This window comes from Glandiceps talaboti, chromosome 15, assembly GCF_964340395.1.
Source record: "Glandiceps talaboti chromosome 15, keGlaTala1.1, whole genome shotgun sequence".
NCBI classification, from domain to species: Eukaryota; Metazoa; Hemichordata; class Enteropneusta; family Spengelidae; genus Glandiceps; species Glandiceps talaboti.
Window position 1 is genome coordinate 9,456,641 of NC_135563.1, and position 72,089 is coordinate 9,528,729.

The window sequence follows — 72,089 nt, forward strand, 5'->3', positions numbered from 1 at the left end:
GAAGACACCATATGAAGTAGTTTATTATAATAAAAGTATATGACATACTAACTCAATGTGACCAGATAAGTGTCAAAAACTTTGCAGCTTAGTGTCAAATTAAAAGTCTGTAGCATTCTAACTTCCTACTGCAGCCAGATACATTGCTACATTGACACGCGTACGTATGGTTCAAATTCAGTAAAACGGATTATAATTTTATTACGATGTTGTGTGGACTACGTCTACGGTGACATGATTTCTATCAGTCAGCATTCATGACTTACTATCACTATTACCATGACAAACTAGAGCAATACCTTTGAGGACGTCTTCTTGAACTTTGTGATACAAAAAAACGACACCTCATCAATTATTATCTATAGTAAAAACTCTTCTTACTTGTCTGTGGAGTAACTAACTCAGTAAGGCACCCGTTAAGGTTTCTATGTTTCTCGTTACATTTTTAACATGGTGGGTCGGACAGTCGGTTCAAATTAAAATAAAATTATAAACAGTAAGTGTATGTGTACGTGTTTCTCATGCTTTCTTATCACAACCATACTTCAAAATTCTAAATGACGTGAAAAAGTCAATCAAAGTCAATTTGTTGTATCCCCATTGTACATGTGTAATCATTGACGTTTGCGAATTGTATAACCATGTCGTAGAGGGCGTCGTTTAAAAAAAAATTCGACAGATTTATGCAACATGAACTTGATGCAAACATGGAATGTAAACAAATGAATTGACAACATGTTGGAAGTACAGAGACAAGCATTACATTCCATCATTTGATAACATCAGTTTTATGGTCACTTTATTAGCTCACACTCACAGCCGAATTGTCAAGTTCCCCTAGCATTTCATGTACATGCAAAGAGACCATATTCTTATTAAAGCAAACATACCTCTGTACCTCCAACATGCTGTTCTCAGCTATGTGTCATTAATTCATTTATATACTTTCCCTATTTGTAAGAAGTCCCGCTTTTAAATGTTTGCCTGTCGCTTATTATATCTTTTTAATCATTTAGTCTTCATAGCAATAGTCATTTTACACCAAACAAAATTATGTCCTATGGGAAAGGGACTCATCGGGAGCTGTGAGACTCTTTAGACCGCGCCCACAACGGCTGATCTGTGACGCCAGTCTAGACCAAGGTCAGTTCTCAGAGACTACATTCACTCCATCTATCTGTTTTTTAAAGTCTGTAGCAGTCTAACAACCTAAAATCTATTCCACATAATTTGAACTCTTTTGAAACAGAAATGAGCTAAATAAAGAATCAATAACAATACATTATCCCAAATTAGAAGAAAGTATAGTGAGTCTATTTATTTCAGTTAGTCTTAATTTTAGTTCCATTCCTTTGTTTTCTTCTCAGTTTTTCAGCTTTTGTCTTTTCAATAATATGTTTTGTATTCAATTGTTCAGATTATCAATTTTGTACTTTTTTTTCATGTCTGAGGACCACAATGGAAATACTTTTTAAACTATTTTTTGTCTCATCCTCGGCAAAGGTACTCGTTTTTTTTTCGTTTTTTTTTGAAAGTGAATGTTTTTTTTTGTAATTAGCATCCGGATTTTTGTTTTAATATTTGATAATATTTTTTGCCGAATAAAATCAATCAATCAATCAATCACTCAATCAATCAATCAATCAATCAATCAATCAATCAATCAATCAATCAATCAATCAATCAATCAATCAATCAATCAATCAATCAATCAATCAATCTGTAGGTCAGTCAGGAAAATTAAATATGAGTTGCCCAGAAGTTCTAATAGCAACTAAAATCCCCAAAGTGTACAAAAAAGAAATAAATTCATAATTATTTGGAAAACATTTGACGAGTACGGGGTAAAACAAGACTGGCCACTCTATCGCTAGCGAAAGCCTAGTTTCATAGGAACGTTGAAGGAAGGGCGAAGCGAACTAGTACTTAGTACTATGAGGACAATGTGACGTCTCGTGATGCATAATGCAACAACATGACGTTTACTTTACATAGAGTAGAACTACATGTTTTCTAAACTTCAGTGGAAAGCAATTTTGTCGATCAGACACTGACTATTTTAAAATTCTTAAAACATCTGAGAACACTGAAGAGAGGAAGCAAAATGTGACACTGGCAGACAAGATAGACGTACGGTACATGTACAGGAGGCGAGGCACGCCATGTGGTGCAAACTGGACATCGATCGTGCGTGTCACGTATAAGGCATCAGATGTAATACATGTAGCTAACCAAATATTCTTGGGATGCAGTCTTTCTTGTAACAAGCTAGTATTGGACATTGTCAGAAACCTGAGGATTTTATGACTGAATATGTTTCGATCAAGAATTCCCATACTTTCAGTTAAATTTTCTGATGGCCGGGAAGCAAGACATTTTTGAAACATTTACTGCGACATTTGATACTGATAAGTGATGTTGATGACGGGTACAGTGATATAATCCATAAACAAATCTGACGCTGGCAACACTTTTATTTCTGTAATGATCCTCAAATCCCAAGGACAACTGTCTTTGTTGTACACATAGATCATACACATCACTGCCTAGTCTAGTTCCTATACCTGTCGACTGTTCTCTACGATCTCTAGCTCTGTGCATGTTGTGGAGATGAACGTAACGCGAACTATTAAACTAGACTGCAAGTACAACCATGGCGGCATCAGAAAACATTTGTTTCATTCGAATTTGAGAGTTGAGAAATCGTATTAAAATCTTTCAAGATTTCTCAAAAAAATCGTTTCCATATGTTTTGGCACTATCCGGCATTAACCCTTGTCATGTAAATGACATCGACTGACATCGTAGTCAAACATACGGAGATAGACAGAGCGGAGACCCGTCACGGCGTCAGTAAAAGTTAAGTTTACATATGTAACATGTTGCTAATTTTAAAAATGTAAATTCAAAATTTAAAAATTGTGCAAGCAGACACATTCCTCCTTCCATCAAAAGGTTGTGAGGTGGAATCTTTCCCTGTAGTCTCAACGGTATTATTTCAGGTTTGATTGAGTCCGTCGGTGACTTCGGAACTGAGGCTATCTGACGCTGAATATGAAGCTACCTGAATATGAATCTGAATCTGACGCCAACTTTATACTCGTGATAAAAAACCCTGCCATGCGAATATCATATATGGGGGGGGGGGGGGGGAAAGAGATCGTCATGTTTTAGAATTAAGTGATAGGGGGTCAGCCTGTTTTTGGACAGTGACTTTTTCTCGACCCGATTTAAAAATTCACCCCCCCCCCCCCGGCTGGAGAAATGGACCGGTCCCTTATCCAGGGATCAAAAGGTCTGTAATTTTTTTTTTTACAAATGATGAGACGGGAGGTTAGGTAGACAGAAACAGTGATAGGCACAGGCAGATATACAGAGAAATTTAACGGCGTTGCTCTGGTATTGATTATCGATACGACATTGTGGACCGTGTAATAAATAAATAAATACAGTTTCAAATTGATGTGCACTCATGAAATCCCTTCATTATGAGATATTCATTTACTTTTTAAAATGATATTGTCTATAAATGGGAAACTGTACATAGAGCAAAAAAAGGTACTAAAGGATTCAATGATCTTCAATATGGCAGCCATATTGATTGATTTCAACTGGATGTTAGTACTGTATACACGTTGTGTGGTAGATAAGATATTATATTTAATATTAAGGATAATGTTCTGGAGTAGAGATAATGTTGACTCGGTCCTGACAATGTAGGGAATGAGCCCATTTGGCAGTTTTAGCCTTCCCTCAGCTCAGTCATTTCGATCCAAACACGAGTATTGATTAATGCACTGTCATCACAAACATTTCCATAGTAGTGGGAAACAACCATTTGCCTTTAAAACTGTCAATGTGGTGGCAGTGGTGGGATCAAGTCCTAATCACCGAGTCTGGGCCAGTTCTTCTCTTCTCCATATCCAACAGCATTTTAACTTATGTTTTTAAAATATTTTAATAGAAGATTCACTATTAGATAATATGGGCATAGGCACTTGAAAAGTGTTCCTACATTACATCTCCAAGGTTATAATGTATATTAAGAACTTTTACAAATATAGTCACCATTCGGCCATAATTTATCAGTTGCAAAACAAAGTGATGTGCATGTGACTCATATAGTATAATACCTTTGTGTCAAGTTTGGTTAAAATCAATTGGTGCATACCAGAGTTATGTGGGTGAACGCATTGATGGGACACACACATGGCACCCAATATAATAGTCTCCTCTAGCTGGTGCTCTTTGGGGACTGAAAAGATGTTCGGCTGTGCAAATTAAAAGCCGTGTTTGACATCACCCTGAGATTGGAAAATCAAGGACAAAGGGCGGTTTACAAAAAAACTAAGTATATATTCCAAAATATGCAAATTCAGACAAAAATAAAAATTTGAGTGTACAGTGACTATATTACAAGTGTAGCAAGATTAAGGTGGACACAAACAAAAACACATTTTTGTTGTAGTTTATTACATATACATGTATGTACATTATACATGTCAACTCAGTGAACTATATCCATGGTCCACACCAGGAATATTTTGCTCTTCTTTTTTTCATTTTCTTTTAGTTTTAGTGTAATTATTAGCTGGAAGTAATTTTGTCAGAACTTGTAGCTTATTGACTTAGTTGCTTTTCCTGCCCCTCTTTTTTTACTGTTATGTACCCTTTGTACAAATTCTGGTGAAATAAATAGAAAAAAGTCTTTACCATGCACACTTGAAGTTGTATTTGATTGATACATACATTGTGTTGTGTGTGTAGTCATATCAATGTCCAGTCATAGATTGACTAGATCAAGTTAAGGGAGTGATAAGTTTTTACAGCCTGGAGTAACATCACAGTGTTTTTGCTAAGGTTTGGGAACCCCGGTAACAGAAAGGGGGAAAGAGGTAAAACTGGTAGTGCTTCCCATGCAATGTATCATAGTTTAGGTGGGGAACCCCGGTAAAATGATGTGGGAACCCCGGTAGATTTTACCTACTTACCGCCCTTAAATAAAACACTGCATCACTAGCCATGTTGTACTTAAGAGAGTGTCAACACTGAGTCTCTCCCACATACACATGGAGTCCACACTGAATCAAAAGTTGTATGTGATTTATCCATACACTGTATTGTGTGTGTAATCATATCAATGTCCATTCATAGACTGACTAGAGATCAACTTAAGCTATGAACATTGATATGTCATGTCACAATACAGTCATATACAATTAATATAATAGTTTTATTAGTTTGTATCTTGCTGAACTTGTCAAAAGTGATCTCACCAAAGTAATCTATTGCGTTTACTTACACCCATGGGCTCCACACACAAACAGACATCGTTGACAAGCTGCAACCATATTGTTTTAATATCAGACTGTTATAAAATACTCTACATGCAAGTACAATACAATAATTCATACAAAAGTGGTTACATTACCATTTCTATAACAACAGGGGTAACTAAGGCATTGCTAACCCAAACTTGGCCCCGCACTAAAAACCAGAGATAAAAAATATTTTTAAAAACTCTGGAAAAGCGTAGACATATATCATAATTGCATCCATAAAGTACATCCATCCCCTAAATAAAATATAATACTCTCCCCTTTATAAGTACATCCATCCCATAAATAAAATATTTCTCTCCCCTTAATATAAAGTACATCCATTGCCGTAATAAAATATTTCTATCCCCTAAATATAAAGTACATCCATCCCCTAAATAAAATATTTCTCTCCCCTTACTATAAAGTACATCCATTGCCGTAATAAAATATTTCTATCCCCTAAATATAAAGTACATCCATCCCCTAAATAAAATATTTCTCTCCCCTTAATATAAAGTACATCCATCCAATAAATAAAATATTTCTCTCCCCTTAATATAAAGTACATCCATCCCCTAAATAAAAATATTTCTCTCCCCTTAATATAAAGTACATCCATCCCCTAAATAAAATATTTCTCTCCCCTTAATATAAAGTACATCCATCCCCTAAATAAATTATTTCTCTCTCCTTAATATAAAGTACATCCATCCCCAAAATAAAATCTCTCCCCTAAATATAAAGTACATCAATCCCCTTGATAAAAGGTACATCTATCCCCTTAATATAAAGTGCATCCATCCCCTAAATAAAATATTTCTCTCCCCTTAATATAAAGTACACGCATCCCCTTGATAAAAAGTACATCCATCCCCTTAATATAAAGTGCATCCATCCCCTAAATAAAATATTTCTCTCCCCTTAATATAAAATACATCCATCCTCTAAATAAAATATTTCTATCCCCTTAATATAAAGTACATCCATCCCCTAAATAAAATATCTCTCCCCTTAATATAAAGTACATCCATCCCCTTAATATAAAGTGCATCCATCCCCTAAATAAAATATTTCTCTCCCCTTAATATAAAGTACATGCATCCCCTTAATAAAATATTTCTCTCCCCTTAATATAAAGTACATGCATCCCCTTAATAAAATATTTCTCTCCCCTTAATATAAAGTACATCCATCCCCTAAATAAAATATTTCTCTTCCCTTAATATAAAGTACATGCATCCCCTTAATAAAATATTTCTCTCCCCTTAATATAAAGTACATGCATCCCCTTAATAAAATATTTCTCTCCCCTTAATATAAAGTACATTCATCCCCTAAATAAAATATTTCTCTTCCCTTAATATAAAGTACATGCATCCCCTTAATAAAATATTTCTCTCCCCTTAACATAAGGTACACCCACCCCCTAAATAAAAAGTACACCCACCCCCTAAATAAAAAGTACATCCATCCCCAAAATACAATGTATGTCCATCCCCTAAACAAAAAGTACATCCATCCCCTAAATAAAATATTTCTCTCCCCTAAATAAAAAGTACACCCATCCCCTAAATAAAAAGTACATCCATCCCCAAAATACAATGTATGTCCATCCCCTAAATAAAATATTTCTCTCCCCTAAATAAAAAGTACACCCATCCCCTAAATAAAAAGTACATCCATCCCCTAAATAAAAAGTACATCCATCCCCTAAATATAAAGTACATCCATCCCCTAAATAAAATATTTCTCTCCCCTAAATAAAAAGTACATGCATCCCCTAAATAAAAAGTACATCCATCCCCTAAATAAAAAGTACATCCATCCCCTAAATATATAGTACATCCATCCCCTAAATAAAATATTTCACTCTCCTTAATATAAAGTACATCCATCTCCTAAATGAAGAGTACATCAATCCCTACATCTATATGAAAAGCATTTTCATATAGGGGAGAGAGATACTTTTCATTTGGGATGGACATACTTTTCAAATACTTTGTATGAAGAATGGCAGTGGTAATACAAATGGTATTGTAAGGTTTAAGCAACCAAATATGAACAACCAACCCATGTGAAAAAAACCTACAATTATATGAAGGATAAACAAACATATAACCTGTATGACTCCCCATAAAGTGTTGTTCAGTAAATCCCACAATTATCTACAAATACTAGACAAGTTGCCTGGTTTCTTTGTGCAAACTTAACGACCACCGAAAGATAGTTAGAGTTACTTTTATTATATATTAGTTGGGATTAATGTTAGTATTAGTGTTAGTGTTAGTGTTAGTGTTAGTGTTATGGTAAGGTTATAGGTTAAAGGTTATAGTTCAGGTTAAGGTTACATAAAGAAGGTTAAAGGAGTGATCAAAGCTTGCACAAATTAAGCAACAAAGTCTATCATTTGAAGTACAATGAAGATTTGTATCATGTTACTTAAATTTCACAATTTTCTGATGTAAATAGTTCCCCACCCAACTGTATACTAATCAGCTGGTTCTAGAGTTCTTATAACCATTTAATCAAAAATTTCAATTTTCAGATGACTTTAATCCTCTTTCTCCCAGTGGTTGTAGGATATTTGTTTGTACACAACTAACTACTAGTTGGGAGAAAGAGGATTAAATACCAAATATCTGATTATTTCGCAGTGAACATAAATTTATAATTACACCAAAGTATTACCATTACCTAACTTAACAAACCAACTGGCCTTGTGATAAAAACAAACAAACTAGTTGTGTTCTATTTTGTTCAAGGACAATAGCCCAAAATTGAATGCAGGAATGTAATGTTCATCAGTGTCCAAAATCTGCTGTACAAGTTGATGGTAATTAAGTTCATAATTTCCTGACAGTCAAGGGCAAAGGTCAGTTTTTATACAGAAAGCTCATCTAAAAGGTATGTTTACAATATACTTAAATTTGTCTGTACAAAATATTAACAGTATAGATCGGGAGTAAATTGCTAGCTGACCTTGAATATGAAGGTCAAAGTCATAGGTTACTGTCTTTGATAATATCTAGCATGGTACATGCATATGGCTCCCCTCCAGGCTGGCATGCATGTTGACAGTGATATGTTTTCATGGTGATGAATCAGATGTCTATGAATAAATACACCTATGTACAATCTTTGGTACAGTACTTTATGTGCAGCGCATTCAAAGTGCTCATGAGAGTTTGTTGATTCCTGCAAACGAAAAATCATTGACATAATTCAATATTAATTCAAAGTAAAGCTCATGCAAATATTATTCCAAATTACAAATAATAAATAATAAATACAAAGATGTAAATGAATGGACAGACCCTTCCATCAATAAAACTTTAAAGATTAACACACTTCTTTGCAAGCTCTTATCTGGTCCATAGCCAGTGTCTTAAACCAACAGCTGGCTACTCTATTCAGTACAGGCAGTGAGCTTTGGGTTATTTTCAAGTGGAATAATAGACAACAATTCAACTGATGGCAAGATGTCAAACTTACTTCATCCTGTTTTCTTCATATTTCTTCTACAATTCCAGTAATACAAATTCCTGATGTACAAGTAAGATCTGATATCCCAGGAGAAACCTTTTATGAACTGAACAGAACTGAAATACAACTCAAAAACATCTTTTTTATGATCCCATGTCAGGAACTTCTATCTGTAATTCTGAGTAAATTACCTACCAGACTTTTATATCAAGTACATAATCAACTGAAATGGTACTAAAAATCATCAGATGTAGAATGATGAACACAGGTATTTGTTTATTTACACGTATGCTGATCCAACAATGGTGAATTCAGATAAATATAGAAAGTATTGCAGGACTCTTAACCGAGATTTTCCCTCAACACAAACCTCAATAAAACATCTATCAAGAAAACAATTTCCTTGTGACTGACAAGTACATAAAATAGAAGATTATTACCAAACTGCTCAATAAAATACTTGCTTTTCTCTTCTTTCTCTGATAATAGCTTTTTTCGACAGCTTTGAAATCATAAATTGTGGTAATACATTTTCTTGGCAGCATTAGCATGGTCTAAAAACAAGGAAACACATTATTAACAAGTCTTGGTCAAAAACGTAACTTTCCCTCTATCAGGTCAATATACAATAAATATGACTGCCATCCAACTCATATTGTAAAAGTCATCAAACATAATTACATGCATATGTGGACTACTGTATACAACATTTGTGCTAGATTTGGTTGAAAGTCGTCCATGGATCTCAGAGGTGTAACCCCCCCCCCCCCCCCCCCCTTTATAATTTGGGCAATTTGACTTTAGACATTGTGATAAAGATCAAGGGTCTGGGATATGAAAACAAACTTTGATGAGATTGCAAAATTGGAAACTTACCTATGTCGGCTTCTTGTTTGATAGCTTTCTGTCATATTCTTCATGGATGTGACCTGGAAACAAATAAAACATCACTATAGCTGGATGGCCATTGGATGTCAGAGGTGTACATCCACACCTTAAATAATTTTGGCTTTTTCACTTTGCACATCGGCATCACGATGAAGGTGTTGGGGTTATTAAAACTAACTTTGAAGAGATTGCAATATTTGACACTTACTTATGTCTTCTTCTACTTGTTTGATAACTTTCTTCTATAGCATAATCCTCTTCAATTCTGGTCATATTAGATCTTCATGGGTAAGATCTGTAAACAAAGAAAACATTAATATGAACTGAATTGAACAGAATACCAAGCATATTTCAACTGAATGCCTTCCATAAGGGCAAAGTCTTTAGATTTGTGTTCCTACACACAATAATTGTTTGAATGCAACATTAACAGAACATATACAATTAGTTATGTTGAAGTATGTACCAAATTTAATTGAATTAGGAGAGTGCATTTACTAAAGTAGAACTAGTGGTCACCAGTTGCAAACTGTTCTGCTTGTCTGTTCAAACTAAAAAAAGCTAGCAAGACTTCATGGAAGGTACAGACCCCCCTCGAATACTTGACTTCTATGTGACTGAACACAACATGATTTAAAATAATTTACTGGCAAGAAATAGATACTTATGCAGGAAATGGCTGCATTTCAATAACCGACCTCTTTGGTCAACTTTGTGTATGTCCCAGTTGACATGTCACCTTTGTGACCAAACCCTCTAAGCACACAAATGCCCTAAAACAAATCGTTCATTCACACCTTTTCTGAAGTAAAGTGACACATGGGTATTATCTGAAAATGAAGAAAAAAACATTATCAAATAAATTGTACAGAAATACATAGGTATTTACTTTTGATATTCTTTTCCTTTAGACTTTCTTCAGTAGTGTTTTCTTCAATGTTGAGTCAATTGTGTGTTACCTGAGTAGAGAAGTGAAATACAGATTTACATGGACTATTTATATCTATGGTGATCCAACAATGGTGTTTTCAGATCTATAAAGAAAACATTTTGGCTCTCTCAACCACCACTTTCCCTCTACACAATCTTTGATAAAACCATCCAGTGAGAAAAAAATTCTTCATGACTTAGAAAATCATACATTTTGTGAAGACTTGAAACTTACTATCTTCTTTATCTTCTGATAACTTTTTTCTTGAGCTTCCTTCATTAATTCTGGTGATACAAGTTCCTGGGGTATGAGCATGATCTGGAATACAAGCACAAACTGCTTGTTTTATGAACTGAACAAGTCTTCATGGAAGACCCCCCCCCCCCGAAATACATTTGTACTTTACATGTACTTCTATGTGACATAATGGAGACATGATTTAAAAGAACTTGGCTACAAATATGGCTGCCATTCAATAGAAATTACATTAGCACCAAAAACAATGTCTAATTCTTTTCTTCACATTACTTGTCAACATGATTTAAAAGAAATTGGCAATGTGTAAACACTACAATGTGTGTGATAGGTAGGAATTGGCTGGATTTTGATAATTGGCCCTGAAGGTCAAGGTCTCCAAAAATAGCTTGAATCTGATAATATGGGGGTAGACACTTGAATGAAGTGTCATAGGTATTGCCGTTTTTGAGTTATGCAGTGTTTCTTTTTAACTACAAATATTGCCGCCTGAGAAGTGTTGTACTACACACAGAGAGACGCATACAGGCATGGACAAAAAAGGTGGGTGGAGCCCATTGGAATAGTCCCCTTTGAGAGACTAATGATTGATTGCATCAGAACATCAAGATTGCAAAATAAGAAACTTACTTGTCCTCTTCTTTTAATAACATTCTCCACTAGCTTTCTTCATCATTCCTAGGTGTGATTGAAAAATAGGGTAAACACATTATCAAATAAACTGAATAGAAATAATATATAGATACATACCTCTCATATTTTTTTCTTTAAAGTTTCTTCAGCAGCATCCTTTTTCATCAATGATGACTCAATTGTTTTACCTGAGAGGAGAAGAGAAATACTGCATTCCATGGTTTCTTTAAATGTATGGTGATCTAACAACGGGTTATTCAGATATATAAATATAAAAAAAGATTTTGGGTCTCTCAACCATCATTTTCCGACTACACAAGCCTCAATAAAACATGTACTGAGAAAACATTTTTTCATGACTGACAAAAACATAAAATTTGAAAGGACTCAAAGATTTGAAACTTACTTATATGCTTCTTCTTCTAATAACTTCATCAGCTTTTCCAGTGATCTGAAAAAACGAGGAAAAAACATTATTAAAAATAAACAAAATTATATAGGTACTTGCCTTTGATATTCTTTTTCTTGAAATCTTTCAGCGGTAGAGTCCTTCTTCATTGTTATCTGTGTAGAGAAAAAGAGAAAAAGATTTATATCGGTATTAACAAGTAAAGCCATGGCTTTACTCAAACAAGACTTACCTTCTTTATAAGACTGCAGATAACCAGATTCGCTGCGCTGCATCTGTTCATCGAAAATAGCTTGCATAGTGGCTTGCAGTTTATAACTGACCACTATAGCAAGACATATTTACATGTAGAACAGATAGAAAAATCATTCAAGATTTCTGTGAACCAATAAGGTTTTAGCAGTTTGCAACCAAGTAACACCACGTGTTTGATCAGTTTACAAACTATACACAATTGTGCACGCGTGGTAATCTGCAGGTTACATACGCTGATGACAGCCATTGGCCAAAGCGTGTACTCACTGCTTGGCCAATGACCATCTGATTATCACGATTTGGTGGATGTCCAATCTTCAGTCCAGTATTCCTTTTCTAGCCAGTGTATGATAACTGACTTGGTGAACTTCAATTCCGAGAGATGTCTTCTGCTGTTATGACAGTAGTCTGGTACATGTGATGTACTTTTAATAGTTATCACAGATTACAACCATTAACAGAGTGGTATCCTTTGTTGTCATCTAGGGGATATCCTCATAACATACATCTAGGGGTAACATGAGTTACACATCTATGTTACAACTCTTCATTTTAACTTTAGTTCAAACAGGTTGTAACCCAGTAGGCTGGTTCTTCTTGTCATTTCAATCACCTTGATATTTTTCTTTTCACACGTTTTATAATGTGTCCTATTTATCACTACTTCACTTCCTTTTTATACAGGTTGCTGTGAATCTTCTATATGTATTTGTTTTGCTCACACATCATTTATTGTGTCGTTTATGCCACTCCTCCTTTGTCCAGTGTTCTTGTCCTGTGTCGCCTATTAGCCTGTTTGTAAGGTTGACACTATGTCCATTGCATATCAATGTCCTGTTTATTTACATGTCGTTTTACATCGCCACGTTCTGTGTTTTGCACTGTGACCTGTGTCATTTTGTGTCCACGCTAGTGTACCAGTTTTGCACTGTAGTCTGTTTTTTAATGTCATTTTATATCGCCATTATCTGTTTTCAACGTGTCCTCTCACTTGCCACTTTTCTTGTATCGCACTGAGGCCCGTTTCATTTTGTGTCCACAGTAATTGTGCAAGTTTCGCACTGTAGACTTGTTTTTTAATGTCCTTTTATATTGCCATTGTCTCTCTTTTCAACATTTCCCCTCACTTGCCACTTTTTTTCGCACTGTGGCCCGTTTTATTTTGTGTCCACACTAATGTGCCAGTTTCGCACTGTAGACTTGTTTTTTAATGTCCTTTTATATCGCAATTGTCTCTGTTTTCAATGTGTCCTCTCACTTGCCACTTTTCTTGTTTCGCACTGGGGCCCGTTTCATTTTGTGTCCACACTAATGTGCCAGTTTCGCACTGTAGACTTGTTTTTTAACATCCTTTTATATTGCCATTGTCTCTGTTTTCAACATTTCCCCTCACTTGCCACTTTTTTTCGCACTATGGCCCATTTTATTTTGTGTCCACACTAATGTGCCAGTTTCGCACTGTAGACTTGTTTTTCAATGTCTTTTTATATCACAGTTGTCTCTGTTTTCAACATATCCTCACACTTGCCACTTTTCTTGCTTCGCACTGTGGCCCGTTTCAGTTTGTGTCCACACTAATGTGCCAGTTTCGCATTGTGAACTGATTTTTAATGTCTTTTATATCGCAATTGTCTCTGTTTTCAACGTGTCCTCTCACTTGCCACTTTTCTTAATTCGCACTGTGACCTGTGTCATTTTGTGTCCACGCTAGTGTACCAGTTTTGCACTGTAGTCTGTTTTTTAATGTCATTTTATATCGCCATTATCTGTTTTCAACGTGTCCTCTCACTTGCCACTTTTCTTGTATCGCACTGAGGCCCGTTTCATTTTGTGTCCACAGTAATTGTGCAAGTTTCGCACTGTAGACTTGTTTTTTAATGTCCTTTTATATTGCCATTGTCTCTCTTTTCAACATTTCCCCTCACTTGCCACTTTTTTTCGCACTGTGGCCCGTTTTATTTTGTGTCCACACTAATGTGCCAGTTTCGCACTGTAGACTTGTTTTTTAATGTCCTTTTATATCGCAATTGTCTCTGTTTTCAATGTGTCCTCTCACTTGCCACTTTTCTTGTTTCGCACTGGGGCCCGTTTCATTTTGTGTCCACACTAATGTGCCAGTTTCGCACTGTAGACTTGTTTTTTAACATCCTTTTATATTGCCATTGTCTCTGTTTTCAACATTTCCCCTCACTTGCCACTTTTTTTCGCACTATGGCCCATTTTATTTTGTGTCCACACTAATGTGCCAGTTTCGCACTGTAGACTTGTTTTTCAATGTCTTTTTATATCACAGTTGTCTCTGTTTTCAACATATCCTCACACTTGCCACTTTTCTTGCTTCGCACTGTGGCCCGTTTCAGTTTGTGTCCACACTAATGTGCCAGTTTCGCATTGTGAACTGATTTTTAATGTCTTTTATATCGCAATTGTCTCTGTTTTCAACGTGTCCTCTCACTTGCCACTTTTCTTAATTCGCACTGTGGCCCGTTTCGTTTTGTGTCCACACTTATGTGCCATTTTCGCACTGTAGACTTGTTTTTTAATGTCCTTTTATATTGCCATTGTCTCTGTTTTCAACATTTCCGGCCACTTGCCACTTTTTTCGCACTGTGGCCCATTTCATTTTATGTCCACACTAATGTTCCAGTTTCGCACTGTGGACTGTTTTAATGTCTTTTTATTTAACCACTGTCTGTTTTCAACATGTCCTCTCACTTGCCACTTTTCTTGTTTCGCACTGTGGCCTGTTTCATTTTATGTCCACACTCATGTGCCAGTTTTGCACTGTGAACTGTTTTTTAATGTCCTTTTATATCGCCATTGTCTGTTTTTAACGTGTCCTCTCACTTGCCACTTTTCTTGTTTCGCATGGTGGCCTGCTTCATTGTCTGTTTTCAACATGTCCTTTCACTTGCCACTTTTCTTGTTTCGCACTGTGGCGTGTTTTATTTTGTGTCCACTCTAATGTGCCAGTTTCGCACTGTGGACTATTTTTTAATGTCATTTTATATCACCATTGTCTCTGTTTTTAATATGTCCTCTCTCACTTGCAACTTTTTTTTTCGCACTGTGTCCCATTTCATTTTGTGTCCACACTAATGTGCCAGTTCTCAATGTAGACTTCTTTTTTAATGTCATTTTATACTGCCATTGCCTGTTTTCAACGTGTCCTTTCACTTGCCACTTTTCTTGTTTCGCACTGTGGCCCGTTTCATTTTGTGTCCACACTAATGTGCCAGTTTCGCATTGTGAACTGTTTTTTAATGTCCTTTTATATCGCAATTGTCTCTGTTTTCAATGTGTCCTCTCACTTGCCACTTTTCTTAATTCGCACTGTGGCCCGTTTCGTTTTGTGTCCACACTAATGTGCCAGTTTCGCACTGTAGACTTGTTTTTTAATGTCCTTTTACACTGCCATTGTCTCTGTTTTAATATGTCCTATCACTTGCCACTTTTTTTCGCACTGTGTCCCATTTCATTTTGTGTCCACACTAGTGTGCCAGTTTCGCACTGTGGACTGTTTTTTAATGTCTTTTTATTTAACCACTCTGTTTTCAACGTGTCCTCTCACTTGCCACTTTTCTTGTTTCGCACGGTGGCCTGTTTCATTTTGTGTCCACACTAGTGTGCCAGTTTCGCACTGTGGACTGTTTTTTAATGTCATTTTATATCACCACTGTCTGTTTTTAACATGTCCCTCTCACTTGCCACTTTTCTTGTTTCGCACTGTGGTCTATTTCATTTTGTGTCCACACTAATGTGCCAGTTTCGCACTGTAGACTTGTTTTTTAATGTCCTTTTATATTGCAATTGTCTCTGTTTTCAACATGTCCTCTCACTTGCCACTTTTCTTAATTCGCACTGTGACTCGTTTCATTTTGTGTCCACACTAATGTGCCAGTTTCGCATTGTGAACTGTTTTTTAATGTCCTTTTATATCGCAATTGTCTCTGTTTTCAATGTGTCCTCTCACTTGCCACTTTTCTTAATTCGCACTGTGGCCCGTTTCGTTTTGTGTCCACACTAATGTGCCAGTTTCGCACTGTAGACTTGTTTTTTAATGTCCTTTTACACTGCCATTGTCTCTGTTTTAATATGTCCTATCACTTGCCACTTTTTTTCGCACTGTGTCCCATTTCATTTTCTGTCCACACTAGTGTGCCAGTTTCGCACTGTGGACTGTTTTTTAATGTCTTTTTATTTAACCACTCTGTTTTCAACGTGTCCTCTCACTTGCCACTTTTCTTGTTTCGCACGGTGGCCTGTTTCATTTTGTGTCCACACTAGTGTGCCAGTTTCGCACTGTGGACTGTTTTTTAATGTCATTTTATATCACCACTGTCTGTTTTTAACATGTCCCTCTCACTTGCCACTTTTCTTGTTTCGCACTGTGGTCTATTTCATTTTGTGTCCACACTAATGTGCCAGTTTCGCACTGTAGACTTGTTTTTTAATGTCCTTTTATATTGCAATTGTCTGTTTTCAACATGTCCTCTCACTTGCCACTTTTCTTAATTCGCACTGTGACTCGTTTCATTTTATGTCCACACTAATGTGCCAGTAGACTGTTTTTTAATGTCGTTTTATGTCGCCATTGTCTGTTTTCAATGTGTCCTCTCATCACTTGCCACTTTTGTTTCGCACTGTGACTTGTTTCATTTTGTGTCCACACTAATGTGCCAGTTTCGCACTGTGAACTGTTTTTAATGTCTTTTTATATAACCATTGTGTTTTCAACGTCTCCTCTCACTTGCCACTTTCCTTGTTTCGAACTGTGGCCCATTTCATTTTATGTCCACACTAAAGTGCCAGTTTCGCACTGTGGACTGTTTTTTAATGTCTTTTTATATAACCACTGTCTGTTTTCAACGTGTCCTCTCACTTGCCACTTTTCTTGTTTCGCACTGTGGCCCATTTCATTTTGTGTCCACATTAATGTGCCAGTTTCGCACTGTGGACTGTTTTTTAATGTCCTTTTATATCGCCATTGTCTGTTTTCAACGTGTCCTCTCACTTGCCACTTTTCTTGTTTCGCACTGTGGCTGTTTTATTTTGTGTCCACACTAATTTGCGTGTTTCGCACTGTGGACTGTTTTTGAAAGTCCCTTTGTATCACCACTTTCTGTTTTCAACATGTCCTCTCAATTGCCACTTTTCTTGTTTCGCACTGTGGCCCGTTTTATGTCCACACTAATCATCATTACATTAGGTTTTTTAAATCTCCGGTTGGCATCACCGGTAGTTACCATATGTCATCCATCTCAGAAGGATGAAGTTCAAAATCTCCATAGGCATTCACATAGAAGATCCTTCGCATTTGGATGTTTATGATTCCAAATTTGTAGTAGGCACTAAAGCTTCCATCTGTCTGTCCATTCCATTGCAATGATGGACTTCCTTACCAAAAGTAGGTAATAGGTGGATGTTTTGTATGTTCTTGTTGTGTTTTGGGCTGCAAGTTCATTAACCTGATCGTGTAACACTTGAATACTTGACAGTGCTTGACTTACCAAATGTTTGATTTGCTGTTCTCCCTGTGTTTACTTTGTAAATTCCAAATCTTTGTTCTTCAGGGGCTGTCATCTTTGGGATGAAATTGAAATTTATATGTATTGGTGCATCTGACTATATCAATATGTAGGAGGAACGTCATTTTTTTTACCTTGTCTGACTACCATCAGACAGAACTTGGTTGGTGCTGATTATATGTGTGTCGGAGTATACATATATATGGAGTTTGTGTTGTCTTCCATATACACACTCTTCATATATGTAGTCCATCCTGCCTAGCAGCTTACATCAGATTATATAGTCATCAGCTCCTCTCCCCATTGAGGGTGTCCTCAAGGAAGGCTCTATTAGCCATAGAGTGATGGCTTTTCAGTCACACATTAAACCCTGTTCATACAATATATCTGTATGCATAATCTGAAAGAAAGAAACAAAAATAAATGTCAGTGTTCTGCCAAGGTTTAAAGTTAGTGGTGTCAATATCCCATAGGCTGCAACAAAATGGGGACACAGGGTTCGTACACTTAAAGCAAAACAAAATTCCAGGACTTTCCAGGGGTTTTTCATCAGTTTTCCAGGGGTATTCATATTGATTTTGACCATTTTCCAGGGGTGTTGACACTTAAGTATATTTTTTGAATGACATCTAATTGTCTGATGTAGACGAAAAAAATAACAACAGTTCCCATAATATGTCACAAAACATTTTAAAGACAATCGACACTGCAAGATGTTGGTTTCAAAACCACGTTTGCACGCTAAGATTAACGGAGAAACCTCTCTCCTACCCCCTAAGTAGCCGTTTCATCAAGCAGGTGCATTGATCGTGTAAGATTGAGTCTCAGCATTCGTCAGTCTAATTCAGACATATCCAGAAAATTAAATTAAAAACTAAAGTTTGTCCTCGTTATTGTATGATTTGATGTTACTAGATTTATAAGTCACCTAAAATAATTTTTTTCTTCAAAAATTTTAATAAAAACGTCATTTACGTAACGAAATTTCGAGCTATGAATAACTGAATACATTCATTGCTTGCGTCTCGATGTTTCTGTACGGACGCCACGAGTTGCGGAACATCGCGATTTCTCAACTCAACTTGACTATTGACGAATGTTACTGTACCGACAACATAAAACAGTAGTTTATTCTTTTAGAACATGTAACACAAATACCCATTTATCGACGACATAAAAGTCACAACCGTACTTCCACAACCCGGAAATTCAACTGCATGCTGCACTTCCCTAGGCCCTAGCCATGCCTGAGCTTGTAGTATGTCGACTCATGCGCCGAACTTGTAACAATTTCTAATCGTGGTTGATGATGCTTTGATACTCGCTACTTGTTAACAGACCCCGACCGGGACTGTTACAGTGTTACAATATCATGTCCCTGAAATGACGACTGGGAGATGTATGGAGTAGCAAGATCGAAACAAACACTGCGGGGCCCATTCAACTAATCATATGCACGGTCTGTGGGGCGAAGTGTCTCGTGGAACGATCGTTTGACTGTCTGGGTTCAATCGGCATGAATTTTGATTCACCACCGTGGCGAAAGACTTTGAAAATATTTTCGCCATTTCACATTTACGAGATTCAGAATCATACGAATGGGTGGCTCGAGCACAGACATGACGATCATCAATATTAATCGATCGATTGATCATGATCATTTTCCAGGGTTTTCCAGGGGTAGGGCGCATTTTTCCAGGGTTTTCCAGGGCTTTCCAGGGAGGGTTTGAAATTCCAGGGTTTTCCAGGGTTTTCCAGGACCGTGCGAACCCTGGGACATTTTACCTCAGGACGGCAACAATCATCAGTTGATAATAAAACCTCAAACTAACTATTTTTTATTGATAATCAACGACCCAGTTATTTCACAATCAAAATTAATACTATAATATATAAGCCTAGTAAACTATTTTGCAAATATCAGGGGAGGAATTCAAATTTCATTATCGCCAAAGCAAAGCTGTCTCCCCTAACATCATTTACAATGTAAACAAGTCATTGAGAATAAAGTATTCCCCACTTTGATTGGGTTTTAAAGAATTGGCAGTTTATGTTGTCATTTTCTTGATATCACTACTCTGATCATGCAACAACACTTGTGAACCTCTTAGATATGTTGTGTCTGCTCGTTGGACATGGAACATGCCTACTCATGTTGTGTCTCCTCGTTGGACATGGGACATGCCTTCTCTTCAAGATGATGTGATGGAATAAACCATTCAACAATAGAGGATGGGTCGGGTACGGGTGTGGGGGGGGGGCACCTGTTCGAGCATGTCTGAGTTATGGCTTTGGACATGAAAACTGCACCAACAAAATTGCTGCCAGGTGGATTGTATCACGACAAAAATGGATATGCACATGTATGTCATAGAACACTGTCCTAATACCAACTTTGAATGAGATCTGTTCAAGCATGTCTGAGTTATGGCTTTGGACATGGAAAATTCATAAACAAAATGGCTGCGAGGCGGCCATATTGGATTGTATCATGACATCGATGAATATGCACATATATGTCATAGAACACTGTCCTAATACCACCTTTGAATGAGATCTGTTTAAGCATGTCTGAGTTATAGCTTTGGACATGGAAAATTCGCAAACAAAATGGCTGCCAGGCAGCCATATTGGATTGTATCATGACAACAATGAATAGGCACATGTATGTCATAGAACACTGTCCTCATACCAACTTTGAATCAGATCTGTTCAAGCATGTCTGAGGTATGGCTTTAGACAGGGAAAATTCGCAAACAAAATGGCTGCCAGGCAGCCATATTGGATCATATCACGACGAAAATGAATATGCACATGTATGTCATAGAACAATGTCCGACATGTAATACCATCTTCGAATAAGATCCGTTCAAGGCTGCCAGGCAGCCATATTGGATCATATCACGACGAAAATGAATATGCACATGTATGTCATAGAACACTGGATTGTATAACGACAACAATGAATATGCACATGTATGTCATAGAACACTGTCCTAATACCACCTTTGAATGAGATTTGTTCACGCATGTCTGAGTTATGGCTTTGGACATGGAAAATTCGAAAACAAAATGACTGCTAGGCGGCCATATTGAATTGTATCATGACAACAATGAATATGCACATGTATGTCATAGAACACTGTCCTAATACCAACTTTGAATGAGATCTGTTCAAGCATGTCCGAGTTATGGCTTTGGACATGGAAAATTTGCAAACAAAATGGCTGCCAGGCAGCCATATTGGGTCGTATCATGACAAAAATGGATATGCACATGTATGTCATAGGGATATGCACATGTATGTCATAGAACAATGTCCTACAAATGAGATCTGTTCAAGCACGTCTGAGTTATGGCTTTGGACATGGAAAATTCACAAACAAAATGGCTGGCAGGCAGCCATATTGGATCGTATCACGATGAAAATGAATATGCATATGTATGTCATAGAACACTGTCCTAATACCACCTTTGAATGAGATCTGTTCAAGCATGTCTGAGTTATGGCTTTGGACATGGAAACTTCGCAGCAAACAAAATGGCTGCCAGGCAGCCATATTGGGTTGTATCATGACAAAAATGGATATGCATATGTATGTCATAGAACAATGTCCTACATGTAATACCACCTTCGAATGAGATCTGTTCAAGCATGTCTGAGTTATGGCTTTGGACATAGAAAATTCGCAAACAAAATGGCTGCCAGGCAGCCATATTGGATCGTATCACAACAAAAATGAATATGCGCATGTATGTTATAGAACACTGCCCTAATACCAACTTTGAATGAGATCTCTTCAAGCATGTCTGAGTTATGGCTTTGGACATGGAAAATTTGCAAACAAAATGGCTGCCAGGCAGCCATATTGGGTCGTATCACGACAAAAATGGATATGTACATGTACGTCATAGAACACTGTCCGAATACCAACTTTGAATGAGATTTGTTCAAGCATGTCTGAGTTATGGCTTTGGACATGAAAATTCGCAAACAAAATGGCTGCCAGACTCATTAACATATTTATTTTGTTTTTACATTACAAAAAAAAATCATCAAAAATAGAAAAGATGTGCTGACGTGAAATTAACAAATCTGAGTAAGGTACCCTCTGCGCATCAACACACCAAGCAATCTGACATTGAGTATTTGAGGAGATGATGAAAATATCATTTTTGGAAAAAAAATCGTAAAAAATTGAAAATGGCACAGATCAACTTGGCATAAACAAATCTGAATAGCCTCCCCCCAAGGAACATGCACACCAAATATCAAAGTATTCTGACTGTCACTTTCGGAGAAGATGATGAAAATAAAAAAAGTTGACAGACAGACCATGATCACTTATACCTCTATACCTATACTACATATGTATACCAACCTATACCCAAAGCTTACGCTGTCAGCGAAAAATTAACAAGAATTTTAATTTGCTTGCATTGTTCCCTGTGGCAATTTATGTGTGCACATACAGTGCCTGCATGTCTCTAGGGGTTTAGAATTGTTATTATTGTAATGAACAGTGTGTGAAGCCTCTTTCTTATCTATCTGAATAGTTCTTGGACATTGAACTTAAATAATAACACATGCCAACAAGCAAAATATCACAATTTAGTGCCTGCAAAAAGATTTGTACTCTTACAAAAAATTTAATGCCAAAGCCAAAGGTGATTTTAGCTGGATTTATTTATCGTACAGTGCTATAATTTGCCTGGATATCTTAGATTGAAGGTAAATGGCCTTGCAGTAATCAGTAAGGTTTTACAGGACATTTCGCTACATTTGCAAGGTTAGACTATATTTTCTGTAAATTTTACAGGACATTTCGCTAGACTTGCCAGGTTAGACTATATCTTCTGTAAATTTTACAGGACATTTCACTAGACCTGCAAGGTTAGACTATATCTTCTGTAAATGCTATACCATGTCAAGTACTGTTGACTTTGCTTGGAAATTCCTACATCCTTGATGCTATGATCTGCTGTGATCTATTATTATTTGTCAGAAATTACACATTACATTCCCCCCCCCCTCACCCCCATTGCTCATTCCATTTTGGGTGTTGTCTGTTAGACAAATAACACAACTTCACATGTATCTGAGTATTTATGTTGTTGTCAATTATTTTGTGATAGATGCAACAATACATAAATCAAAAATACACAGCCCTAGTTTTCATTTTCAACAAAATTAAGATGAAACATTTTATAAGGCAAACATCAACTTAGTACAGTAGCGGTTTCACTATGTCACTCTCAGTCCTTCACTAGAACTGCTCCACTGAGTCACACAGAATAAAACATAATTTTTTTTTAAAAAAGTATTGTAAATAAAAACAAAGCTACAATTATTGCAGCTAAGACCAACCCCTACAAAGAAATGGTATGTGCCATAGTGGTCTTTCATGATCTTATCTTATTACTATAAAGCAGGTATCTCTTTTTGCCCGGTAAAATACTCGGTATCTTACCAAGCTTCTGTGATTATGGCTGGGTTTGTCCTAGTTTCACAACAGGTGGCAGCAGTATACATAATAATTACAGGAGTAGTCATTCACTTGAAGTCACAAGTCGGCAGACAACTTCCAAGAGTGCTCCAATCAACACAGACAACGGGCAATTTATTTAGTTTACATCCAACTATTATAACTTTGACAGGAAAAACAGCAAATATGGCGAAACTATTTGAAAACAGAAATTGGAAATTCAGAGATTGCAATCACTAATTCTTTAATAGGACCTCAAAAAATTAATCTCTGAATAAGGGGGCAAATAATATAATTTCTAAGACAATAGATGGACTTCAGGGGAGCTGCCTTACCATTCAGCAAAGCAGGTACTGGGTAGAGGTTAACTACATTTGTATCAATGAATGTTTACTAACTACAAAATTTGCTGTAAAAATAAACAATGTACTACCTCAGTATTAAAAACATTATAACACACTGCATACTCAACTCTCGGTCATGATTGGTCAATGCTACATCACATGTTATGGACCATTCTCGTGCTGTTCCACGATAAATGATGTAGCAGGCACTAATTAATGGAACTAGTCCCTAGCTCCATTGATTAGAGCCTTATGATGACATCATATATACACGAATAATGATGATATTTTCAAAGAACAACAAATTGTAAACATGTCTGGCTCGTCTGAAACTACAACCACAAGCAGCAGCCAACATGAATGTTTTGCTCGATTCATCGAAATTTCGGAAGAAGAGCTGGCCAACATTATCTATGAGAAAGACTCTAAAAAGCAAAGACAGTAATCAAGACAGCAGTTGGTATTTTTGAGAACTATTTGTCATTGGGACAACTCTAAAAGGTTATTGAACACAATGCAAACAAACTCTGCTTGCTGGAGAAGTTTGTTATAATCATTTTAGTGTGCTGTGGGTGTATGATTCTTGTGCCCTCATTGTCAGTCAATATATGTGCACTATACCACTCTCCCTGTCATTTTTTTGACAAAGGAAAGAGCAGCTATGTGGACAGCAAATGAACAGTCAGTAACAACTAATTGCTCTGTTAATTCTGGGCTAACGGCTGTACATTTAAAAAAAAAGCACCAAAAAAAGGGGGCTATATTTGCCTTGATGTCGCCAAAGTCCCTAAAAATTGGAACTAGCTACAAAATTAAATTCTCACTCCCAAGGCAAAAAGGAAAAAGTTGTTTGCTGACTGAAACAGACACTATTGCCTCTAGAAGGAATTGACAAGTGTTGATTTATTCACAAAGTGTAGCCGAAAATAGAATTAGAAACAGACTACACTCAAAAGGTTTTTTGTGTGTGGAAGTTTAAAAAAATGTAATTTCCAAGCCTCAACAAAGTGGAAAACGAGTTGAAACTTGTAAGGGTTTGTTTCCAAAATTTACCAGATGTTTACGGAATGCCGACAAATGACGCACCCATGAACAACATTATCACTGCGACTTTTGGCGACCCATACTGAAAAAAATATACCGAGAAAAAAATACTAACCGGATAATTACCAGTAAGCTTAGTCGTCGTCCACCTCAAGTCGCTAGTCGGCAGACAACTTCTAAGACGGTCTTGTGTCAGCAGGTATCAATTTCAAGTTATCTCCCAGGATTAGTCTTCGGATGTCCCATGAAGGTCCCAGAACTTGTTCCAAAGATGCTACCATACTTGTTAGGCTGTTTCCGAATGGCGACTACTGTCAGTGTGACATGTTCCCACTTTCATCGCTGATGGCGATGCATGTTAGAGCCCAATTTCACTACAAAAAAAACATTATAAGTCACTGTTGGGATTAGTTTAGCAGTCAACTATGCTATCACTTGGCAAGAACAAGTTGACGGCCCGTTTCAAAAGGAGACGAGCTGCGTTTTGCCTTCACTGTAGTAATACCATACCATTACAGTCGCATGGACATGTACACGTGGTACGTACGTATACAGTATTGTATTTGGAAATGTCAATGCGTCACATTGCCACCATCACATTTACACTCGATCATAACACCCTTTTAAATCTTGCAAATTTCTACAAAACATTTCTTCAAATACTTTCGAGTGTATAAAGTCATCAAATATGGTTTTCGATGAAGTTGCATGGGTAAAACAGGCGAAAAATACGGATTTTAAGAATGACTATTGAACGCTTACCAAATCTCAATTTGGGCGCCTGCCTCGTTCTGAGTATTTGAACCTTGACCTTGATAAAATAATCACTATGCATGGAAAATCGCGAGAACCTTTCTGAGACTTGGCCTAATGTCCAGTCCGGGCCACAGGGGCACGTATTATTGCTTAGATTGCCGTTTCCTTAAGAAAACATGGTACGATTTCTGCCGCTACAAACGTATCAATCTCTATACTAGTAGAAATATTTTCTTTTCTACTTACATACAGGTAGGAGTGTATAGTCAAAAGGTTGTTATATTTAGTCTCTAGACCTGGAAAAGAACAATCTAAGAAATATTGCACGCCTCTATGCTCCCGACCTAGCGTACATGGAAACACACGAGCGCCCTCTATGGCACCACCAGAGAGAGAGAGAGAGAGAGAGAGAGAGAGAGAGAGAGAGAGAGAGAGAGAGAGAGAGAGAGAGAGAGAGAGAGAGAGAGAGAGAGAGAGAGAGCGTTTGCCAATAGTCAAACAGTGACTGGCATAAACTGGTGCACATACATTTATTGTGTTTGGACCAAGTACAAGGTATAAATCTCTGTCGTCTACAATATCAGATACGATGTATCACGTGATATTGTTTAGACTATCCTGGCAATGAGTAATATTAACACAATGAGTATTAATCATACTTCATACTGAAGAGTAGAACAATTTGGATTACTATTACGAAACCTTCAAGTTCACTTTTGTCCCAAAGTGTAATATAAGTGAAGCATTGATTGTACGAAACAGTCAAATACTTTACATGACATGTCCTGCAACTAGATAGTGTGGAAGGTAATGCATGTATGAGTGTGTATATATTTGCATAAATAGATATAGTTACATTATTTCAAATCCTATTAAAGGCCTCAGCCTAGCGCAAAAATAATTTACATTACAGTATAAAATAAAGTGAATATCATTTTTTCAATATAAAATTTCATTTATTAAGTCCACATATGACACCTCAATGAATAATAATAATAATAATAATAATAATAATAATAACAACAACAACAACAACAACAACAACAAAATAACTAAGGAATGGCGTGATCCAATATATGAAAGGGCTAGGGAAATATTGTTAATAGGTTCCTTATAGTATAAACGGAGACACTTCATATCCTGTACTTGACACTAAAAACTTATGAAGAGCATATTAGAGATACCATTGTCCAATTTATCTATTTTGTTTATTTAGTTATTTGTTTGTTTGTTTGTTTGTTTATGTTGTACTTTCGGGAGAACGTACTCCGCATTACAGCAGGTTGTCCACTCTACCCTCATAAATACTGAAAGCTTCCTTATTATTGTCATGACCAATGAACTTTGTCATTTTACACCCCCCCCCCATGATTTTTAATGACCTTTGACCTCAGAATTTCGCCCTCACATGGTTAGAGCTGGAAAGCTTTTGAACAAAGTGAATCAGCATCAGAGTCATAGTTTTTGTTATATCTAGACAAGTAATCGTGATAAATACTTATTAAAAGATTATTAGTATTGATTGATTAAGTGTACACTCAATCAAATTAAATAGCTCCAAAAAATAATGGAAATAGGAAAAGAATACAATGTACTATCGTAAATCGTAGATAAATACTAGTAATGTGACGCATCTATATTCGATTATTTCTCCATGCTGAATCTGATGCTTGTTCCATTGTAATAACAGTCAAGATGGCGGCGGTTTCAAGTAAGTGTACACATTTCGGAATGATTTCACGTACATTTTCACGATCCCATCAACAACTATAACACTCATTTTGAATTTTAATAGTACTATAGTCATTTATGGGGGTTTAGTCGTCAATAGATACATGAGCAACTCGTAGATTATCTTTTAAATAAGTCTTTGTGCCGCCTACTGATATGTCAACATGATACATATCCAGCCTGCACTCCAGGCGTGTACCGGTGTAAATGGCGGGTCCGTGACTCGATTCTGACTATGACTATCGTCGAGTAAGAACGATCAATATATAGAGTCATGTACATGTATACTACAGCCATACAAGTAGGGTTAATGAAAGTCAATGTTACAGTAACACGACCATAAAGCCTTTTTAGTAGACATACAGAATAGCATACTTTCTTCGGTTTAACTTTCACTGTTCAGTCCATGATACAAACAAAGAAATCGAAAATAATTTACACTTGGATCATGCGGATCATTTCAATTTCAGCAGTACGTGTTGCGTTTTCAACAAAGATAATGAACTCACTTTGATATGAAATAGCATGGAGATAGAACCCCAATCATAACAGAAATGCTTAGTCTCTGCACATTTAGGATAATTACATGTACAATGTACATGTACAATGTATCATGGATGTATTACATCCATGTATGTATGTATGCAATTGTTCAATGGTGAGTGAACGCATGGAAGTACATGGACAAAGGGACAATCTGAATCAAATACTTTTTTGGGATGTATTTGTGTCTAAAGCTTGTTCTTGAAAGTGCTCAGATTTGATGAGCATGTTTCCTTTTCATGTGTATGAGCTGGTTCTCGCTCTTACCTCTCAAACCATTCTCCCCTCTGTCAAAGATCTTAACCCCCTTCTCTGTCAATACTGCATGTGTATGATTAGATCTTGGTACATGTCCAACCACAGGTGAATTCACACTGCTAGGGTGTTGATATTCAGCCAGTCTTGTGCCCAGGGATCTCTCTGATTCACAGATATGATAAGCATTTGTTAATGAAAATGTTTAAGTTACATGTCTTGTAAATTTTGTTTAATGAAAAGACAGGCTAAAGGTTTGACTGTAAGATACGTCATGAAGTTTTCCCTCACTGGCCTCCTCTCACACGTTAGGGGTTGGCCGATGTGTGAGGGCACCCCATCATGGCATACATGTACATGTACCTGACAGACTAGCTAAAGGTACACACAATACATACTGGGTAAGTGTTCTTCAGTCGTGCCAAGAAACATTTCCTAAGAAGTGATTCCAAATTGTGTATCTACCATGATGGCATACATGTAGACATTGTATGGATCCTTGGTTGAATCCTAAACTTCTAGCATTACTTCATTGACAGAAATACCCACTGCAAGTGTCACAGAAAAATGGTCCATCAGAGAAAGGTTATGTTTAGCCACATCTGTGATGAGAAGTGGAAATCAAAATTGGTAAGTCAGTGTACATACATTGTACATGTATAATCAATAGACAGTTGTAAAAGGTATGTTCAGGGGAAAGCAACCATAACTTAAAAGTGTGTTTCATTCATCAACAATTTACACACAGACTTCGTGGAAACTGCAAAGTGTACAACTACAAAGTCATGAAAGTGATTAATAATCTACTGTCACTCTTACCAAATTTTAATATCACACTCATATCATTATTGCCTAATTTTCAGGGTGTCAGTTAGTAGAGCTATCAAACCATTTGCAGAACCAAACAGGCCACCAGACTGGTTTTCACAAAAGGTTTGTATGTCTTAAGGAATAATATGAATGGAAGTTTATAACTAAGATGTATGTCATAGCTATTTCAATACAGTCTTGTGACTTTCACTGTAAAGTTATTTTTTCTGAATTTATCATAAGTTTTTTTCACCAATTCAATTGACATGTCTTTATGAAATACATGAACAATTTGGTGAATTAATGGGACATGTTGATATCAAATTCAATGTAACTAATGTTTGCCACAGGAAGTTTTATCATGGTTATTTAGTTTAATTATGAATGATTGCGGTTATCATTGTCTTCCGATGTGTTTTACCGTAGACAGTTTTAGTAAGGTCATTGTCCATGTTTTCAGTAATTTGCGAAATCACCAAATTGTCTGATTGTATTTCATCACATATTGAACCATTCACATGTATCTCTAGACACAGATTGCAGTTGATAACTGTTATTTTGTTGTTCTCTCTCTCTCTCTGACACTACAGCATTGTGCATCACAGTATTCAGAATTGTTAGAAACAGTTGAAACACCAAAGTAAGTGTTACAATTTCAAAGTAGTATCTTTTCAAGATTATCACTTCATTGTAATATATGTATATGTATCATTGTGTGTGTCATTGTATGTATGTACAATGTATGTATGTACATGTATGTATGTACATGTATGTATGTATGTATGTATGTATGTATGTATGTATGTATGTATGTATGTATATATGTATGTATGTACAAAATGTATGTATGTACAATGTACATGACATGTATGTATGTATGTATGTATGTATGTATGTGCATACGTACATACATATGTACAGTATGTATGTGTATGTATGTATGAATGTATGTATGTATTTATTTATGTACAATGTATGTATGTATGTATGTATGTATGTATGTATGTATGTTACATGTATGTATGTATGTATGTATGTATGTATGTATGTATGTATGTATGTAATGTAATGTAAGCATGCATGTGTGCATGTACATGTATGTATGTAATTGTGTGTGTGTGTGTGTGTGTGTGGGTGGGTGGATGGATGGATGTACATGTATGTATGTATGTATGTATGTATGTACATTTTGTATGCATGTATGTATGTATGTATGTATGTATGTATGTATGTGCCTGTATGCATACTTGTATGTATGTTATTGTGTGTACATGTATATGGTATATGCTTGTATGTATGTATGTATGTATGTATGTATGTATGTATGTATGTATGTATGTATGTGTGTGTGCTTGCGTGTGTGTGTGTGTGTGTGTGTGTGTGTGTGTGTGTGTGTCACTCCTTTGTCAGTTTGTTGTGTTTCAGTCACTTTAATCCAACATATGTTAGTGCTTTATCTAGTATAGATGACAAGATTATTCTAGCTACATGTATGTGAATTCAATACTTGACTGACCACTTACAACATTTTGTTTCACTTACAGACGTAAACGTAACAATGAACGTGGTGAGGTCGACACAGCAGAAGATTTAATTGTAAGGAAATTAACACTAGAAAGAGTAGAGGAACTAAAACGACAAATTGAAGACAACCAACAGCAGTATCGAAAATTGAAAATTGAAGCAGAGAGAATTCGAAGAGGTGAACTAGATCCTATCTTAAAATCTACTTGGGAAGAGATTAAGTAAGTATCAAAATTGCCATGGAAATAGTTGAAATAGACTGGTTTAGGTGTTTTTGTTAAGGTTGGGAAAACCCAGGTAACAGAGCCCAGCAGAGGTGGAAGTCTGGTAAAATGTTGATGTCTTGTTCTCCTAATTAAGGAGTGTTTCAAGAGATATTGAGTCCCATATGCAAATGTACATGTAGGTGTCCAAAGTCAGGAGAGTTTCAGGATACATTCCTGTTTTACATGGACACCAAACCAACCCTACGTAACAATGAAAAGGGGATTTTTGTGTAAATGGAGATAGTGTTGATACAATGTATCTCAGTACTCCATACTGATATCTCAATGATAGTGTGTACACATGTGCCAAATCTCATTCAGTAGTCTCTCCTTCCAGGAAAAGTAATGCTCCACCAGACGTACATGTAGAAGAACCCAAGAGACAAGCTATTGCCGTCACTCAGTCCAAAGCTCCAGCTAGTGCAACAGGTAAAACATGTATTCACTGTATTCTGCCTGACATGTACATCCGTACACTTCTCCCAAAGTCAATCTTGAAAGACCAAAGTTAACACATACCAGTAAGGCATGTTCCAGACCAAGAGAAGTCAGGATGTTAGATGGGCACACTGTAGCTTTTGAAATGATAGATTTACATTACATCATGTACAGTGGAATTTAATGCCCTTCAGACATCTCATTTTCGAAACTGGAAATCATACAAAGCTAGCTGACATGACTACAAATTTACACAGTTCCTAATGCCAGGCCTTACAGGGCTATGTTTTAATCCCATTTCATCATGGATAACATTGGATCATTCTTTTGTTCTGGCCCAACTTTTTTCTATAACCCGTTTTCAGACCTAGATTTTAATCCTAATCAGAATTTGGCCTTTAAAATCACAGCGTGTGTCAGACGATGAAATATAGTCACCCTTAAATGGTAAATTTAAAACATGTATGCAATAATGTTAAACCACTCAACACTAAAGTCTATGGTGCATGTGTGTTGTGTATGTAGGCCGAGGGTAGGCTGTAACACCCTGCCATGTTTCACCAAATACAAATCGTATATAGTTTGTAAAACCCTAGAGTTTGTAAGTCATTGTATTAAATGTCACATTTTGTGTTCTGATTTGTTTATCTGTCCCCCTACAGGCAAAACTCCTGTCAGACCGGTTATTCAGGCCAAGAAAAAAGCGCCACAAGTGTCAATATTTCAACCGAAACATGTGTCACAGCAGGCAGAGTCTGGAACAGAAGATAAAACAGAAAGTGACAGTGAAGCAGAAACACCGGTAGAGGTACAGGTAAATCTCAATATACACCGAGTTTACTCCCACCCACAACCCCCACTCCCCCACCCCACTTTGTAATTGTATAACAATACATTTAGTCAACAACACAGTTAATGGAAGTTCTCTTGCAAGGCCCCTACATCACTTCAGCCTAAGTTCAGATCAAGGCCAGCTCCCATACCGATTAGTGAAAGTGAATCACACCAACACATTGTATCTCGTTTGACATCCACATTGTTATCAAACATAGTGAATTCACAATCTATCCTTTCCCTTGAAAAGTTAATAGAACCTGTAACAACAGTAGCAGCGTCTTTTCCCCCTACCGCCATCCACTGAGAAACCAGCCAAAATTTCATTAAAAACTAGATCCTTTGGAATACTTTCTCTTTATTATCACCAACAAATGATCCATACAGCTATCGACTTGACAACTTACATATATGTTGAATAGAGAAAGAAACTTTGTAATTTTTTTTCAAGGAGCAACTCATTCATCTTACAACAAACAATTAATGGTCTGTATGTATAGCTCTATTTGCTCTAATAGTAAATACAGCTGCTAACAGCACGCAGCGCTTCAAAATGTTGCAAATTAAAATGCTGTATGGTTTCAGCCATAAGTTGTACAATATGCTTTCTTTGTTTCATAGACTACATTAACAGACTTTGAAGTTGTCGAGAAAACAGTCGTAAAAGAGGTAAAGTTTAACTACTTGTCCACCACTAATCCTACTAGTGCACTGCCTTCTATACTGACATCACAACTAACTACTAGACGGCCAAGTATTGTACATGATGGACTAACTTCACTTTACAAGGTAAATCTAACCTATTAGTTATTTGTACGGTACAGTACAGCATAAGATGGTATTGTATAGCATTGTGCAGTACAGTATGGTACAGTACAGCATAGTAAATGTATAATAAAGTATAGTACATTGTATGGCATAGAGCAGTACAACATGGCACTGAACAGCATTTTGTGGCATAGTGCAGTACAGTGCAGTACAGGACAGAACAGCATTATGTGGCATAGTGCAGTACAGTACAGGACATTGCAGTACAGTACAGTACAGTACAGTACAGCACAGAACAGCATTGTGTGGCATAGTGCAGTACAGTGCAGTGCAGTACAGAACAGAACAGCATTTTGTGGCGTAGTGCAGTACAGTACAGTACCGTACCGTACAGCACAGCACAGAACAGCATTGTGTACAGTACAGTGCAGTACAGGACAGAACAGCATTATGTGGCATAGTGCAGTACAGTACAGGACATTGCAGTACAGTACAGCACAGAACAGAACAGAACAGAACAGCATTATGTGGCATAGTGCAGTACAGTATAGTACATTACAGGACAGTACAGTACAGTACAGAACAGAACAGTACAGTACAGTGCAGTGCAATCAAGTACAGTGCAGTACAGTACAGTACAATAGAATCATACCACACATGCACAGAGATCCTATGTAATCTACATATACACTAAACTAACATATCATTTTAAACAGTAAAAATTGATACATCAAATCACAACTTAAATACATAAATACATTGAATGTGTCAATACACCTATTGTTAACATGTCACCTGAAGTGTACTTACTGGAGTGTAGTCGTCATATACCGGTAATATTTTTTATCTCCAGCTCAGCATGACAAAAGCTGTAAAATCACTTATGTGATAATTCTTCATTGTTCACCAGCACTAATGTGTTAAACCAAAATGTTATCTTTATATGAAAATAGAAACTGTATTGCACAGTTATATCACCTAGTACCACCCTTCTTAATGACCTCTATGTACATATTCATCAAAATATTCATCAAATATGCACACTAATTTGCATCCAGAGGGCATCACTAAATTTGGTATATTTTCCTCTCTCTCCCTTTTATTTAGATGGGGGGGGGGGGGGGGGGTCTTTATTGTGATTGTCCAAAATCTAATTTGTGTCACTAGAAATGTTAGCTACTTGTCCTACTGAAATAGCATTCTTTTGTCAGATGATCAATTTTAGTTACATTTCACACAACGGTTGAACCTTGGGTCTTGAAATGTGATTTATTGCCATTATTGTACAGATATGTATCTGTTTTCAAGATGGTAGCTGTTATATACAGTTTACAAAAAATTATCTTTTTACTACTGTTGCATACAAACAGTTATGCGGTTATCGCTTTCTGACCTAATCGTACTAGAGGATTTATTGGACCTAGGTGTAGGGAGTTCAGAATCCAAAATATGGCTGCCATACGAACTGCCATATGGTGTATAAAATCACTCCATCATTAAAACTGTTTATTTTTGCTATTACTGCATCATTCATCGAAAAGTCTTCACTAAAATTTAAAATGAACCAACTTAGTCATTCATTCACTCATTCATGCGACAGTCTGTTTGTAGAAAGTAACTTCTCCGGCCAGAATATACTGCAGTGTCCGTAGGTAGCTTCTCTGTGTTGTTGTGTGTATGTTGTGCTGATATCAGTTTTGTGTGTTGTCACTATATAGGAGTGTAGTCCTCACAAGGAATTGAGCACTACTACTACTACTACCACTACCACCAACATCCCAACCACTCCCAGTCCACAGCCAGCTCCAGAAGCAACGATTCCAACCTCACCAGCAATTGGTAAGCACTCTCTGTCATTTCACTGAAAGTGTCAGCTGTCACAGATTAGTAGGTGTTTTTTTTACAGTGCCGAAGTTTGAACAATCAACCTGCGCAACATATTGAGACATGACTGAAAGTAGTTTTGTGTCTTTCTATAAAATGTAGTGCAGTCAGATCACAGAAATGCCACCACTATTATGCATGTCGTTACTGATATATCTGAAAGTAATAAGCACTTAGGAGGAATACTCATTGTTCATCTAATACATATGAATCTCTGCTGACTACCATTAAGCAATGCTCGAACAACGAAGGTGATAAAAAGTTCCAATTTGGTGTCTCTTGGCAATCAGATGAACTTTATATGATGTTAAATCAGGAAATGATTCTCCAAAACCCGAAAGTTTACGAAATGGAGTTTCCTGCAATATTGTTCCCCTTTTTTTGGGTAGATGTCCTTCACTCTTAATTAAAGAAGAGATGCACCCGAAATGTAGACTGAGATCATTTTGATTTTTTTTTCAGATGCACCAACACTGTCTAAGTTGTTGAACTCTGCCAAGACCATACTACACAGCAGTGTTCCTAAGACTACCGGCAGTATAGTACATGTTGGTGGCGGCGATACAACTGCAGCAAGTCTACCTACGCCGTTGAGTGAAACAGCGGCACCCAAGGACATTCCCAGCATTGAGATCCAAGATGACACATCACAGGACAATGTAAAACAGGTCAGTATTCAACAATCACTGCTGAAGAAGGTGGTTGATTTAGCCAAAATATTATCTGTATATAATTTACACCCAGTTCAAAATTCTGACATCATAAGGTCAGTGCTTATTCCAAATAAAGTCAAACATTTCTCGAAGATCAGATTTTAAAACTGAAAGATTCAACTTTGATGGCGCTCATCATTTTAATCATTCACTAAAATAGCTGCCAATATCCATTAAGCAGTCTACAAAACATATGTTTCTTAGATTCAACTTTGATGGCGCTCATCATGTTAATCATTCACTAAAATAGCTGCCAATATCCATTAAGCAGTCTACAAAACATATGTTTCTTAGATTCAACTTTGATGGCGTTCATCATGTTAATCATTCACTAAATAGCTGCCAATATCCATTTGGCGGTCTACAAAATGTAGGTGTCTTAGCAGCACCATAAAGTGTCTAGTACAGCCCATTTCATATTAGTGTTCACTGCATCTGTTTGATACAACAATGCAGAAACCAATAATGAACTGCAACATGCTACACTTTTAAGATAGCTCGGTTGAATAAATAAATACAAAGTTTTTTTGTGACATTTAAAGAAAATGCAATTAATTAATGTGCCACCATGCGGACATCAAAACATTGACGCTTATTTTTCTACATTTAGTTGTAGTATCTTTAAAAGGTTTACTTCATTTAGACAAAATGTAGCAAGAAATTGCGATCTCATTATCTCAAAGATAAAGAGTAAACGGTTTCTACATGGTTGTCTCAAGCAGAGCCAGTTAACACTAACATTAAATGGGCAGTAGTTTCCACGTGGAAATGTGTGATACATGTACATTTACCTAACAGAACTTTTGAAGCGCTAACACGTGTCCTTCTAAAAATGAGGATGCAAAGGTGATAGTGGGGAGAGTTACCCAGCTTTATAGACGTGTATCTATATACTGTAAACCTAGATATTTTCACTTCTAGAAATATTTTGTAATTTTACAGTCTATCTCCATCTAGTTCACAAAGACTAATTTTTACTAATTACCTGACTGGTATACATTGTGTTCATGTATAGGAAGGCATGTTAGTCACTACTTCTTTTTGGCGTTTTTTGTTTTCCAGCAATATTAGCGAAAGTAAGTCTTTAGCGAAAATGTCCAGGTTTACAGTACTTCATGTGATATTTTATCCCCATACAGGAGGAAAGTGTTTCAGATATTGAACAGCAAGAGGTAAATGAAGTGAATGACAAGCAAAGTGACAATGAGGTTGCCAAATTGGGTGAAAAAAAGATAGAAAAAGAAAGTGAAAAGAACTTACAGGTACTCCTCATGCACATGAACAAATGTGTCAATAGTATTGTAGTTCATGTCATCGTCAGTTTAAACTAGAAATCATATAATGTGTAATTTATCACATTGTACCACACCTACACAATACTATGCCATATACATGTATGTATGTATTTATGTATGTATGTATGTATGTATGTATGTGTATGTATGTATGTATGTATGTGTGTATGTATGTATGTATGTGTGTATGTATTTATGTATGTATGTATGTATGTATGTATGTACATGTATGTGTGTATGTGTGTATGTATGTATGTATGTATGTATGTATGTATGTATGTATGTATGTGTGTATGTATGTATCTAATGAACAAATTATGACGTAACACTTCATACCACAGAAGCTCACATGGTAAATTCAAATTTTAAAAAAAAAGTTAAAATATTTGTAAAAATTAAAAAAAAGTATTATTGCATAACATAATACACTTGCGATAGGTGGAGCCTCAGTGCGATATGAGAGAAAAAGTAGAACTTCATCAAACACTATGTTTTTGCAAGGTATGCGTGTACTTTGGTTATCTACCTGAATGAATATCGTTATTACTGGTCACTATACACATGTGCAATCATCCGTGTGCACATGGACACTCTACATATTAGCAATGGTCACTGTACATATGGGTGATTCTCGGTACCTGAAATAGAATATTACTGCCTACATGTAGATGCATCATAAAAATAACACACATTCGATTTCTTGGTCGACACCATAACTTCTGCTCCACACACTTCACATGCTTTACTATATGCATGCGTGAGAATAAGTCAACCTGCTTGTTCTATTTTGACCCTCATGTATGAGGTGAAATGCTATTTCAGGTACTGAGAATTGTCACATGGGTAATTATCAGTGTACACATTGGGCAATGGTTACCATGGGAAATGATCATCTTCAAAAACCTGTATGTAATACAGTCTTAGTGTACTGGTTAAGACGTGTTTTAGCATCACTTGTAATGACATCAATTTGTTGCAGGCATGATGTGATACACATGATAAATCGGCATGGTCTGTTTCAGAACTACATAACTTCATCATTTCATACATGAAAGATGAAATACACAAATAAAGCAAATCTATTCTCTTTCTCTCACAGAATGTACTTGTGCATACTCACGATCACTAAGGGTTCTGTCATCTTTCATGCCAGTAACTCAAATCTATAGCTTTATAACTTGATTTTCTCCTGCTTTAAAGAGAAAGGTTGCACTCCGAATTCTCTTGTGTTTTAACAACAAGTTAGACAAGATGAAATGCAATTGTCTCATCCACTTGCATTTTGTTTTATTTAACATCCAAGTTTTTATTAATCGTAGTGAATTCAGAGGGTATCCTTTCCCTTTAGACCTTCACAGATAAAAGCGACATCTCAAGTTCAGAATGATTAACTTACATACATTCATTTCTTTGGCAGGCCTCTGTATGCCATAGGTGCACTGATAAAGCCACCGTGTGTGTGTATTTGTGTTGTCATTTACTGAATGTTTCTCATGTAATAAGTTTCGACTCTTTATACATTCAGATAAATGTCATTGTTGTCACAAAGGCAGTCACATAATTGGCTTTTTGTCAAAACAGTTTTGCTCATCCTTGTTTACATTCAACAGGTCGATAAAACATTATATTGTCATTGTTGTATCACTACCATGGGCTCTCATTACTTACGAGTTACGTTTCACCTGTTCAGGTCGAGTTTTACTCATAATATCAATGCAGCCAAATTGAGTGGCTGCTCCATGTTCGGTAGCCGTTGTACCGATGCCGCAGTGAGTGGCTGCCGCAATGTTGGTGATATCCATTATAATGATGTATCTCATTGTGTTATTGTTCTTGACAGATAACGATAAAAGAAGAACCGTCCACAGAAGAAACTAAAGGAGGTGGTAATCTGAGTGTTGATGATGAGGAGCCGGCCTCACCAACCAGCAGTACATCATCGGCGAGACCAGACACTGATCCAAAATCTGCCAGGAAAAAGGGAGCTAAGACAAGGACCCTTGGAAGTCGGAAAAGTGCTCGGGTCAGAAACAGAGAAAAACAGGTAAGCTTCCAGTAGTGCAGTCAATAGCCTAGTCTAGGTGCTAGCCCTGCAGGCTAACCTGTTAGTAAAAGTGACCAGAGGTTGCCACTGAGGGCGCTCAGCGGTACTCATCACGTTGCAGCTTTATTCAACCCCCAAAGCCCAGATGAACTTGTCTTAATAATGGTTTTAGTTTGTGTCTGTGTTTTCTTGCCGAAAGCTCATCTGCCATTGTTGTAAACCTGACTTGTATCATTGGCACATGATATTAAATAGGGCTGTTGTTCTTCCACGGTAGGATGATGATGGAGAAGGAGAAAACGTTGATAAAACAACAAGAAAAGATGAAACTAGTGAAGCTGGAAGTGTTGACGGCAGAAAGGATGATGAACGAAGCGAAGCTGAGGAATGGTTGGCTGCTGATAGTGGTGATGATGGTAGTAGTAGTAAACCTCTGCCACATTTACCGTTTTATACAGACTCTATACCAGCTAGTCCAGCTTCGTTATCACAGAGGTATTTACCATTTTATGCCAAATTTATACCAGAGTTTACATCTCTGATACTAAGTTTTCAACAGTAAAAACAATATTCTCAGAACAATCATTTGCAACTTGACTTGAAATCTTGCAACGTCCACGGAAATCCATTTTTAGAACAACTTTCTGTGTTGCATTTTGAATTACCACCAAGATTTGTATTTAAATTCTAGTCGAGATTCAAGTCTACTTGAATATCTTCATATGTACATGTATATACATAATACATTGTGTGTGCATGTGTGTGTGTGTGTGTGTGTGTGTGTGTGTGTGTGTGTGTGTGTGTGTGTATTTATGTGTAACAATCAATGGCAGAGTTTCTCCATGAATGTTTTTAACACAAACTATTTTTGGTTTATTTTGACCTTGTAGTAGTGATGATCCTGAAGCTATCCAGGCACAGAAAGCATGGAAGAAGTCCATTATGATGGTATGGAGATCTGCTGCATCCCACAAGTAAGTATAAACCACAGGGGACAGGAGGCATTTTAGACATGTGCCAAAACCAGACTTGGACAAAAGGAACCTGTTACAAACAGGGAAAGCAAACAAATGAATTGGATTACTAACACTGTGGCTCAGCATGTTGGAACAGCAGAGACTTGTATTACATACCATAGTTTGATGAGAACAATTTTATGGCATCTTTATGTGTACATGAAATGCCAGGGGAACTACTATACAAAATGGCCATAAAACTGTTCTTATCAAATGATGGAATGTATATACAAGTCTCTGTACTTCCAACATGCTATGTCAAGTGTTAATATCATAACTAGGCAAAGCCCATAAGCTCGCGCAGGGTAGATTCATTTGTGACCGGCTGCCTGGGCCAGGGTTGATACACTTGATTTGGGTCATTTTCCAGTGGTATTGACCATCAAAATTTATTTTATTGAATGACAACTAATTCTCTGACATGGACGAGAAGTAAAGCAAGTCAACACTCTATGCAGTTGTTGGTTTCAAAAACCATCATAGCCATTAGATTATTTATTGTTCATTTTCAATCAGCCAACTTATCATAGACCCTCCACCAACGTACGTTGGTCTTTGGACAATTCAACTCGATATGATTTAGGAATGTTACTGTACCAACAAACATATTTCATTTCATTCTGGTCACTTTATTGTACTTAATGGCCATCGGCCCAAAATACAAAGAAAATTAGTACATAGTCAGACAAAACGTCACAATCTCAGCAAATAGTGTTTGCTTCTTTTCTCAAAGATAGTGCATGGTAAAGAAAAAGAGCAAGTTTTTGGATTGTATCACTGTCTTCAGAACGCATGATTTCAATGAATTTTGTATAGGAAGGAGGAGAGTAAAAGTAACGTGGTATGTACTTATTCCGGTATTGATTGAAAAATGCACATTTAAGTAGGAAATGAAATTCGTCCTCGACCTCATGAAGGTCACAGAGAGTACATATTCTGTCATCACGGTGTACATTATTTCTCCTCCCCAATTCAATTTGTAGCCAATGTGCTGAACACCTAAAGCGTGCAACCATCATGCGATGTTGGCCAAACTTGATTTCAGACAAGTACTTTTCACGGTGTAATGACAATTTAAAATTTCTGTAATGTAAAAGTTTATCAAAAGTTGATACATCACTCTGCCATTTCAAAAATAAAAATATTTTAAATCTACTTACAAAAGTATTTACAAATAAATCAATGTTTTCAACATGTTGCGCATTCCAAACATCTTCCAGGTTACAGATTTCTAGTAAACTTTTAATTTCTCTAACCCAAGTGCCCCTAGTACGTACACCAGAGTTCTCTATCTGAAGGAGCATGTCGTAACATTTCCTGGGATATCTTTGACTTGGCATGTTTAAAAGTTAGGGTATCTTCCACAATCCCCTAGTACAGCGCAGTTCGGGGCACTTTTTGATACGCCAAGAAACATTCTACATGCCAACAGCTGCACCCTTTCCAATAATACATAACTCTGGAAACCCCAGATTTCAGAACCATATGTTAAAATTGGTACAATGAAAGTGTCAAAAATTTTAAAGAATGTTTTACATGACAATGTTCCTACTTTTCCACACTTACGCCACATGTACATAAATGATTTTCTACCTTGTTGTGAAAGTATTTTTGTCGCATAAGACCACTTCAAACGACAGGAGAAAAGAACCCCTAAATACTTGTAATACGATACAACATCAAGTCTCTGCCCTCTGAAAAACCATTTTTCTTTTTTCGATATACATCCGCCGTTTTTAAAAACCATTACTTTCGTCTTTGACAGATTTACTTTCATGTTCCACCTTTCACAATAGTTACTCAAAGTGTGTAATAAATTCTGCAGACCAAAGATACTGTCAGAAAACATAACAATGTCGTCAGCAAATAACAAGCATAAAATTTCTATTAGGTCAGGTGCAAGTTGAACCCCCCTTTGGCCAGGAAAGTAGGTATTCTTTTTAAAACATGTAAAAAAAACAATTATCGACAATATAAATATCAAAACCACACTTCCACAACCCGGAAATTAAACTGCGCTATGTCATCAGTGGTCCGTATCGCGTACCGCCGTGCAAACTTCCAAATAGTGTAACAATTTCTCCTTGAGGTACAGTGATGCCTCGATACTCGTTACAATGTTACAATAATCGTGCCAACAGGCCTACTGTTACAATATTGCAATGTAGGGTGATGTTATGTCGCCTATATGATATACGATGATACGGTAGCGCGTGGAGAATGCACATAGTATATGGAAGGCGCATGCGTAGTCAGTGCGCGCCGCAATGCATCATTGGGAGAACCACCAAATTTTTTCGCATAGTATATACGACGCGCATGCGTACTAGTCATTGAGCCGCTTCGCGGCAGCTTCGCTGCCGCTGCGCGAGCTATTAATCCAATTCAGTTGCTTACTGTTTGTAACAGGTTCCATTTGTCCATGGTCTGATGTCGTACACATTTGTTGATATGACTGTTTTTATGTTCAATAACTATGATATATACTTTATAAGACATTCTTTCATATACAGTGCACAAACCAAGGTAATTCTGAGCATACACTGTATTATTGCAGATGACAATTATACTAATTAGCATATTTTAGCATAACCGAATACTAATTGCCCTCAAATTGTCTGCAAGATGGAGAATATATCATTCATGGTTCCAAGAAGGAACAGGACAGTGCAATATAGTTACTTTGGAATGATTAGCGAGAAACAAAATTTGACATTTCAATCTATTTGCTACATATTATTCTGCCAGTTTTGAAGTGGACATTATGGCTGAATGATTAAGGTTTGTAGTTTGACAGATCGGAACGTCACATTCCAAAGTAACTATATTTTACTGTCCTATCAACAAGATGTTCTTTCTATATTATACCGGTATCAGAGGACTTATACTCGATAAGGTATCAGTGTCATTTATGACAAGTAGAATAAGAATGTTGTAGAATGAATATTCCAAGGGTGGGGGAGGGGGTTAACTTATGGTGGTTGAGGGGTCTTGCCTGTTCGTGTCTCGTCACTGCTGTTTGTTTCTGAATGGCTAAATTCCTTGGGCAAGATCCGAACCATGTTTGTGGACCACTCAGTGTTTCCTCTGGCTAATTTCAGCTGCTAGCCATTGTGGCTAATTATACAAAAAAATGATTAGCCACAATTAGCCAGCCAAAAAATTAGTGATCCGTGTCAATTTATTAGAAATGAAAAATAAAGACAAATCATACTGATAGTAACATTTATACAAGTTTATTACACTATTTTGGTGTTTTATGAAATTGTCTTTTTTCGGAATATCTGATGTCTTACCAGACGTAAACACATTGTCTTGTCCTGCTGCTTGGCATGCTTTGCAAAAGAATTGTTTTGATTCCTCTTTGTACAACAACCAAGGAAATTCTCCAAACCATTCCTCCTGCACTCGCCGTCTACGTTTCTTTTCGAAACTTGCAGTTTCACCTCCATCATCGATGTTTTGGGCGCCAGGCGAGTCACGTTTCCTGCATGTAGCGGTCTCCGTGGCCGCTTTCGACTCCGGTCCACATCCTTTGAATCCACAGTCAAACAGACTTTTCTGTACATGTGTTCGTGAGGTCATGAATAATCAATGTCCTAGTACAGTATACAAACAAAAGCGACGACACGAGGCAGGAGGAATGCGTAATGGCGGAGAGAGTTCAGAATCTTCAAGACGTGCATGTCACTCAAATTTGAAAGTGAACTGCTAATAGGTGGGGTTTGGGAGTGGCGTGATTTCATTGGTGAAATTATGCGATGACGTACAAGCTCCCTAGGCTGTCGAGTCTGCACAGTTCTGAGACTGCGCACTACGGCAAGCAAAAGAATGGCCACTCCAGCCTGCTGAAAATTGGTTTCATCTCGACGATACTTCATTCAAGCCCCCCGTAGAATGAGTTCGCCACAGTAGCGAACAGGGTAACTAAACAGTTCGCCAATTTCAGGTTTTATTCGCCATTTTAGTGTTTGGCGAATGGCAGCGGAAACACTGGGACCACTCAACCCAGCTGTATAACTGTGGACCTGTTAGGTTAGAGGTAGCTATGTGAAGGATATCATCCAGTGTGCTGGCTAACAGAGACTACAGTAGATTATCTGTTCCCCATGTTGAATTGAAGTATAAAGGGCTGTTGTGTCATTATAGGTCTGTGCCCAGGGGTCATAATTGTGGAGCACAGCGTTGAAAGTGCTATTTAAAGGAAGGTCCAATCAAATGACAATCCAATTGCTAATGATAAAATAAGTATGTGAAAAGAGATTTATCCCATTTTTTGATGCCAATATCACAATTTCATGTATCTCTCCATTCTGACCTTGAAGACAGCGCCCTCCACTTTGAAAAATTGACAATTCTTGTGACTTCACATCATCCTATCCCTCTGTGTGAAAAGCATTATCATTCTCCCTGTCACATAGACAGTATCATGTACAGTACTCATTTGACTTTTCAGATATGCCAACGTATTTCTTCATCCTGTCACCGATGACTTGGCGCCCGGTTATCACAGCATTGTGAACAGACCCATGGATCTATCAACTATTAAAAAGAATCTAGAGACGGGACAGTTACGTACAACAAGTGAATTCCAGAGAGATATCATGCTGATGTTTCAGAATGCTGTCATGTATAATAATTCTGACCATGATGTCTACAAGATGGCAATAGAGATGCAGAGAGATGTGATGGAACACATACAGGTATGCTATACTGTTTTTAAAAAAAAATGTGTGGATATAAAAATCTATACAAGATGTACCAGACGTACCTTATACGGGAGCAGTCTCTTGATATTGGGGTTCCCAAAATCACTTTGTGATCAAGCATTATCGACATGCCATAAATTTACAATTTTATATTGACGAAATGTTACATGGTCTGGACTGTTTTCATACTGTGAATACAAGTTTCATGTTAGTGTTCACTGGTTTAGTTTGATACCCATCAACTACCAAGAAACCAATAAGAAATGCTACACTTTAAGATAGCAAGATTGAATGAATTTTGTTTTTGTGACACTGTCTAAACAAAATGGACTAATGTGCCATCATGCAGACATCAATTGCTGACATCAAAACATTGATGCCTGTGTGTCTGTGCCTAATTGCAGTATGCTTCAATGATTTATTTCACTTAAAACAAAACGTAGCATGAAATAGGCCATTGCATACTGCAAACAGGAAATTGAGAATATAGCGCCCTCACTCAAATTGGGGGTATCATTACTTCATGGTACCATTTCTTAAGATCTTTGTTCCTTGTATTCTGTAAAAGTTTAAAATCAGGGGTGTTTTTCATATTGTTCAGACATCGAAGAAAGCAGCAGTGCTCTATGATTAACCAAGTAACCTATACCATATATACCCCCAAGGTACACACATACAAGAAGTAGAGCGCCACCATGGCAAATTTTGGAAAGGCCTATTGCAATCTCGCAATGTGAACCTGTATTGTTTGATGATAGAGTCAAACTGTACAACACTCTTCTTTACAGCATATTGAATTTAATGAAACCCAGACTACAGTTCAAACCCCACCACAGTGGTAAGAGGCCAGTGTTCCAACCACTCGGGCACCGACAACCCAATGGTGAAGTGTTGGATTCAGTATCTACACACAAAGCACTAGTTTGTTAAAAAAAAAGATGCATACTGTTGTTACTTTTTGTAGGTGTTCCTGACAACACAACTGATGGTACAACAATCTGAAGCTAAGATGCTAAGAATAAGAGATACACCAAGAAGATCTGATTCATCAGAAAAGGTGGGTGATAACTTCATATTTAAAATATAATGAAGAAATCTGCAAGTCTCATTGCACAGAGCATGTCAAAATTGTGTTAGCTTTAACTGGCGTAATATATTTCCGATCTGACAAGCAACAATATATTCATTATAAATTGCTCAAATACCACTTATTACACATTGTGTATGTTCATTAGAGATTTGTTTTATCTATAAGTAGTATAGTAATAAGTTGAAATTGTGATTACGGTAATTGGGGTACTTAATTTGGGTGCGGACCCAAAAACCAACTTGATTGGATATATTGCAGCATACTATGTGTATTGCTACACAAAACTCTGTTTACCCACAGGTGATTCAATAGTGTTCAGGGTGTATAATAACACGATTAAGTCATTACATTTAACAAATCTGGTTGCCGCTACTGCAGTATTCAAATAATCTAACTGTACATCAGTTATCCATGAATGTACATGTATTGAGTTAGTATAAATCATGTTTGGTATACTGACAGAATTTTTTCAGAGACAGAGGCCCATGTCAGATTAGGATTGCTCATTTTTGAATGAAAGACACTTGGCTGGCAGAGCTATTGGTTCTGAAAAGAATGATTCTGTGTAATCCATATTGCTACACTGATAAACTAGCAGTAATTCGAGAACCTGAACATGGATCCTGCCGGGACTGTTAATTCTCTGTCCTATGCTACATACCCATGCAAAATCTGTAATTATATTTCACGAGTACTCTGGAGATATAATTATACTAGACCACATAGAGTCACTCTAAATAACACCAAATTGACCTTAACTCTTCCAGGATGAAGAACAAAGTCGTCGTCGTAAGCTGTCTGCTGAAGCCTCTGATACGTCAGGCAAAAAACGGCGCACACGAGCAGATGAATGATTAACATAACAAACAGGCAAGGACCATGACAGTGAAAGTTCAGAGAGAACTATACAAGGACTGTTACATTAAGAACGCATTGGTTGTATCTGATCAGGATCTATTTACTATGTGACCATGGAAACAAGTACTGCAGGATCAACAAAGTAACTGTTTTGTTAAAGTTGTTGTATTTCATCAGAATACACCATTACATACCAGCAAACAAGTATAGTGGTACTGTTGCATCAACAAAGTAATTGGTGAAGTTGTTGTATCTAATCAGAATATGTCACTACATGCCTATTGCAACAACTATAGATCTACTGTAGGATCAACAAAGTAATTTGTTAAAGTTGTTGTATCACCCACCACTACATGCCCAGGAAACAAGTGTAGCAGTACTGCAGCATCAAGAAAGTTTGCAACCTATCCAACGATGTCACATTCAGTCCCAATCTGCTACTGCTATGCCATCTAGTGGCAGCAAGTGAACAATCCTAGAGATTCTAGTCAAAAGTTTCATGATAAATGCTTTCATATTTGCAGTTGTGTGAAAATGGTTTACGAACAATTTCCAGAACCAAGAAAGTAATTTGTATATTAAAGTTGTTGTATCTGATCAGAATACATCACTACATGCAGTACTGGATTACAGAGTGAACTATTGCTGAAATTTGTAGAATGTCCAGTAAAGTGTTAACCAGTGCTATAAGATTCTGTGACAGTGAGACAGTAAGACACAAGAAGTTTTCATGTTAAGGAGGAAAGTGATACAAGCTTGAACAATGATACCTATGATTGATGGCATTGTATTTAATTAATGTGTGGAGTAATGTATGTAGTTTTAAACATGATTCTTGTCTCAAATCAATTTATCAGAGATGACATTAACAGGTCTCACTAAATAAATGTGAATTGTATGATGAGAATAATTAGATTGTAGACTTATTAATTTCAGTGGCTTTTTAAATCTTTGGATTTGAATTTTCTCAACCTGGTAAAACTTAAAGTTTCTAAAAAAAAAAAAAAGTACTTTTGATTCAACTGACGGGGCAAGAGGCCAGAGGGCAACGCACCGGAAGGCAATTGTCTGGGACCAAATGAACATGGCAAAGGGCCTGCTCATATTACAATAGCTGAAACGAGAGCTATGCAAGTATGTTCGCTTGAGTGAGTGAGTGCAAAAAAAAAAACCAGCTTCCGAATCTGCTGAGCATTTTTAGCAATCCAATGTGACAGATCCAGCTACATGTATATTTTAAATTCTCATTTTAGTCTGATCCCCTGTGACATTGTGACTATATATTCCTATCAGAATTGAAGGAACAGTAGTTCTCTTAATTTGATACCTACGCTTATTTAGATTAAACTATCATTAGGGTATACAGCTTACCACCAAAGCAAATTATTTGCTTATTATATTTTCAAGTGAAGCTTGTCATGAATAGTTAAACGTGTATCATAGTTTCTAACATACCATCTTTGCATTGCCATAATTTGATAAATTATTTTTTTTAATATGGGAGATAAAAAAATTGCATGAGAAAAGTAGTTGGTACAAAACAGAGACTTTGTGCCATATAGAGTGGAAATCGGTTATTCGTGGGTACCCTTCGTAACCAAGTTTTTGGGAACCATCCAGAAGACACATCTGCACGACATTTATATAATCCACTGGGGATCTCAGTTATTAGTAATTGTGACAAAACAGAGACGGTTCCATATGGAGTGTCAATATAGTGTTCGTAAATACCACTAGTAAGGACATTTTTGGAACATATCCGAAAGACATGTCTACACATTATTTCTATACGCACAGGGGATCACGGCTTGAATTGTGACTTTGTTTACAATGACTACACAAACACTGAATAAACAAATATGATTATCAAAACATGAGACAACATATAGAACCACACACACACACATGTGATAAAGAATACCCAGTCAATCATATAGTAATATACTGTTTATATATTAACGATTTCTGAACAAATTGAATAATAAATGTTTCAAAAAAAATGCTGAATTGATACTTCGTGAAATCGTCCAGCCACAGAAAGACACTATACTATACTGGTGAAACTGGGAGATGTGGACAGACAGTTCACCTTTATATTAGGTTAAAAGTCAAATATAGTGTTACTCAAACAAGTCTTTCGACTATAACTGGCTTTCTCTTCATTTCTTTTTCCTTGGCTTCACTCTGATAGCGATAATAGCCAAGACTATTTATATCGTCTTTGCAGTCATTGTCTACGTATTCAATGATGGTAGCAAGTGACTTCTCAAGACGTCTGTTCTTTCTCATTAATGAGAAAACGTCCAACAAGAGTTGCTTGCAATCACTCCTCTCCGGTTTGGCATTCTTGAGGCAGTTCTGTGACGTCACAACATAGTTCGGTGATATCACCTCACAGTTCGGAGACATCTCCACACAGCCACTGCTCTGGTGAGCACTGTGTCCTGTGATACTATCCTTAGCTTGTTCTTTGAACTGCCTCAAAGTATTTTTCATTTTGGATATTTCTTTGTTCACTCTTTCTGTATTCTCTGTTACTTCCTGAATGGTCTGATACAACTCGTTCCGGTTTCTCTCCAAAGCAATTATATTCGCTCTCAGTTTCATGTTTTCTTCTACTACCATGTTGAATTGCTGACTTGTGATATTACGACTGTCAGCATTTTGTGATGTGCTGCATGATGATCGAGTGTCATCCTTTGCCACTACGACACTTCTTATCCATTCCATCATGCTGCTAAACATGGCGCCAAGTTGATGTATTTCTTCCTCATGGCTGTCATCGCTTTTTTGAACTTTCCGTTGTCTTCGAAAACCCCAGGAACGAGAACGTTTGCAAAGACGGGAATTCTGCGTTTGTAGTTCTCTGATACGTAAAATGACGTCATCAAACGCTATTTGGAATAAATCCAAAGTCCAGTTATTCCTGCAATCGAAAAAGATAGTTTGTATGAACAATAGCATATGTAGAATGGAAAGATCATTTCAATTATATTTTTGATGATGCAGTGGTTAAAGTCATTCCGCATATGCAATGACCAATGTACAGATACATACAGCAGTTATCCGCCATCTTTTAAACTGTCTTTCATGTCAATAACACCATATACTTACCCCGTCATATCTACTCGGTTTTGGTAAATTCCTTCGACTGAGACGGTTGTTGAACTTCTAGACATATTGTTACGCATGTTTTGAGTAGACCTCAAGTATCTTGTCTTGTACAACAACTTAAACAACTTAGTTTTCTATGAGCAGAACGAGTAGACTCTTTGCTTTACATAGAATGCATTTGCAATGTAAACACAACCACGCGTGTTGCCTAGTAACAGAGTTCCGTTGAATAGCCACGTGAGAGCGAACGAGAAACTTTTGGCCAATAGAATTCGACGCGATCCAAAAGATATACAAATGACTTTGACAGGTATGAAAGAGATTTGGTACGGAAGACAATTATTAAAGTTTGATCACTACAATTCTACTTAGTATTTGGCAATAATTTCTTCCTAATTACAACCGTATAGGGTTCAATAAAGGCATCCTGAAGAAATGCAAAACGAATCGCGACCTGCGATTTCGACGCTTTGCAAGGATGTTACTTGCAGAGGGCGCCCTCTGGAGTAATTTGAAAATAGAGCTAGGTGAAGGTTGTGTGTTTAAAGAGCTGACTCCCCAGACCACTGAAATTATTGAAAAGATATGAAATTGAATAGAAATACAGATAGATGCGAGTGACGTGGTGTCTTTCAAACGTTCAATTATTTCCCTGTTCAGAACTTAATTTATAGTTTTTTGCGTGTGTATATTAAATATATCAAAGGTACTCTTAGTATCCTACTTACTGATGCATACTAACCATCACTTTCAAATTAATGAACTCAAACCTGTCATTAAGATAGACTTATACTTATAGATGGTTCGATGACGTCATTCATTTAACGTATGAAAATGTTGAGGGAATCTTACTTAGTGCAATCAATCATTCTAGCAATGCTAGAAGACAATTTTATACGTCATAGAATGCATACATCGGCAGTACTTTAACATATACTGCATTAGTCTTATTGATGTTATATGTAAGTATTTTCACTCGAGTAAAAAATCTCAGTTTGTGCCACTTTCCCAATCTTTAGGAATCCAATGCGAGTGTGACAGATCCAGCTATATTTTAAATTTTTGTTTAAGTCCCGATCCCCTGTGAGTAAATATTCACATCAGAATTGAAATAAAACTATGATAAATCCATCAGTAGTTCTATTAATATTGTACTTCCGTTATTGAGATTGGATTTTCAGATACACCAAATCATATTATTTGCTTATCATCTTTTCAAGCGAAATTCGTCGTGAATAGTTAAACGTATATCATTGCTTCATCATCTTTGTTTTGTCACAATTTGATATTTTTTTGCGAAATGGCAGATGAAAACTATTAGAAAGCTGGGAACGTAACAAACAAACGCTTGATGGCATACGGAATATACCCAAAGTCTAGTAAGGGCGTTTTGGAAAGCATCGCCGGATGACACGTCTTTCGCGTCTACAAGCATGCGCATACAGACCCAGACAGAAATTGCTGTTCTGTCTATAATGAACAAACAAACAAACACTCAAACGACCAAATATAATTAAAGAAGAGACTACGTATAGTAACATACAACCACACATACAAGTAATAATGAATATCCTGTCAATCAAATAGTAATATATTCTGTTTATATACAACAACTACTGAACAATTCGAATAACTTATACATATCAGATGAAAATTGACTATATTCTTTGAGTTTAAATTACTGTTACTCAAACAAGTCTTTCGACTGTAACTGGCTTTCTCTTCATTTCTTTTTCCTTGGCTTCATTCTGATAGCGATACTGGCCAAGACTATTTATATTGTCTTTGCAGTCATTGTCTATGTATTCAATGATGGTAGCAAGTGACTTCTCAAGACGCCTGTTCTTTCTCATCAATGAGAAAACGTCCAACAAGAGTTCCTTGCAATCGCTGCTATCGGATTTGACGTTCTTAAGGCAGTTCTGTGACGTCTCAACATAGTTCGGTGATATCACCACACAGTCCGAAGACGTTTCCACACAGCCACTTCTCTTGTAAGCACTGTGTCCTGTGATACTATCCTTAGCTTGTTCTTTGAATTGTCTCAAAGTATTGCTCATATCGGATAGTTCTTTGTTCATTGTTTCTGTATTCTCTGTTACTTCCTGAATGGTCTGATACAACTCGTTCCGGTTTCTCTCCAAAGCGATTATATTCGCTTTCAGTTTCATGTTTTCTTCTACTACCATGTTGAATTGCTGACTTGTGATATGACGACTGTCAGCATTTTGTGATGTGCTGCATGATGATCGAGTGTCATCCTTTGCCACTACGACATTTCTTATCCATTCCATCATGCTGTTAAACATGGCTCCAAGTTGATGTATTTCTTCCTCATGGCTATCATCGCTTTTTTCAACTTTCCGTTGTCTTCGAAAACCCCAGGAACGAGAACGTTTGTAAAGACGGGAATTCTGCGTTTGTAGTTCTCTGATACGTAAAATGACGTCATCAAACGCTATTTGGAATAAATCCAAACTCCAGTTATTTCTGCAATCGAAAAAGATAGTTTGTATGAACAATAGCATATGTAGAATGGAAAGATCATTTCAATTATATTTTTGATGATGCAGTGGTTAAAGTCATTCCGCATATGCAATGACCAATGTACAGATACATACAGCAGTTATCCGCCATCTTTTAAACTGTCTTTCACGTCAATAACACCATATACTTACCCCGTCATATCTACTCGGTTTTGGTAAATTCCTTCGACTGAGACGGTTGTTGAACTTCTAGACATATTGTTACGCATGTTTTGAGTAGACCTCAAGTATCTTGTCTTGTACAACAACTTAAACAACTTAGTTTTCTATGAGCAGAACGAGTAGACTCTTTGCTTTACATAGAATGTATTTGCAATGTAAACACAACCAAGCGTGTTGCCTAGTAACAGAGTTCCGTTGAGTAGCCACGTGAGAGCGAACGAGAAACTTTTGGCCAATAGAATTCGACGCGATCCAAAAGATATACAAATGACTTCGTTGACAGGTATGAACAGATTTGGTACGGAAGACAATTATTAAAGTTTGATCACTACAATTCTACTTAGTATTTGGCAATAATTTCTTCCTAATTACAACCCTATAGGGTTCAATAAAGGCATCCTGAAGAAATGCAAAACGAATCGCGACCTGCGATTTTGACGCTTTGCAAGGATGTTACTTGCAAAGGGCGCCCTCTAGACTTTTTTTGAAAATAGAGCTAGATGAAGTTTTGGGAATAACCCCTTAACACGTGTGTTTAAAGAGCTGAATCCCCAGACTACTGAAATTGTTGGAAAGATATGAAATTGAATAGAAATACAGATATATGTGAGTGGCGTGGTGTCTTTCAAACGTTCAATTATTTCCCTGTTCTTAAATGGGCACAGAAACTGAATTGATAGTTTTTTTGCCTGTATATATTAAATATATCAAAGGTACTCTTAGTATCCTACTTACTGATGCATACTAACCATCACTTTCAAATTAATGAACTCAAACCTGTAATTAAGATAGACTTATACATATAGATGGTTCGATGACGTCATTCATTTAACGTATGAAAATGTTGAAGAAATCTCTACTTAGTGCAATCAATCATTCTAGCAATGCTAGAAGACAATTTTATACGTCATAGAATGCATACATCGGCAGTACTTTAACATATACTAATTTAGTCTTATTGATGTTTTATGTAAGTATTTTCACTTGAGTCAAAAATCTCAGTTTGTGCCACTTTTCCAATCTTTAGGAATCCAAAGCGAGAGAGAGATTCAGCTATATTTTAACTTTTTATTTAAGTCCCGATCCCCTGTGAGTAAATATTCACATCAGAATTAATTGAAGTAAAACTATGACAAATCCATCAGTAGTTCTAATAATTTTGTACCTCCGTTTTTAAGATTGGATTTTCAGATTACACCAAATCAGATTATTTGCTTATCATCTTTTCAAGCGAAGTTCGTCGTGAATAGTTAAACGTGTATCATTGTTTTACCATCTTTGTTTTGTCACAATTTAATTTTTTTTTGTAAAATAGCAGATGAAAACTATTAGAAACATAGCTTGGAACAAACAGACACTTGATGTCATACAGAATATGAATAAAGTATTCGGAAGTACCCTTAGTATAAAGGCCGTTTTGAGAAGCATCCGGACGACGGGTCCATAAAACATAAACGCATGCGCATACGGACCCAGACTTAAATTGCTGTTCTGTCTATAATGAACAAACAGACGCTCAAATGACCAAATTAATTAATGAAGAGACTACGTATAGTAACATACAACCACACATACAAGTAATAATGAATATCCTGTCAATCAAATAGTAATATATTCTCTTTATATACAACAACTACTGAAAATTTCGAATAACTTATACATATCAGATGAAAATTTAATATATTCTCTGAGTTTAAATTACTGTTACTCAAACAAGTCTTTCGACTGTAACTGGCTTTCTCTTCAGTTCTTTTTCCTTGGCTTCATTCTGATAGCGATAATAGCCAAGACTATTTATATTGCCTTTGCAGTCATTGTCTATGTATTCAATGATGGTAGCAAGTGACTTCTCAAGACGTCTGTTCTTTCTCGTCAATGAGAAAACGTCCAACAAGAGTTCCTTGCAATCGCTGCTATCGGATTTGACGTTCTTAAGGAAGTTCTGTGACGTCTCAACATATTTCGGTGATATCACCACACAGTCCGGAGACGTTTCCACACAGCCACTGCTCTGGTGAGCAATGTGTCCTGTGATACTATCCTTAGCTTGTTCTTTGAATTGCCTCAAAGTATTTTTCATATCGGATAGTTCTTTGTTCATTCTTTCTGTATTCTCTGTTACTTCCTGGATGGTCTGATACAACTCGTTTTGTTTTCTCTCCAAAGCGATTATATTGGCTCTCAGTTTCATGTTTTCTTCTACTACCATGTTGAATTGCTGACTTGTGATATTACGACTGTCAGCATTTTGTGATGTGCTGCATGATGATCGAGTGTCATCCTTTGCCACTACGACACTTCTTATCCATTCCATCATGCTGTTAAACATGGCGCCAAGTTGATGTATTTCTTCCTCATGGCTATCATCGCTTTTTTGAACTTTCCGTTGTCTTCGAAAACCCCAGGAACGAGAACGTTTGCAAAGACGGGAATTCTGCGTTTGTAGTTCTCTGATACGTAAAAGGACGTCATCAAACGCTATTTGGAATAAATCCAAACTCCAGTTATTTCTGCAATCGAAAAAGATAGTTTGTATGAACAATAGCATATGTAGAATGGAAAGATCATTTCAATTATATTTTTGATGATGCAGTGGTTAAAGTCATTCCGCATATGCAATGACCAATGTACAGATACATACAGCAGTTATCCGCCATCTTTTAAACTGTCTTTCATGTCAATAACACCATATACTTACCCCGTCATATCTACTCGGTTTTGGTAAATTCCTTCGACTGAGACGGTTGTTGAACTTCTAGACATATTGTTACGCATGTTTTGAGTAGACCTCAAGTATCTTGTCTTGTACAACAGCTTGAACAACTTAGTTTTCTATGAGCAGAACGAGTAGACTCTTTGCTTTACATAGAATGTAATTGCAATGTAAACACAACCACGCGTGTTGCCTAGTAACAGAGTTCCGTTGAGTAGCCACGTGAGAGCGAACGAGAAACTTTTGACCAATAGAATTCGACGCGATCCAAAAGATATACAAATGACTTTGACAGGTATGAAAGAGATTTGGTACGGAAGACAATTATTAAAGTTTGATCACTACAATTCTACTTAGTATTTGGCAATAATTTCTTCCTAATTACAGCCGTATATGGTTCAATAAAGGCATCCTGAAGAAATGCACACCGAATCGCGACCTGCGATTTCGACGCTTTGCGAGGATGTTACTTGCAAAGGGCGCCCTCTAGACTTTTTTGAAAATAGAGCAAGATGAAGTTTTGGGAATAACCCCTTAACACGTGTGTTCAAAGAGCTGAATCCCCAGACTACTGAAATTGTTGGAAAGATATGAAATTGAATAGAAATACAGATAAATGTGAGTGACGTGGTGTCTTTCAAACGTTCAATTATTTCCCTGCTCTTAAAGGGGCACAGACTGAATTTATAGTTTTTTTTGCGTGTGTATATTAAATATATCAAAGGTACTCTTAGTATCCTACTTACTGATGCATACTAACCATCACTTTCAAATTAATGAACTCAAACCTGTAATTAAGATAGACTTAGACTTATAGATGGTTCGATGACGTCATTCATTTAACGTATGAAAATGTTGAAGAAATCTCTACTTAGTGCAATCAATCATTCTAGCAATGCTAGAAGACAATTTTATACGTCATAGAATGCATACATCGGCAGTACTTTAACATATACTAATTTAGTCTTATTGATGTTTTATGTAAGTATTTTCACTCGAGTAAAAAATCTCAGTTTGTGCCACTTTCCCAATCTTTAGGAATCCAAAGCGAGTGTGAGAGATCCAGCTATATTTTAAATTTTTGTTTAAGTCCCGATCCCCTGTGAGTAAATATTCACATCAGAATTGAAATAAAACTATGATAATTCCATCAGTAGTTCTATTAATATTGTACTTCCGTTATTGAGATTGGATTTTCAGATACACCAAATCATATTATTTGCTTATCATCTTTTCAAGCGAAATTCGTCGTGAATAGTTAAACGTATATCATTGCTTCATCATCTTTGTTTTGTCACAATTTGATATTTTTTTGCGAAATGGCAGATGAAAACTATTAGAAAGCTGGGAACGTAACAAACAAACGCTTGATGGCATACGGAATATACCCAAAGTCTAGTAAGGGCGTTTTGGAAAGCATCGCCGGATGACACGTCTTTCGCGTCTACAAGCATGCGCATACAGACCCAGACAGAAATTGCTGTTCTGTCTATAATGAACAAACAAACAAACAAACACTCAAACGACCAAATATAATTAAAGAAGAGACTACGTATAGTAACATACAACCACACATACAAGTAATAATGAATATCCTGTCAATCAAATAGTAATATATTCTCTTTATATACAACAACTACTGAAAAATTCGAATAACTTATACATATCAGATGAAAATTGACTATATTCTTTGAGTTTAAATTACTGTTATTCAAACAAGTCTTTCGACTGTAACTGGCTTTCTCTTCATTTCTTTTTCCTTGGCTTCATTCTGATAGCGATACTGGCCAAGACTATTTATATTGTCTTTGCAGTCATTGTCTATGTATTCAATGATGGTAGCAAGTGACTTCTCAAGACGCCTGTTCTTTCTCATCAATGAGAAAACGTCCAACAAGGGTTCCTTGCAATCGCTGCTATCGGATTTGACGTTCTTAAGGCAGTTCTGTGACGTCTCAACATAGTTCGGTGATATCACCACACAGTCCGAAGACGTTTCCACACAGCCACTGCTCTTGTAAGCACTGTGTCCTGTGATACTATCCTTAGCTTGTTCTTTGAATTGTCTCAAAGTATTGCTCATATCGGATAGTTCTTTGTTCATTGTTTCTGTATTCTCTGTTACTTCCTGAATGGTCTGATACAACTCGTTCCGGTTTCTCTCCAAAGCGATTATATTCGCTTTCAGTTTCATGTTTTCTTCTACTACCATGTAGAATTGCTGACTTGTGATATGACGACTGTCAGCATTTTGTGATGTGCTGCATGATGATCGAGTGTCATCCTTTGCCACTACGACATTTCTTATCCATTCCATCATGCTGTTAAACATGGCGCCAAGTTGATGTATTTCTTCCTCATGGCTAGCATCGCTTTTTTCAACTTTCCGTTGTCTTCGAAAACCCCAGGAACGAGAACGTTTGCAAAGACGGGAATTCTGCGTTTGTAGTTCTCTGATACGTAAAATGACGTCATCAAACGCTATTTGGAATAAATCCAAACTCCAGTTATTTCTGCAATCGAAAAAGATAGTTTGTATGAACAATAGCATATGTAGAATGGAAAGATCATTTCAATTATATTTTTGATGATGCAGTGGTTAAAGTCATTCCGCATATGCAATGACCAATGTACAGATACATACAGCAGTTATCCGCCATCTTTTAAACTGTCTTTCATGTCAATAACACCATATACTTACCCCGTCATATCTACTCGGTTTTGGTAAATTCCTTCGACTGAGACGGTTGTTGAACTTCTAGACATATTGTGACGCATGTTTTGAGTAGACCTCAAGTATCTTGTCTTGTACAACAACTTGAATAACTTAATTTTCTCTGAGCAGAACGAGTAGATTCTTTGATTTACATAGAATGCATTTGCAATGTAAACACAACCACGCGTGTTGCCTAGTAACAGAGTTCCGTTGAGTAGCCACGTGAGAAGGAACGAGAAACTTTTGACCAACAGAATTCGACGCGATCCAAAAGATATACAAATGACTTCGATGGCTGTTTTGAAAGCGGATGTAACTTGACAACGCGACAGAGATCTAGTGTGGAAGATAATTATTAAAAGTATGATCAGTACTTTTTCATTCAGTATTGGCAATAATGTCCCCGTGTTCAATAAAGTATTAGCGTTATAAAACAAACGGCAACCGATTTATATATAGTTACCCATAAATTCACTGTAAAAGGACTTTCATTTACAAAGGGCACCCTCTACGGTATCATGTCACTTTGGCGCCAAGTAAAATTCGTGCACTTTAGTGAGTTCACAGTCACTGCCATAAGCATCGTTTAGCCAGCCTACTCACACATTGGCTCGATTTTGTACAATTGGTAATACATCATGTTTGGCCACATATAACTGTCATTTAACTATGAAGGTTTAAACAATACATGTACACCAGTGGATTCCCTTTTAGTAACCCTGGTTACAATTTGTTATATAGATAGGTGGGACAAAGAGACAGCGAAAACCAGCATTAAACAGGTCAGAAAAAGGTTAAAGCTGTGTGTAAAAAAAATAAACTCAGGTAAAGCGAGAAACCTAATTAAAAGTAAAGCCGTTACTTTTGACCAATAGAATTCGACGCAATTAACAAGATATCCTAATGACTTTGTTGACTGATTAAAAAGCGGAAGTAACACCGCAAAAGTCCGAGATCTGATGGGTAAGATAATTATTAAAGTTTCATCACTACCTTACCGTCCAATATTTGTAACAATAGTATCGTAATAACACGGTTCGATAAAATTATGGTAAACAACAGCACACCGATTCGTTACTTACCTGTGATTTCGCTTTTCAGTTGCCAATGGCACCCTCTGGTGTGAAAAGTGTAATCTCCGCTGTCCAATTTTAAAAGTTGAAAACATATAACGTCTCAAGAATAACTATTAAAAGACGAAAGTACCAAGACTACTGAAAGTGTTGAAAAAATATTATGAAATTGAATGGAAATAAAGATAAATGTGAATGAGGTGATTTCTTTCAAACGTAGTTATTTCCATTTCCCGAAAGGGATACCAAGTACAAGCTGATATTTTACGTTTTGGACATAAGTTTCGTGGCCTATTTAAAAGTTACTCACAGTGTTCTACAGCATACTTAATCACAACTTCCAATTGACTGAACTGAAATCCGGTATTCAGATATAACTTATAAATGATACGATGACGTAATTTATTATACGTATAATAAAACACATATGATTAACATAGCTATTTTATGACTCCAGTTATCCAAATTAACTTTTCCTTTCGACATATATACTTATTTTTATTTGTGGTTTTAATTTTTGTTTTGGTTAATAAATATCATTCAATCAATTCAATCAAACGACCATACATATGTTACGAGTCACAGATCTAAATTATATCCATTCAGGATATTGTGGTTAATTTTCATTGTGAACTCTAAATTGAAGTCAAAAAGCATTTAAACTTTGTATGTACAGTGACATTCCGTTGAGTAACAACATAGGTCCTTGACATCTCAATATCGCTATTTCGGAATTGTTTGTACCAGGTTCGATTGAAGTGTCAACAAGTTTTATTATGACATGGCTATTTTGTGGTCTTTGAGATATGAACTTGTATTACTAATCTATAGAAGGTGATTGGATATTAGATCTCAGATGATGTCTTTCATAAGACTTAAGAATACGTCATACTCTAAGAATAGAGATTTTATGTAAACTTTGAAATGTATTTAAGTTGGGGTTTTAGCCCATCTCGGTGGAAGCGGAGACGGAGATTGGTCATGTAATAAAATCAACCAAGTGGTTAGCTTGGCGTTCGTTCAACCAGATACGTATGTTTCGTTGTGAGTTCTAATCAACACTGTCAAAGTCGGTACGGTACCTCGTAGAAGAGATGGTTCGAGAAGAAACTAGTTGGTCGGCTAATTCAACGTTATAGTCTTAAATGGAACAGACTGACGATTGGAACAGCAGTGCCAGTGAGTACTTCCCCATTTGAACATTAAACAGCGATAAACCCCTTAGGCAGGGAGACCTGTGAATCTATTTAGATCCTTAGGTTGAAAGGTTAAGCATTAAAAAACGAGTCGGCTTCTCACCCCCGCCTCGAGGATAGAAAGACATATTGGAACGATTCACGGAATCTACCAGTTGACACGTTAGCTCAGCTGGTTAGAGCACTCTGACTAGTGTTTAGGGGGACGTGGGTTCGATTCCTACATGTGTCACTTTTCTTTCCTCATTTATAACAAATACACAGTAAGCCGATCAACAGCGTTTCACATACAAGTACGAAAGAATACCCTATCAATCAACTATTAAGTAATATATTCTGTGTATATACAACGACTACTGAAAACATGAATGATAAATTATTGAGAAAAAAATACTAAAATCATTAATTATTCAAATTGCTCATGAAAAGTACTAGTTTTGTATTCCAACAGTTACTATTTGTAGAAACAAAAATGTATGTGCCCTTGGTGGTTTTCAATCTGAAATCTGGTGTTTTAAAATGACTGTTTTCAGTTGAAGACTATTTTTATTCTGTCTTCTATAATATGTATCAATACAATCGTAGACATACGCATCTGCAACCCCATACTCTAATATGTGAACAGATGTTCAACCGTTACAAGTCTATTTCCTCTGCCGAAGTCTTTCTTTTTATTTTATTTTTGGTGCCACGCCTAGGAAAGACACAATGGGTGATGACTCTGCTTGCCGAAATGTGACAGTAGTACTGTTGTTATACTGGTTAACATTGGCCACTTTCATCATTTTCGGTTTAATGTATTTTGAGAAAGGTGAGTGCATTTATTGTAACAAAGTCATGTGTTGTCATTGTCATTCAAAAAGCAAACAGCGTATAGTTCCAAGGTATCAAACCAGGCCAGCTTTGTCATATGGACCATCGGACATCGTGTTTACATGAAATACTAAAGTAAAGTTGGACTTCAACTCGAATACTAAAGTAAAGTTGGACTTCAACTCGAAGATGTATGTGTTTTAGCACTATTGTGATATTCGTGTCACATTTTACATGTAAATACCATTTATTTCCAAGTAGCCTAGAAAGCAGATTGTTCAATAAGAGAGTACTGTTCTGCTTTTGTGAAGTAAAAGAAATATCAAGCAGAAATTCACAGGATAACAAATACCAGCATGTATATTTTGATAGATTGAAATGTGAAAAGAAAATGAAATGTCACTGCAAATGTTGCTTTTGTCATAAAGGTGAATGCCGTTCTTGTGATAATATGAACATGGCATGGAAACTTCAATCCAAATCAACACTGTCTACAAGAAAGAAAACAACGGATATGACACTGACTACCAAGAAGCCAACATCGATGGTTTCAACGGTATTCACACCGACTACCACGAAACCAACTATGGTACCATCTACGGTATTCACACCGACTACCACGAAACCAACTATAGAGTTATCTACGGTATTCACACCGACTACTACGAAACCAACTATGGTACCATCGACGGTATCAACAACGAGTACCAACAATCCTTTGATCAACATTGAAAGCACTGCAGGTTGGTGAAAACTGAAATTAGCAAACTGAATTGCTATGAAGCAAATTTCTTATTTCACGAAATGTAAAATGTCACAATCCCTGAAGGGGCAGATAACATCAGGCCCGATGTAAACTGAATGCCTCCCATGAGGACAAAGTTTTTTTTATTAGCTTCAACACACATTATCAGATTGCAAAATTCTGAGCTACCATACATGTTATTATTTATTATTTTATTTTTTGACTTTATTTAAACTCGATAAACTGTTCAGCCAAAGGCTCTTCTTGTCGAGAAAAAATATACAATATATACATTAAAAATACCAAGACGTAAAAATGCAAACGAATAAAACGAATACAAAAGGCTGTAAAATGGCAAAAGCCAGAAGAAAAACAAGACGACTACAAATCTAACGAATTTTCTAAAAGATTACAAACATTTACGTTTAAAAGACTCAAGGGTTATAGGGCTACACACTAAGCGTGTATTAAGAAGATATTGTCTGCTTTCTGAAATCGATGGCTTCGTGTGTTACATATAAGCAAAGAAATACACTATGTATATTTTGCGATTGAAATTCGTGTATTAATTTTCATTACTAGCATTATGGTTAAATAATATTCTCAATTCAGCTTTCTTTCTTTTGAAATTAAGCCACAACATTAATTTTCATTCATATATGTTAACTTGACTGGTTCGGACTCTTGTCAATGTAAATCTTAAATTATAAAAAGTGTAACTTATAGATTCGTCTCTGTTGTTGTGGTCTATTATGTACCTGATCAAAAAAAAACGTTTCCATATCATTATGTTGTACTTTTATTGAGGCACTGATTGATATCATTTTCAGGTGACCCTATTTTTTTCTGTTTCTTATTACTCGACCGACCCAAATTTTCAGCTTTGACATCGAGATAAAAAAAAAATATTTTAATTTTTGCCCGCCCCCTGACATATTGCGAGAAAGTGCCATCTCTGGTAACAATAAGTAGGTGTCCGGACTGTCGATGTTATCTACAGTCATGGCGGCGGCGGCGGCGGCGACGACGACGACGACGACGACGACGACGACACTTGCTCACAAACAGTGCATTTCTTTAAAATGGCGGAAGTTATTTAAGTAGGGCAATTGTGTAGATAAGCTGAGAAAGGGCTTGTTACCAGAAATCCACTAAAAAGAAGATAGAAAAGATTAAAAGGAGAGGCAGAGAAATTTGAAGAAGACGATTTTGTAGTGTTTTACTTTTTAAATTGACCGACCGACCGACCCATAGTTGCCTTTTACAAAGTAGTGAAAAACATTTTTAAAAATAGTGTCATCATTACACACTGCGTTCAATATGAATGCGCAAAAACACATAGGCAGGTACATACATAAATACATACATACATACATACATACATACATACATACATACATACATACATACATACATACATACATACATACATACATACACAGACAGACAGACAGACAGACAGACAGACAGACAGACAGACATAAATACATACATACATACATACATACATACATACATACATACATACGTACGTACGTACGTACGTACGGACGGACGGACGGACGGACGTACGGACGGACGGACATACAGACAGACAGACAGACAGTCAGACAGACAGACAGACAGACAGACAGACAGACAGACAGACAGACAGACAGACAGACAGACAGACAGACAGACAGTCAGTCAGTCAGTCAGTCAGTCAGTCAGTCAGTCAGTCAGTCACAACATAAAATTTTAACCTGATGAAAAGTGCAACTTATCTTTCTTGCATGGTTCTGTGCTATCACATTTGGGTAATTTTATGTGTGGGATTAGTTATTTATTTGTATATGGCTGTCTTTTCTATTAACTGTACCTGTATTCTGTTTTAATCTAGTGTTGCCAGTATGTGAAGCCGGGTGGCAACAGTATCAATCATCCTGCTACTATTTCTCAACTGAAAGGTTGAAATGGCATGATGCCCGCAGTTACTGTCAAACTATTTCAGCTGATCTTGTTAAGGATGATAACCAGGATCTGAATGACTTTCTGACTGATTATATAAGGACGATGGATTTTGGCAACTGTGATCTATTATTTATGTGTAATTATTCAATTGGACTGTTCTATAAGGTTAGTGAATTATATGTTACGCAAACTTATTATGCTATATATCAATCTACCTTAATCTAGTGTTATCAGAATGTGAAGTTGGATGACAACACAACAAATCATCCTGCTACCATTTCTTAACTGAAAGGCTGACATGGCATGATGCTCGTAGTTATTGTCAAGCTATGTCTGATCTGGTCAAGAATAATAACCAGGATCTGCCTGTTTTCCTGACTGGGTTTATAAATACTATGGATTTCAGCAGCTACATGTAATAGTAGTAGTAGTGGTGGTGGTGGTGGTAGTAGTAGTAGTAGTAGTAGTAGTAGTAGTAGTAGTAGTAGTAGTTTAGTTATTATTGTGACTTGCAAGTCAATGAGTAGCCCACCCCAATGGACTTATAAATGACCAATAAATACACATTACAGTTACAGTAGGTTGAGAGCACAACAAATAAAGAAATACAGGTATAAACTAGCAAAATGAATCAATGTGAACATACAATAGCTCTCTTCATTTATAAAATGCCTTTTCAATAAATTTTGAAAATGGTTTTACTGGTCTGGAGAAAAAGTAACTTGGTTTTTCTTCCTGTGTCATGGCGGCCTGTAGGTTATTTAGAATAGAGCTCAGATAGTGTTGTCTGAGATCATGATATTGAGCACATTCAAACAAAAATGACATTCATCTTCTACTTATTTTAAATTACAAAATCTATAAATTCTCTCATTTACCAACTCGTGCCTTAAACATCCTGTTTCAATACGTATAGTGGTAAGATGCCCATACGAAACTGCCTATAATGACCCTTTCACTTTGAGAACGGACTCGTATACTTATAGAGTTTAAATATTGCAGCTTAAATTTAGCGTATGTTCGCAGTTTAGGCTTGTGATGTAGTTACATATTTGCGTATTTGACAAGTTTTTCTTTATACCAACATCAATAAGACTTTGACTCTCCTCATCAATTGTATCAATAATTTTGTGAACATCTGACGACAAATTATTGTACACGTGATCCTGGTTGGCTATTTCCATGTAGTTATTCTGTCGGCCTTAATTATGAGGTTTGTAAAGATATCATGGACATATATTTCAATTGGTAAAAACTGTTTCATACTAAATACTTTATATGCTTGCTCATATTCGTACATAAATCTCCTAGTACCTCACCATTAGGATAATGGAAAACACTGTCATAAATAACCAAGACTACGCTAGTGACTGAATTGATCAAAGGGTCATTTCTGGACCCTCGGTAATAACTCATCCCCCACCCCGTCCCCTCCCCTCTCCCTGTGTGTTGATTTTCGTGCAAACTAATAAGACAAATTACCATAATCTTGGAAATTTCTATGTACGTCATTAGTGGATTGTTACTTAAATGAAACGGAGCTTTCCATTGGCCTATTAGCTTAATATTTGTGTCACAAAATATGTGATAATTATGGATTCAAAATAGCGTATTCTATTTGCCTCATTAGCATATTGTCTCTACTTTGGAAAATTTCTATCGTGTATTCTAATTATTGCTTCTGTGCAAGAAATAAATGAAACCAAACTTTTTGCATTTTAATATGTCATTTTGTGAGAACGATTACTCAGGTGCAGCCAACGAACCTGCTGGAGCAAAAGGCTGTGCGTACACGATTTTTCAGTGGGCAGGCAATTTCCAAGCTTGGCCAGAGGGAGCGGAAAAATGGCCCGGTATTTCAGCAGGCAACATATATTTCAGCTGTAAGATATGGGGAAAAGGGGAGGCAGTGGGCAAAGCGGGATGTTTTCGATATATTTACAAGAACTTAGTGAACAAATTTTACTATTTTTTTACAATAATCACAAGATGTAAATTAATTGTGTAATACGATAATTATTTTTTGACTACGTGTGTCATCGAAAATGACGAGGCAGTGTTGACACTAGCACAATCTAGTAGTCAACTGACAACTGTCAATACATATATATTGGAAGGAGAAATTCTTTGAGTAAATCACGGGGAGGGGGCAGTGGGCACTCAAATCTGGCGAGAGGACAGGTTGTGTAATATCGCAGTGGAAGGGCAGATACTAACAGCTTTCACTTCTGTTCCCCCTCCAATTCAGACAAATGACTCGTTGGCTGCACCTCATTACTCATATTTGACAACTTGGCCCGTCACCTTACAATTGCCTTCTATCTGCAAGGTCAAATTACCAAATTTGTTGTGTACACCGCCATGTCGCTTACTTCAACTTAACCTGACATAAGTGTTAAGTAGTTTCACGTCCAATTGCTTCACGACTGTCTAAAAAACAGCTGAATGACAGTCATGTTTGTCATCAAAAAAGCACAAATCAAGGAAAGAAAATAGTCATTCAATTCAAATACGTACACTCATGTTATCAAATAAGGATTAACACATGATCCCGCCGTTCGTCCTCAAGGCTAAACAACCAAACTTGGTCTGTGCAGTCACAAATTATATTAGTAACAACAATTTCCACTTATAGCATTAGTTTAATAATATTCAAACACTTGAGTGAAGCATTCTCTTTGCATCTGATCATATATGTGCTTGTGTAATTGGAAGAGGTTTCGTTAATCGAGATCATGTAGTCATTTATATGAACAGAACCAAAGTGCTTATATTATATTTAATATCGGGTATACATATAAAATGAGTTATTGAAACATTCTTGCAAACCAGAGCTGATATTTCTAACTCGACACCTCTTGGACGGTGCCGTGGTTATCTGACAGCCAACAACAATACTTAAAGCGTTCTTTTAATATTTCTGAATATAATTTATCTGTTTCTGAACAGCCATGGCCAACTAAAGGATTCCGATGGCTAGATGGAACAACGCCTTCCTTTACACCATGGAATGAGGGAGAGCCAAACGACGGCCCTTTTGGAAAATCAGTTCAACTGGATGTGCGAACTCTTGATCAGCCATCTCTATTGTGGAATGACGCACTATTCCTTTCCGACATTTCTGAATATCGCTACATATGTGAAAAAGTTATTTCTTAACTTTTGAATGAAACCCATCGCATATTTTCGTGTTGGCATAGTGGTGATTATGAGATCTGATAATTTGACATCTTTATGATTTGTACACTAGTCTACTAAAAGAGGTTCATTGATTATAATATTGTTGATTCATTTATTCATTCTTTATCCTCATTCATTTTGTATGAAGCGTTAAGTACGTGACGTTGAGAAAATCAAAACATTAAGACCTTGATTAACGTAAGGAAATAATACCGATCATTTTACAACAGCTACCTTTTAATTGTTTGTACTATATATTTAATACGAAAATATAGAAATATTCTTACCGGAAGCTATCTTACCACTGTGATTGGGGTTTGAAAGTGGGATTTGATTAAATAAGCCACGGCTGTCCATCATACGGTGAGAATTTATCGATAAGTAAAAAGAAGCGTGTCGTTCAGTTAAATCTACCAAATACCATTGCAATGGGTTGTAAGCAGTGGTTGAAACTATAATAGTTCTGAGGTTGATATACATCGCCTTAAGTTAACAAGTACAACAGCTTGAACAACTTAGTTTTCTATGAGCAGAACGAGTAGACGCTTTGCTTTACATAGAATGCATTTGCACTGTAAACACAACCACGTGTGTTCCCTAGTAACAGAATTGTGTTGAGTATCCATATGAGAGCGAACTTAATATGACGAGAAACTTTTGACCAATAGAAATCCACACGATCGACAAGATATGCAAATGACTTCTTCACTGTTTAAAAAAGCGGAAGTAACAACGCAACACTAAAATATGATGGGAAAGATAATTATTGAAGTTTGATCACTAGCTTACCATCCAATATTTTGTAACAATAGCATCGTAATTAAACAGTTCTATAAAAATATGGTAAACAACAGCACACCGATTCATTACTTACCTATGATTTCGCTTTTCAGTTGCCAATGGCGCACTCTAGAGTGAAAAGTGAAAGCTCCGCTGTCCAATATTAAAGTTTCAAGAATAATTCTTAGAAGACGAGAGTCCAAAGACTACTGAAAGTGTTGAAAAAATATTATGAAATTGAATGGAAATAAAGATAAATGTGAATGAGATGATTTCTTTCACACGTAGTTATTTCCGTTTCCCGAAAGGGATACCAAGTACAAGCTGAGATTTTATGTTTTGGACATAAGTTTCGTGGCCTATTTAAAAGTTACTCACAGTGTTCTACAGCATATTTAATCACAACTTCCAATTGACCGATCGCCCTGAGCACTGTAGCAACGCCCCCCTTAGTTAACGTTGCTACTACAACTTCGCACGTTTTGCATGGTTTGTCGTAGGTAAAAACATGGCGTCCAACGCTGAAAAATGCTATTCATAATTTGAGAGTTCTTTATCGTTCCACTGCCACCAAGGCAAAGATGATGTATCATAGGCTTTCCTACGGTCGATACATCGATGGAAAAAAATTATTTTAGTCGGGTAGTGTCAGTACATCAAATTTTATCGAAGTCTGAGAAACCACATGGCAGATGCATGTTGAATAAGATTTTACATCATAGCCGTCCCCGTTCCTGTACAGCTGGGTACGTATTTATTTATTTCACTGATGTTTTCATTGATTTTCACATTTCATAGCAATACTTTTTGTTTTACAATAAATTCCACTAGGTGACCGAGATAAATCATCAGATGAGAAGTAAACTAATATGATTCACCGTTGCATCGTTACGAATATTACGAGTAACAAGTTTGTTATTGACGAAAAAATGGTTTGATTTGTATCCTCAATGGTATTACATACCAATCACACGTCTATTCCATCAAATACAAATGAATGCAAAAAGTAGAAACAGCGCAATTTATATGCATTTTACGGTATGAGAGGTCACTTGTTCGACTTGCAGGATACGATGTATCAAAAAGTTGAAATAAGCGTCCTGGCCTGCACGGTATGTAATTTGTTGACGTACGTGCAGTGTAGAGGCGTATAGTAGGCAAACTGGGGAAGGCAAAAAAAAACACTCTTGAATTCACAATTTTAAATGTCAGTCGTGACGACCGTTATAACTGCAAAACTCAACGATTTTCTGAAATAACAGTCGCCATCAATTAATCATTCACTGCACACGACAACGTAAGTCAACTGCAACGTACCCTATCATTTCTATTCTAAATTTTATTTCTTTCACAAGCATTGCACAGTGAAAAAAAAGAAACACATATTAGACTTGAAAAAATAGACACTCGTTAAAGTTTTCCTCAAACAGTAGTTATTTTGCAGATTATTACTGTCTGATACTCTCAGAGTATCAATTTCTGATAATAATAATCATAACAATAAGTTATGGTAATAAAAAACCGTTCTTTTCTTTCTGAAGTCCAGTGGATCAACAAATACTTCCTAATTTTATGTGTATTTTTTTTTCTATTTGTATATTTATTTCAAACTTGCCTAGTCAGTGTTAACTTTGTGGCACTAAACAACTTGTAGCTCTCCAAGAATGGATATTTCTTTGTCTGGCATTTACAAGCAATCATCCATTACATTACAGGCACCCCACACTGACAAAAGTGAACCAATATGAACTGTGAAGCCCAGATATGGTTTTTTAAATAGCAAATATAGAGACGCAAAAAATAAATTCCTAGACCATAGAATTTGTAAAGTTCATTTGAATACAACTACACAATAGTAATTGACATTTTTTTACAATCTCTGATTTATTACACAAGGAAAAGAACTTGAAACTCACAATTCATGAAGTGATTTAATTATCCAACACCAAATACAAAATCTCCTTAAAATGACAATAACAAGTCCAATGTTTGTTTGTCTTTGATAATGTCTTGTAATATTTATAAACAGAAAAGAAAGTTCAAAGGAATTGTTACTATTGATTGTCATGAAAAAAGGTGTAGCAAAGTATGAACGGAGTTTTCATGTAGCTTGTAGAATATTTTTGATACATAAGCCATGTTATTCATCAGCTGCAAAATTCCTAACTTTAAATCAGAGACACTACAGGATCTCCTTTTTAATTTGTAGTCAGAGGATTTCAAATGTTAAGACATTTTCATGTGGTTACTTTATTACTCTGCAAACCAACATCCTAGGAACCACTCCTGAAATTATAAGAAAGGAGATGACATTATTATTCATGTTTCATGTATATTTTTGTTTTATTTTACAGGCAGAACTTCTGTATCTAATATTCAAGGCATCAATCGACTGCAACATTGTTTGTGGAGATGTTGTTTCTAAAAAATATGAGTTGACTGTTGTCAAGTTGCTATGACAGCAATGGGTAGCTATGCTGAGGTCACCATTAGGTGTTAGATGGATTATCAACACACAAGTCATCAAAGGAATATGAATAAAGGAAATGTATATGCATCAACTTAGAACACTAAGTCTTCTGAAAATATTGAAAACAATCGTTCTTTTTTTATTTTCAACATTTCATAGTGTCACAACAGTGAGATATACATTATTATGTCTATGATGCATGACACACAAGTATCAATTAATTACTTGTAATATAATTTCCTGACAATCTGAATGAAGTACCATTTTTCATTTGTTTTGACATGATACTGCTTTTAAACTGTTACTACAAAGGGTTATATAGTAACAAATGTAGTAATGTTGTTTCACTATATAAAAACATTCTTTTCACTTTAATTTCTGGTAAAGGTCACCTTACTTTTACATGACTAAATTATTACACTAAATGAGAAATAAGGTACCAGTTGTACAAATTAAAATTGGCCACTACTATACAAGTATAAATACTTTCCCCATGTACAAATCATCTTTGTTTTTTGTATATTTACTTACATTTGTTTATTCATATATTTTGGGGGTTGCTCTTGCAGAAGATATTTATCACATTTTTTGCTTTTATTATTTCAATAAAAAAATTACTGAAAATGAAATGGATCAGATGCACAAGTAGTGATGTAAAATATTTCAACAATATAACTTTGATTTTGAGCCATGTCAGTGGTATTTACAAATTCGGATATCTAATTGCAATCTTGTTGCTTGACATTTTTGTTTTGTATCTGGATTCACTAAAGCAAACAGGAAATACACCTAGAGATAAAAGACCTCTTATTCCATCTAAAAGAAATTTGATAACTTCTTTGTCAAAGTGGTAATAGTATAAAAAAGTCAAAAATAAAAAATGGTAGTTACTAAAATGCATATATAGCCTATGTAGGCCCAAAAATATTACATATACTTTCACCATTAAGATATATCACATTATGATAAAAATTCAGTTATTGATGTGATCCCTGAAACCTAAGAGTACATAATGGGGAGTAATGAATAAAATATAAACAGTAAATAAAAACATGCAGGTCACCCTGTGTGTCAATCCCGTCAAAAGGTCACAAATTGAAATGACGACTTTCTTTCAAAGGGCAATATACCGATATTAAAGGAAGGCCAGTATAAAAAATGAAGAAATGGTGTTCATTGATGTTACCAAACTATGTCCCTGCACATTTACAGTAAAATTTCATTTGATTAATCGTGTTTGCCTGTCAAACCATGAATGTAGTACGGTTCAAACACAGGCCGAACCATTCACTGCATGCACTCGTACTCAGAAAATACAAGTTTGACTGTCGACAATGGATTTATGCGGGCCAAACTTGAGAGAGGAATGTTTAGCATTAGATGTGAAAATATACATGAAGTCTTTAGTTGAGTATAAAATTTGGCACACAGAAAGCACGGGGTACAACGCCAATAACTGCGTATGCGTATGACACCATGACATGCACGTCTGTACGCCAGAAACTACGGCAATATTGTATGCAGTATGGCCAACATTTAATTTGGCCGCCACCATGACCGACAAGATAAAGCACTAATCATAGGCAATTTTGGGCTGAAAAAATCTAATTTTATGAATAGATCGATGAAATAGTTTGACTCACAGTAATATCAACATACATACCTCAGAACAAATGCACGTAAATTATCGTAATGGCGGTCCACCTTCTTGATCGTGTAGGTCAACATTGTCGAAATTTTTTCGGCTTCAGAAAGTGTAAAAATAAGATTCAACCTCTCTATCCTTCGGGATAGTGATCATAGATATTATACCGATCCCATGGTTAGTATTTCACGATAATTTTAATGTTTGTAAGCAAATATTATATACGAGAACGGATCCTAAGGTCAAGGCCCTTGTATTCAATACACGCTGAGAAACTACGACAGATTGCTTTGTTTGTCGTAGGCTGTGACACGTGCAAAAGCACATGGCGGAATTACGCTCTTTGATTGGTCAATGGAATCTGTCAATCAATCTCGGCGATCGGTCAATTGACTGAACTGAAATCCGATATTAAGATATAACTTATAAATGATACAATGACGTAATTTATTATATGTATAATAAAACATATATGATTAACATAGCTATTTTCTGACTCCTGTTATCCAATTTAACTTTTCCTTTCGACATATATACTTATTTTTATTTGTGGTTTTTTATTTTTGTTTCGGTTAATAAATATCATTCAATCAATTCAATCAAACGACCATACATACAAGTACGAAAGAATACCCTATCAATCAACTAAGTGATATTTTCTGTGTATATACAACGACTACTGAAAAAATGATTGATAAATGATTGAGAAAAAATACGAAAATCATTAATTATTCTAATTACTCATGAAAAGTACTAGTTTTGTATTCCAACAGATACTATTTGTAGAAACCAAAACGTATGTGCCCTTGGTGGTTTTCAGTCTGCAATCTGGTGTTTTAAAATGACTGTTTTCAGTTGAACACTATTTTTATTCT

General features: G+C 36.4%; 1 protein-coding gene and 1 non-coding gene across 2 annotated transcripts; both read left to right on the plus strand.

Moving 5' to 3' along the window:
- The first annotated feature begins 27,029 nt into the window (after window positions 1–27,029).
- Window positions 27,030–46,978, plus strand: LOC144446609 (bromodomain-containing protein 8-like). Its single transcript, XM_078136412.1, has 17 exons — window positions 27,030–27,044; window positions 28,402–28,492; window positions 28,726–28,795; window positions 29,263–29,312; window positions 30,217–30,417; window positions 30,800–30,891; window positions 31,563–31,714; window positions 32,356–32,523; window positions 34,221–34,341; window positions 34,849–35,054; window positions 36,239–36,361; window positions 38,235–38,438; window positions 38,716–38,933; window positions 39,329–39,412; window positions 43,911–44,157; window positions 45,128–45,220; window positions 46,021–46,978. The coding sequence occupies exons 2-17, from the start codon at window positions 28,470–28,472 to the stop codon at window positions 46,105–46,107; spliced, it is 2,139 nt and encodes a 712-aa protein (XP_077992538.1). The 5' UTR covers window positions 27,030–27,044; window positions 28,402–28,469; the 3' UTR covers window positions 46,108–46,978.
- A 12,810-nt stretch (window positions 46,979–59,788) lies between these two features.
- Window positions 59,789–59,863, plus strand: Trnat-agu (transfer RNA threonine (anticodon AGU)). Its single transcript has one exon. It is a non-coding gene; the product is annotated as a tRNA-Thr (tRNA).
- The last annotated feature ends 12,226 nt before the right edge of the window (window positions 59,864–72,089 follow it).

Bases quoted from the DNA above. Each gene is read 5' to 3' on its own strand.
- LOC144446609 (XM_078136412.1), top strand. From the start codon at position 28,470: ATGAGAAGTGGAAATCAAAATTG. The intron at 29,313-30,216 runs GTAAGTGTTACA...TTTCACTTACAG, and splicing joins GAAACAGTTGAAACACCAAA to ACGTAAACGTAACAATGAAC. The intron at 31,715-32,355 runs GTAAATCTCAAT...TTTGTTTCATAG, and splicing joins AAACACCGGTAGAGGTACAG to ACTACATTAACAGACTTTGA.